This window comes from Notechis scutatus, chromosome 4 (genome assembly GCF_049901735.1).
Source record: "Notechis scutatus isolate UNSWTSFEM ecotype Mainland chromosome 4, rNotScu1.2, whole genome shotgun sequence".
Taxonomy (NCBI): domain Eukaryota; kingdom Metazoa; phylum Chordata; class Lepidosauria; order Squamata; family Elapidae; genus Notechis; species Notechis scutatus.
Window position 1 is genome coordinate 114312134 of NC_142012.1, and position 72089 is coordinate 114384222.

The window sequence follows — 72089 nt, forward strand, 5'->3', positions numbered from 1 at the left end:
TAAATGAGGCTCCCTTTCTGGAACATTCAGAAGCTTCAGCTGGTACAGAACAGCTGCATAGGTTGTAAAAGACAGTGACTATTTGGCACATGTAATACTACTGCTTGGGGTTTAACTCAAGGTGTTGGTTGTCACCTTCAAAGCCCTTCATGGCTTGGGACCAGATTACCTGAGAGACCATCTTTTCCCAGTTGTTTCTAATTGTTGAGTCCAGTTTGGCAGGAGAACCATGTTCCAGGTCATGTCAGTCAAGGAATGTCAGCTGACAGGGACCAGGAAATTTTTCTACCATAGTCCTGTCCTCTGGAACATTCTCCCTCCAGAGATTAAGATAGCGCTACCACTTTTGGCTTTTTGGAAGGCCTAAATGACCTGCCTACATGCCCAGGCCTGGAGTCCTTAGTTTGTGAAGGGCCACATTTCCTAGTTATGTTAAGCCTGATGGATTATAATATCTCTTGGTTGCTAATTGCATTCAATTTCTTTTTATACTACTTTAATTATTTATTTGTTTTTAGGATTGTTTGCAACACTATCCATCTCACTATTTGAGATGGATAGCTATACAAATTGAATAAGTAAATAACAAATAAATAAATCTGTGCTGTCATCCTATGGCTCTCTGGATTTCTCAGCCCACATCTGACATCCCTTTGTGTACCCAGCCTATTAAAAATGATATTTTTTTAAAAAATAACAAAAACAAAATAAATGTAAATAATTATAATTGATTGTTAAAATATCCAGGTGCTACGGATAGATTTTCTATAAACATGAATTATCCTTATATTGTCTGTTGCAAATGGAATGTGCAAACATTTATTATATTGGATGAATCATCAGACTTTAGAGCCAAGGACATGAATTACATGTAATAATGAAGCAACTTTCCTATTTTTCTTCATTCTGCCAACAAAAGCCTTGACAAAGAAGCCCTCTAGTGGTGAAAACTATGTGTTTAGTTGCTTTAAATAAAAGAAAAAGCAATGTGGCTTATTGTGAAATTTTGCTGAACTAAAATATTCCTTCATTCCCATCAAAAAGACTGATCGTTTTATTGTGGCCAATAATCTGTTGCTGGATGTATAAGGCAGATAAGTAAATAGTCCTTTAAATGTTTACTTGGGAAGGCTGCTGTGGTTTCTTGACATTTTTTTCCAAGTTCTTAAACTCTTTCTGTACAGTTCAAGGGGATCATGACTGGAATCATCTACATGCTTTTTGGAAAAGGAAAAGGCTTTGTGGTTACCCTGGAAGGGAGTGAATACTGCCTCATGTTTTTTGTGGAGATGGCTGATTATATCACATTCCTTCTCAGTATGGCATGTTTTTCATGACCAGCTTGAAGATTTAATCAATGTGAGTTTAGGGGAATAGAAAACTTCCAACATTTATTTAATTTTCCCATTGAAGGTGTGTAGCTGCAGCAGATTCTTCTGTCATATTTCCAGATGTGACACAATAATAAAGTGTGATTAGCCATCCAGGGTTTTTGAGAATGGGGTGGTATACTATATAGGTGAGGGACTATATGTGGCTGGATCTTATAGAGGAGTGTGCACATCTATCCAGAAAGGAAACAAAGGAATAAAAAGGAGGATTCAGGGAGGTAGGGGGAATATTAGGATATAACTCACCAGTTTGTCACTAAACAAATAGGAGTCTCAGTTACCAAGATAGTTTGTGAACAGCAATTTATTTCATGTTAACCAGTATATATGAGTATATACAATAGTCAGTGCCAGAATTGTCCATTGTCCAAAAAAGTTGCTTAATATTACATTAAACTAAGGAAGACATGGAAAGGTCAAAATCAGTGGTGGGATTCAAAATTCTGTGGGCATGGCTTGGTGGGTGTGGCAGGGGAAGGATACTGTAAAATCTCCAGTCAGAGATGGTATTTGCCGGTTCTCCGAACTACTCAAAATCTCCGCTACCGGTTCTCCAGAACTGGTCAGAACCTGCTGAATACCACCTCTGGTCAAAATGTTGTTCCATTAATAACTGAGCCAAATCTTTTCATTTCAATGTTTCTTTTAGTGATAGACCAGAATTAAATCAAGCCTGCATATCTTCTTGTGATATGGCAAGAGGTAGAAGTGCCCATATTTGGCTGTAGAATCTAACAATTCAAGTCTTGCTCTAGAGTAGGCCTTTCTTAAAAATTGTGACAACCTGGTTGACAGGTATTTTTCAGATTAGAAAATAGTTTTGTTCCTAGCCGAGAAACTTAAAGATTTGTTTCTAGTCAATAACTCCATGTCAGTTCGAGCACTGATATACAAAAGTGTCTATTTAAAAATGTCCCTTGTCTGGGAGGCTGTTAAGAATAAATTCTGTATGGAAAACCCATGGTATGAAATGACTTTGCTAGGTTGGCTTACCCATACTTATTTTTCTTCCTCTCCTTTTTGTCATTTATTTCAACCTCTCCTTGTTGTCATTTATTTTTCAATGAACATTTAAAAACTTTTAGAAAACTGATTTTATAGCAGTTTTGTAACATTGTAGTTCCATAATGAATTACACTAATTGTATGCATTAATTCTTTTGGTGAAGCAAAGAATATTTTGATAAGAAGACACTTGAGCCCCTCTTTAATTGGTTTCTAGAGCTCTGTTCAGCAAAAGATAACAAATAAGAGCTAAGGAATAAAAGGTTAGGGAAATGGGAATCAGAGTGGTTTTCAATTGCTTGAAGTAACATCACAGAGAAAAGTACAAGAACTATCATCCAAGAATGCAGTTTACAGAATAACTTAGTTTTAGGTTATAGGAAGGCAGTTTTCTGTGAAATACTAACAATATTTCTTAAAAATAAGATATATGCTGAATGCTAGTGACTAGGCAGCTCACACCTGCCCTGCAGAACAGGGTGATTCACATTAGGGACATCTAGTTACCAGGTGTCCCCTAATCACTTGACTTAATAGTATATCAGTAACTAAGCCAGATTTTCCTTACAAATTTAATAAAGTATAATTTTTTCATGAGAAAGTAAAATACAGAAAAGATATTTTACACACAAAGGGTGAGAAAGCTTCCCTGTTTAAGTAATACACTTGATGCATCGCTTTTGCTTCAGTTGTAAATCAATCTGCGTAACAATCAGTCACTGGATAATGCTCCTTTGGACATGGAAAATGTTCTCCCTAGTTAAAAAAAAGGCATGCATTTAACACTCTAGGTCAGGGGTGTCAAATTCATGTCATCATGGCAGTGTCACATGACATATCGTGACTTCCCCCCCTTTGCTAAACCAGGTGTGATGCATCTGGCCCGTGGGCCGTTTGACAGCCCTGCTCTAGATGGTTCCACAAATAACCAAGCCAAGCCTTATGCTATGAAGGACTATAGGTGGTGACTAACCTTTTTCAGCTCCCGTGTCGATAATTGCGTGCTCGCTTGCTTGCGTTGCATTATTTACAAAGGTATATAATGTTTTGCTTATAGCTGCTCAGCAAAGTAGCAAAGGTTTGCTGACGGCTTAATATGTACTGTATTATTGTTTGTGTCCAAGCAAATAACATTATGCAGTATTTTCAGAGTGATTTGGTAGCTTTGGGTGAAGCATGTGTTGGTTTTACCAAATACAACAGGTTTTACCTTGGGATTGAGATACAGGGGCTTATATGACAGAGACATACATAGTTTGTTCTGGGTTAGACACTATGAACAAGATAATCAGAGGATTAGCTGTAAGGACAAAAGACAAAGAAAGAGGGCTACTATATTTGGACTGCAATGTTTCAAACAAACAACAGAAAGTCAATCTGTGTATCTCTTAGATATTATCTAGTTACCATCCAGAATTTTTTTAGCCCAGTTATAGTATGGCTAAGTTGTAGTAGCACCTGGTAATGACTGGCCTACCACTCAGATCCTTTATGCAGTAACTGTGGCTCAGTAATTTTGCAAGAAGGTAGAAGAATGGATTATTTCATGTATAGCCAAATAAATTGCTATAGATATTCTACTTTAAGTTCAACCATTATTTTTCTTTTGCTCGTCCTATTTCACTTGCACATCAGTCTGTTACCTTTCAATTTCTTAGGCCTCTGTAATGTATGCATTCATTCCCATGCTTCAACAAATTTCAGTAATCCTGCCAAGAGCAGTGAAACAATTGTATAAGACTTTCTAAAAATATTACCACATTAGAATTTTTATTGGGAAGCCAAAATATATTGAGGCTTATTTATTTAAGTGATTTGGGACAAAGAGAATGTTTATCTTAAGGTAGTCCACAAATAAGTCAGCTCAGCTCCAAGAACACAGAGGTTTTGCACTACTTCCAAATATAAATTAACAGTATCAGCTTTCCAGTCCACAATAGTGCAGTTTATAACTTCTTTTAGCTGGAGGGCCATCCATTAACATATAAACAAAACAAACATTGTGCCAATGTCTGAGAGTTCAAAAATATTATAGATCTCAGGAATACAATAACAACAAAAACAGGGCATGAAAATATAGAGAACAAGGTTGCTTTACAAAACAAAACAAAAAAAGTGCTGTTGATAAATATCACTGATTTATAAATTAATAAGAATCTTAGTTGTAAATTAAGCATTGGAAATGCAGTATAAAGATCACTTGGAGGTAAAAGATACTTCCAGAGTAATCTACCAAATCCCCTGCATGAATTGCCTCTGTGACTATATATAACAGACAGGAAAGAAGCTTGCAAGAACACAAGTGAGCAGTCAAATGAGGAGATCCAAGCTTATTGGTAGCCTTACACTGCAATGAACTTGGACACACATTCAATTTTGCAGCTACTAAGATTGTTGGATGAGCAGGCATAAAAACAGCCAGGGAAGTGATTGAACCCTAGGAAACAGGTCCCTTGTCAGTCAACATGAATGCTGATTTACCACCAGTCTATTAAGTACTTAGAAGACAGGTCTGGGCAGCACAAGCAAACCACAGCTAATGACTTAAAAGCCAGCTACCCACACACCCCAATCAACATCTAAAAAGTCACTTACAACAGGCACTACAAATGCCACACACTGCTAGAGTGAAGTTCCCTGAAGATGGGCTCAAGCATGAGTCTGAAAGCTAGGAAGACAAAACTTCTGGTCCAGTGACTGATTGGATCCCGTAGAATCTTAATTGTCAAGTGCCAATTTTTATGAAGAACTCTGAATGTCTTGTTTTGTTTTGTTTTGCAGGTCCAATTTTCTATATTTTTCATATTGAGGTGGTGAGTGCTGTTGCTAATGTAAAAGATCCCCATATTTGCCTTTTATCATCATCATCAAGTAATCCATAACAATTTGGAATAATTTGTATGTCCCATTTACCATATTTCAATATTTCATTGTTATAGATAGTTGGGAAAAGGTGGCATTAACTTCTCCAGTCATATAAAACATGAAGATAAAATAGCAGATATCTATTATCAGGAGATAGTCATCATCAACAAAACATATAATTAAGTGTGTTATGCAGTTTATTCTATCAAAACTAATTGAACTGCATTAAAATTAATGAGTACTTTGATCAGAGGAACCTTTGTGATCACTGGTTATTCTAATTGCAGGAAAGAGTAGGAATTCTGTAACAAATTACCCTCCATTTGCCCAAAAATTTCTTAATTGATAATAATCTACCGTGAGCTGTTTTAGATGATTGAGTTAACCAATTGGTCCCTTTTTATATTGTCTTCAACCCTTGACCAACAACTGCATTGCACTGAGGGAGGGGTATCATCACAGTATTTTTAATATCATGTCTTTCCATATCTTTCCCATATCTATTCATCTGAAATGTCTCATGCATTCCTTAAAGGAAAGAAAAAATAATCTTATTATTCTTTCATTCCTTAAGTGTAGGGTTTTTTTAGTTTAGAGGAGAAAAGATTAATAAAGCCCCGTCTGTCATAACAAACTTTTCAGTCTGGCAAATGATGCGTAAATGACTACTATTTCAAAATCAGCAATTATTTGGCTGATACATTTTGTGTTCTATTACATTTAGGAATGACGCAAAGAGTACAGAATGTTTTGGTTTTTTTTTTTTTAAATTGGAATGTTTCATTTCATCAATGTAATTGACCTTCTTTGTCCTGTGTGAGAAAAAAAAATCTCTGCAACTTACCAAGCCATGTGTGCTTCTCTTTCTTCAAAATAAATAATGCCCATCCCCACCAAGATCATGCCTTCAGGGACCTTTTAGCTAGAGATACTTCCATTTCATTTACCATTTAGCCTTCCTTCTCCTTTGCATCACCTAGTTGCTCTTACATGCATCAGTTAGGAGACAATAAAGTTAAGGCATACTTCCCAAGGCTATACAGATAGGTGATCCTTCAAACTCTGTTATTCTTATTTCAAGGCCTTCACTTGATACTAGTTCTCTGTCATCCATGTTCCCAACTGCATTCAGACTATGTAGGTTATTATTACTAGGAAGCGGACTAGATTTAATAATTGCTTATCAACAATCAGTGGAACTGTGGGATATTCATTGAGGGAATGCTTGACATCCGAATGTCAGAGATTAGGGAGCCAATCTGGAACTGAGGAATGACATGATGTTAAGACATTCTCAGATCACTTACACATTTCATAAAGAAAAGATAAGCTCACCAATATGTATCAACAAGCTTTAAGCTTCTTAGAGGCACTGAAAAATGAATAAAATGAGGTCTAGGAAAAGACAGTATTCATAAAAAGAGTTCAGCAATTCTTTAATCAACCTCACCACCCTACCCTTTGGATATATTAGGTGATGGATAGTATCTATTCAGGATTAAATAGCAGGACTATTTCAGAGTGTGAAGACTGAGCATATTCTGGAGCATATTCATTTAGTTCTATCAAAAATGGGAATTTTTTATATTTAGCAGAATTTTTTTAATATTTGCAAGTTAATACAGAAAATCCAGAAAATATGTTTCTACTGCCACCCAATGAAATTTATATCACATTGCAGTTTATGCTGTCTCCACAGTTAATTGTGATGAAAGTATTGGCAAATTATGGCTATGAAAAGTACATAATATATAAAGTCAAATTTGGGGGAACTTCACCCTGTTGCTCAGATCATATTTTGTATTCTTGAGGTCTACATTCAGATTTCATTATATAAGATTAGGTTTTCTTTTTAGTATGATTCAAATTGTTATTGGTTTTAAAGTATTAAATGTTTACAGTCTTACAAAATGCAAATAATCTTTATGAAATAAGGGTTTACACTGAAATAACCTCCTCTTTGTTTAGATTCTGACACCTTATTAAATGTGGGCTATTCCAAAGAGCTTTATGCAACTGCTGTGATTGTAATTGCAATTTGGGATGTGTCTTTTTTTTATAGAGGTATTTTTTTAACATTCTTACAAAACAGATTAAGCTGCTGAATGTTTTTACTAATAAGAATTATTGACTCTTAACTAAGGATTTTAATAAGTAGATAATTCTGAAATGCCATTTGTTGCAACTTTAATCTTGAAGAACAAAGAACAAAATTGTGACTTGCTCTGACTCATTTCCTTTCCATGCACATCACAAACCAATATTGAAACCCCGCCTGTCTTTATTCCCATTGAAAAAAGTTGTGATTCTTAATGTTAGGAATGATAGTCACCTAAACTGTTGGGTTGGCAATATATAAACCAGGATAGTCATTTAATACTGTTGTATCTTTAAGAGAATGTTGTAATTGTGATTGGCTGAGGTTCCTCCGACGGCCATAAGATAGAGCCAGAAACCTGGTTTGTTCTCTTCTTGCATTTTCCCTATTGCCTTTTGCCTGATCGTCGTTCTGCTTGGATTGCTGTGAGTCTTGCAAACTGTTAGCAAACTCCGTTTACTGAACTTTGTTTATGATACTGGACTTCGTTTTTGGATTATCCCTGAACTGATTGTATTGAATACTACCTGCTTTAACCGTGTATGATTTGGACTGTTTGTTGGATTTTGTTTACCCATCTACTGGAAGTAAAACCTACATTTTACTATTCAGTGTATCTGTATGCTGGTTGTGTGTTATTCAACACCCCTCTCACTACGTTTCCCTGAGTGCACTCATTCTCCTAATGGGGAATACCTCAACACTTCTCAAACACCTTTGATCATATTCCCTATTTTGGCATCTCTGCTTTCATCATGCTGATGTTGTAGAATTGTATCACATTCCTTCGTCCTTTCAAGTGATATGCCATGGCAGTGTTAATCCAATCTGAGTCCCATGCCCTGTTGGTAATAAATGCCCCTATGTCTCTAATGAAGCAAACATTCCAAATCAGAGCCTTATGGGCTGAACTGAAAACTTTGCTCTTGACCTTATATTTTTAATTCAAATGCATTTGTAATCCTGAGAGAACACCATAGTGCTAGATTGTGCCCCAATGTCCATACCTTCTATGTACATCACAAGTGTCCCCTGGTCAGCCCTGTGGCCAATGAATTCTTCCTCATCCATTGCACAAAAGAGCAGAAATCAAACTCTGTCTGTCTCAAAAAGCAAATAGTGCCCTTGAAAGTGACCATTCATCTGAATTCATTACCTATCTGGCTCCTGACTGTGTACTATTGACTATATTATTGTCTCTAGGGACCTTCTTATGACAAGACTCATGCATAAAATTGACAGTGACACTTCCCAAGCCTGCTCCAGTTAAAACACTTTGCTCAACAGACATATACTAAGGCATGAGTGTAAAACTCACAGCATCACGTTCCCATCATGTGATCTTTTACAACATTTTCCCATTCGCGGAGCTGGCTGGACGTAGCCTGTGCATGATGCATCTGGCCCACAGGCTGCCAGTTTGACACCCTTGTACTAAGGCCTGATTCCATCTCTTTAAAATAGGGCATCTGTTGGAACCCTGCCAGCCAGAAGTCTCCTTGACTGATCAACATCTAATTGTTTAATATATATGCTACATGAAGGATCTCAGTCAAAGTAAGATGAACTCCCAGGGCCAATGAAATTTAAAAGAATCCCATGCACAGTTGCATATTGGCTCAACTTTTATTCAATTTCTATATCAATTCAATGGTGGACCATCTCCACATGGAGTTTCATTCCACCATAACTTGCTGAAAGATACATCTCTGTTCTACTCTTTGCAGATGATGCAGCAATATGTTTTAATAACACCACTGGCCTTAAAAGAGCACTGAAATTTCTAGCACAGTACTCCCAGGAAGACCAGCTACAATTCAATTATGAGAAAACATGGTACTTGCCAAAAAGCTTAACAGCCATTCTTGGAGTATAGAAGGCACAAGACTCAGCTGGTCTCCTGTTTCAAATATCTGAGAGCAACCTTTTATTTTGCCAACAGTAGGAAAGTCCACAGGGACTATGTTGCTAAAATACACAAAGGACGATAACTGCCATTCTTAAATTCCTTAAAACAAGACGTGGCGACTTCATGCCCACAGTTCTCAAATTATTTGAAGGCAAGCTAATAGTACAAGTTCTCTTGTACAGTATAGTACAAGTTGGGTGCCTTCTTCAACTTTACACTGTTCGACTAGAATTCATACATGCCAAGATTAGCCCTTTAAGTTCCTAATTGTGTCTCTAATGCCTATACATAGGGTCATGACAGTGGAAATAGAGTGCAGATCACCATAATCAACTATTGGCTCAGACTATCCCTTTTCCTCACTTGGTCATGCCACTATGAGTGATGATTTTCAATTCACATGGAGACAGGCAATTGCAATTTCATCCCTGGCTTTTAAGTTTATTTCATCTACCATTTTAAAAAAAGATTTAGGGAGAGTCTTTCTGTTCTGCTTTGTTGTTTTCTGTGCTGTATAGTCCAATTTGTTGTCTACAATTCCATTAAAATCTCCCATCATAACTATATTAGCATAGTCCAGTTCAATTATTTTCATATGTAGTTTTTTGTAGAATTCTTCTTGTTTGTCATTCGGAGCATAAATTGCAATCATTAGTCACACCTGGGAAGAGAGTTTAAAAGAAATGCAAACTGAGAGCGGTGGCTGCTGTGAACAAATGTGAATTTATCTTGTGTTGACTTTGGCTATTTTCGTTCCTGGCATCCTCCCAACTGGATTGATTTACTGCCATTCTTTCACATCTGGAATTCCTTCTCTTGCCCTGCTGGGTTAATTACCTCATCTTGCCTTGATTGGAGTTATAATTAAAGTTTTTGTTGACAACTTTTTGGACTTGAATCTCTGCAGCCAAAGGCTTTTCCTGGGAGAGTTTTTTTCCAGGCCAGAAGGTAACCAGGACATTGGGGACAAAGCTGGAGTTAATAAAAATACTTATTATTTGACTGTATTGCCTTTGTGCCACGCCCTGGGTAATCACAAGTGGCATGTGCTCGCCTCAAGACAATGCCCTTTGTAGATACTGAAACAGCAGAGCATGTACTTCACCAGTGCTTGTACTACAGATCCATTCCTACTAGCCTCATTTCACCATATGAGGACTTTACATCACCTTGTAGCATTCAGACTAACCCTGCTACATCATACAGTATTGCAGGTTCTATGCAGTAGCACTCAAAATTTGTCAGATTCCTGTGCTGTAAAATATATTTAATAAACATCTACTTTGACACATTACAATGCTTTATAACTTGAATGATAGTGTAATCATCTATGTACCAAATTTTTATGCTCTTTTATGCCCATCTAATACACCTACCTCCTTTTTTAGATTTTGTCTTTTTATATATACTTCTATTTTTAAGCCATAGATCTTTTATACCTTGTAGCTTTTTATAGCTACTTAGATTTTTTATTTTTACTCTTGATATATCCTTTATGTTTTGTTAATGACCATATCCCCCCTTTCTTATGCTGGTCTATGATCATAATAAAGACTTGATTTGATATGATTAATAAAGTAATACAACCTTTAACTTTGTTCAGAAAAGCGCTCTCAGCACTTCCAGCTACATTTCTCTATTCATTGCCAGAAGGTCAATTTCCTTCTAGCTAGAGCTAATTTATTAAAGAGGTTGGATATTGAACAGTAGATGGATGCCTTGGAAAAAGCTTATCAATCTGCATTACAATTACATATTAAATGGTTGTGTATAGCTTTGATTTTTTGTTTTACTCAGAAGTGAACTGAGAAGAGTCATCTGGATTGTGTTGCTAAAGATTTATTTATTTTTCTTCCAAATCTCACTTTCCCCCCCAAATTTTCAGTTAATGGCTAGCACCATTAAAGGAATAAATAAACTTCTCTTTAGTGTATATCAGTAGTTTCCTTTGTTGGAAATTACAGGTGTGTATTCCACTTGGCCGACCTAGCCTGTGACCTAGCCTGCTAATAGAGGATAAACTCCAATACTGGATTAAGACTTCTTTTTAGTCTAGTAACTTTCTGTAAGCAGAATGGGAATGGGTAAGCAGCTGACTTTCATCTGGAGTAGCAAAATGTTTTGGAGAAGCTTTGCTCTTAAACCAGCTGGCATTGAGCATTTTCCCATCAATAGATTTAAAAGAAACTCACTGCAGCATGAAAAATTACGACAACTTAAATCAGTCTAGCCTAGGCTATCCCTAGTTGGCAATCCTTTTCAAACTGTGACTATTTTGGTAATCAAGATCCCTAGTATTATCCCAGATTATTAAAAAATAACTACCATCATAATTAGGATTCATGTTTTGGTATGCTTCATTAATTCATGTTAAACAACCCCTAGCTATTGCTATAGTTAAAACTTAGGGACATTTTAATATAAGGATCATATGTTTTAGGACCAGTCTCCTTCTCAGAGCTTGGGAACAAGTACATATGTAACAGCAGCACCCCACCCCAACTTTTGGGCACTATGGACCAGTTTTTTCCACGGAAGGGGCATGGTTTCACATGCTGCCTGCATCCCACTGATGGAGGTTTCATTTGTTTGTGTGGCCCAGTTTCTGGTACTGGTCCACAGATCAGGGGTTGGGGACCCTGGTATTACAGGATTCTTCTTGTTCTCCACCAGCCCCTGAGATTGGCTGTAGTAATTGCATGAGGAAGTGAAGCTGGGGTCTACCCTTGGAAAAACCTGCTACTGCCTAACAAAATTGCTTCCCATCCCTGCTTCCTCAAGGCTCATCACAATTCATACCTTTCCCCAAATTTTTATAACCACAGAAACTTGAGATATCATTAATTCATTCCTTACAAGCATCCACGGCTGGTGCATTTGCAGGAACATGTTGAGCTTCAGAGGCAACTTCATTTGACAAAGACCCTTAGCTTTTCAGATTTTCAATCTGATAATTACACCATATCAATACTTATTATATCTTCTATCCAGGGATGGGATTCTACCAGTTCGCACCTATTTGCTAGAACCGATTGTGAACATTCTAAGCAGTTCGGAGAACCGGCTGTTAGAAGAAATTACTGGCCTAATCCTGTAAGGAAGGCAGGAAGGAAACATTCTGGAGTTGCTTACAGAAACTGCCTCTCTGTTAACTCTTATTACATTCTTGGCAGGACTAGACTTCCTGTCTCAGGAACATCTCTGGAGTTTTTTCCCTTCCTTTGCTGGTACTTTGCTTGTGTGGAGTGACCATTCAAAGTTACAATGGCACTGACAAAAGTGACTTATGACCATTTTTCACACTTATGACTGTTGCAGCATCCCCACAGTCATGAGAGGCCAAGCGAGGAGATGCATGCCTCAATGTGAGTTATATTGAGTTGGCCACGCCCAGCCAATAACATGACCACCAAGCCACATCCACCCAGTCATATGACCACGAAGCCACGCCCACCAACTAAGCCACGCCCACAGAACCAGTTGTTAAAAAATTTGAATCCCACCCCCGCTTCTATCTATAGAGCACTTGAGGAAATATGTTTGTATAAAGGTAAAGGTTCCCCTCGCACATACGTTCTAGTCATTTCCGGCTCTAGGGGGTGGTGCTCATCTCAGTTACAAAGCCAAAGAGCCAGTCTGAAGATGTCTCTGTGGTCATGTGACCAGCATGGCTAAATGCCGAAGGTGCACAGAACGCTGTTACCCTTTCACCAAAGTGGTTCCTATTTTTCTACTTGTATTTTTTACATGCTTTCAAACTGGTAGGTTGGCAGAAGCTGGGACAAGTAACAGGAGCTCACTCCATTACGTGGTGCTAGGGATTCAAACCGCCGACCTGCCGACCTTTCTGATTGACAAGCTCAGTGTCTTAGCCACTGAGCCACCAAGTCCCAAATGTTTGTATAATATATTAAAATCCAGTAAAAACATCTACATTTATAATTGAAATTTTTTAACTTATTTCCTGAAGACAAACAGGTTGAAGGAGTTCATGCCACAGTTGAGCAAAACAGGATGTAGATTTTTATTAGATACCTATTAGATACAGTTAATTTTCTTTTGAAAATCATATCACGTTCATATCAAAATAGGCAGTCTCTCAAATAACTCACATCTTTCAGAGATTAAAAACATTAAACCCAAAAAAATCTATAAAAAGGGGTAGAAATCAAAGCAAATATTTCAAGTTGAACCTTTTATAATTCCAATATCTTTCACTGATTAACAGTAATTCACACATCCTAAAGGAATTGTTTTTAGACAATTTATAACTATCCTGCTTCAGGTGTGAAATTCTCATACACAATTGCTAGGTAAGAGAAACAATTTATTCAAGGCTAATAACAGCAGAGAAAGGAAGAGATGTAAATCAAAAGAATTCCTTGGAAAGGCAACTTGCCTGAGTGATTTTGCTTTTAAAAGGAGCCCACAAATGAATAGTCAAAATCCAGTCCAAAGTTCATAGAGCCAAGTCAGTTTTTTTAGACAGTCCAGACTGAGAATTTCACAAGCAAAATGCATAGGAGCATGTCAGGTGTGAAAGACCAAATCCATACCTGAAGGTTCAATTTAATTGATTTATTGCTAAAAGACTACACACATGAATCTTCTCAATTAACAGTCAGCACTTGGTTAGGATTAGATAATGGTCAACAGCAGTCAAGGGGGGGTTGGACATAATTATTTGGAGCTATGTAGCACAATAGTCTAGGGTTGTCCCTCTTTTCACCCTTTCCCATAGCTCCACCAGTCCTTTTCCTACAAAACACACTGCAGAGCAGGGGATCAAATAGTTGTTTCCAACAGAGTAACACAGGTTAGGGCTGCCTCTTAAATGCGGCTACAACCATCTGTCCATAATCAAGAACATAATTGTTCTACTCTTCTATGTATATGTCACCATCTGATTTATTCCACTGTTCAGATTGTGCCTGTGTTTGATTAGTCTCAGGTGATTTCAGGTTTTGATTTTCTGGAGCTGATATTCCACAGGTTCAATTGGAGCAGCACTGTGCCTCAAGATTATATAATCAATGTAATATGTACTGATTTTATACGTTATATTTATAAAACATTGAAAGCATTCACAATAAATGTACAACGATGATTTTCAGCTTGCTCAGTAAATTTTGAGACCTTGTTTATTTTAACTAATTCCTACTTTGTTGATAAAATGTTATTTTTATTTTCTATCCAATTTGAACATTCCCTACAGGAAAATTTTGCTATCAGAAATCCATAATTCTTTTATATGGTTATATTAAGATTTTTAAAACTTATATTACAAATTTCTGGATAACCACTTGATGGAACCAAGGAATTAGAATTTTTAACCCAGATCTTGTAGCCCTAATTTTATCAGTTTGATCACTGATACATTCCTATTAAGTCTATATGAGTAGGCTTAATGGATAGGTTAAGGCATTAAGCTACAAACTGGGAGACTGCTATACCAACCAAATGGGAGTCATTATATCCCAATCATAGGAAAAAGGAAAACAACAAGTCACTTCTGAAAATCTTGCCAGTAAAACTACAGGGATTAGTCCAGGCACTTGTTAGAAATCAACACTGATTTGAAGGCACACATATAAACATTCTATAATTTGGCTTTAATTCTATACATATTTATTCACTTCACTGGCTTCTAAAATATAACTTTATTTGGTTCTGCCTTGCTGCTATACGTCAATCAAGCCATTATAAAATACAAACCACATTTTATAAATGAATGTAAGAACCAGGATAAACTATGTATGGCTAAAAGAATAAAATAAACTTTTGCAAAACATTCAGTAACCTAGCTGCTGTGTTGAATGATCTTCTTGCTCACAAGTGAGTATGGTCTGAAGGTGACTGAATTACTCTGGCAAACAAAAACAAAATCAGAGCCAAATGCAAATAACCCTGCCTTCTGCTGAAGAACATTAATTTCAGCCTTAATAGCCAAGCTAAGGTCTTTGTCAATTTCCGTCAGAAACTTCAGCACATATAATTATTCTAAATGCAACCTGTCATTAGTGAAAGTAGGGCATTTCATTTGGGATGCTAGAGCTAAGGTTCATTTGATATCCTGAATGCTATGATAAATTTATATGCTTTTAAAGAGAGATTATGCTAACAGCATTGCATTGCAGTTTATCTTGAAATATGTGACATCCATCTTGACTGATTACATGGACAATACATTGATGGCACTTTAAGATGGTAAGATTCTGCAGGACAGTCAGTTAAGTGTTATCTCCTGGGTTCTTTATCTTGTTTTCCTGCCACAGTTTAGGAAAAATTAAACTTTATATTATGAGCAGAATTACACTTGAATAATACATTTGAATAAGCTTTTTAAAATGCTATATAAGATCCTGATGAATGCCAAGGCATTGTACCAATAAAAGTCTCTCCTTAGAATTTCTACTGCCTGTTAGGTTGCCCTTAAGAATCTTATCCACTGAGACAGTTCTTTTTTCTCCCCCCCTTCTGGAGCTTTATATTTATTTTAATGCTTAATAAGATCTGTATCTGAATAAGTAGATATTCAGTGATGCCTAAAAGTTTGTGAACCCATTTGAATTTTCACAATTTCTGCATAAATATGACACGATGCATACTAGTCCTAAAACTAGATAAGAAAAGTCCAAATAAATAAATGAACCAAAAATATTATAATTCATGTATTGATTAAAGCAGGGATCCCCAACCTTTTTGACGCCGCGGCCCGGTACCGGTATCAGCTGGGCGCCGTGGCCCGGCACCGGCATCAACTGGGTGCCACCATCTTTTTGACGAAAAAGTGCTTCTGGTGACCTCACCGAAGCACTTTTTCGTCAAAGATGAGCGGCGCCAGCGCTCCGGTGAGCTTTTTGGGTAGAAATGGCTTTCTACCCGGAAAAGCTCACCGAGCGTTGGCGCGCCATCTTTTTTGACAAAAAGTACTTCCGGTGAGCTTTCTACCCGAAAAGCTCACCGGAAGCACTTTTTTACCAAAAAAAGATGACGGCGCCCAGCAACCAGCGGCCCGGTAAGACTTGTTCCGCAGCCCGGTACCGGTCCACGGACCGGCGGTTGGGGACCCCTGGATTAAAGGATCTAAGTGATTCTTGAAATATTTGCATGAAAACAATTAAGCTGAGAGTATTAAGGATCCCGCATTTCAATCTGAGCTACAAATATTCTTCTTTATCTACACATTAGTATTTCAGCCTATCCATTTGTGATACTGCCATAAAACTTACTTATCTATTTATCCAACATTTTGCCTTGATTTCTAGACAACACTGAAACATTTTCTGAGTACTCCACTTTATTTTACTACCAGTTTTATTTTCATTATACTCTTTCTTAATATATTCTGGAACTTATCATAATTCAACCCTATTCACTATACAATGCATTTTCTTCTGCAAATGTACGATTGTTTTCTTTCTCATATTCATACATGTCTCAGCAACTTGCTTAAGAGCAAAAATAGGTTTTGTGGTCTATTCTACACTTTCTACATTTTGCCAATTGTCATCTCTTGTGCTGTCAATTTGGAAAAATCATAAATCTTCCAAACGTCTTCCAGACATACCATACCTAACAAACTTACCACTTAGTAATTTGAGCGTTGTTTCTTGCTTTGTCTGTGCAGAGGAATTACAACATAATTCATCCAATTATCAGGCATAGATGCATTCTTCAGTTGTGTGCATTATATGAATCACACAATGACAAAAGAACACTCCATATTTTAACATTTCTCCTGCTGCGCCATCTACACCTCTAATAGCTCATTTTTCAATGCTCACATTATTTAGGATTTTCTTTTTATAACTTATTCTTGAATATTGACTTTTTGATATCAGTATCATTTCTACCCAAGTCTGTAAATTTCTCCTTTCAAATATCATTTCTTCAGATTTATCTGAAATAATTTTATTACTTTCATTTTTTATTCCACTCATTTGCTAGAAAGCCCCTTATTTAGTTTTTCCATACTTTCCAAACACTTATTTCCATCAAAATTACTCTTTTAATTGTCAGTGCTCTTTGCACTTTTTGACTAGACTCTAACTGCAACAATTTTTTTCTGTCCCATGTATATTATAGATCCAATCTGGCGTAGTGGTTAAGGCTTCAAGCTAGAAACTGGGAGACTCTGAGTTCTAGTTCTGCCTTGAATCCAGAGATATAGAAACTTGACCTAGTCGCTTTTTCTCAGTCTTTGGAAGAAGCAATGGCAAACCACTTCAGAAAAACCTTGCCCAAAAAAACTGTAGGGACACAATTGAATGGAAGGGGAAATGCATTATACAATATTTATTTCACCCTTATTCTTTCCAGCATTCATCTCTCATGTGCATTTTTCTTATCTACAACCTTCTTCATGCAGTTATGTGAACCCCACATATTTCTATGATAGTTCCAAGTTCCTTCCACAATTTTTCTTTTTTCTTTTGGGAGAATAATTTGCCTTATACTTTTTTTTTTTTTTCATATGGGACTTACAGTTTTGGGGATATTCTACTTTTACTCTTATTTCTTCTACTTCTTTCCATGTCTTCCAAGCCATTTTTCCCCCAGGTTCACTTTTAACACAACTATAAAAAGTTATTTACCCCACATTAGGTATATTACATCCTTCACAAATTATCTGAAATGTGTGTAATAAATAGATAAATTGGGCTTTTAGATTTACAGATTCTTTCTTCATTAGAATAGATTTAGATTTAAACCATATATTCAAAAATATAAATCAAAGTAAAATGAAAGCATGACTCTCTCATTTTTTGTGTGTGTAGGATCCATGAATGGCCAATATATATTTAATATGTTTGTCTCATTGCCATTCATTCATGCCTCCTTGAAGATTTTTTCTCCCTCTGGATTGCATTAATTCTGAATGATGTACACTTTCCCTTCCAAACTCATTGCATCACCACCTTTTCCTGGAAGTATCACGAAACTATCCCCATCCTATGGATATTTAATTCCTATTAAATTCATAGACATAGCAACCTAGGTGACACCAATTTATACTGTCAAATATATGTTTTAGCCATTTCATTCATAATTAAACCGGTATATCTTTACTTGCCTACCTGTATTCATCAACTCCATCAGATCTGTTTTATTCAGATTCATTACAGCTTTTCTCCTTTGTCTTAGTATGCCATAGACCAGGGGTATCAAACTCAATTTCATTGAGAGCCGCACCATAGTTATGTTTGACCTCAGGGAGCTGAGCTGTGTGTGGCCGGAGTGCACATGGCCAGCTCAACATCACTTGTGTTGGGGGCGCCTGTGGTGGAGCTCGGGGGGGGGGCATACACGGCCCTCTTGAGCTCCATTTTTGCTGGCAGAGACACCATGCACTAGCCCTTCGCTGTTTCCAGAGTAGAACCACGGGCCAGATCTAAGCACCCCATGGGCCGGATCTGGCTTGCAGGCCTTGAGTTTGACACCCCTGCCATAGACACACTATTTCTATTTTTTTTTTCATTTAATTCTTTTTGCCATTTATTCCTTTTAATAGTCACAATCTTCCATATGGTACAGTGTTACAAGATGGATCCTCTGCCACCTACCATGACTCTGGTCAGTTGAAGCTTTAACATACTGCTTTTTACTAAGGCAAATTAAATGTAGACTATGTTTCTCAAATGTTAATCATATGCATCAGGGGTGGGATTCAATTTTTTTAACAACCGGTTCTGTGGGCGTGGCTTAGTTGATGGGTGTGGCTTGTTGGTCATGTGACTGGGTGGGTGTGGCCAACTAGACATCACTCACATCAAGGGGCACTTCTCCTCGCCTGGCCTCTCATGACAGTGGAGATGCTGCAACGGTCATAAGTGTGAAAAATGGTCATAAGTCACTTTTTTCAGTGCCATTGTAACTTTGAATGGTCACAGTTTTAGACCAAAACTCAAAAAGGGTATGGAAACTCACGTTTGAATGTCAATATTTCTAGCTAGCCAAGAAGCCTTGCTGAATGTCACTCATCTTGATTCCTTGTCATTAAAAGCTTCTTCCTGGCAGCTCTGCTTCATTATTCAATTATTTCTTCAAAGTGCTAACTCCAACAGGGGAGAATTCCCCCCAACAGCAGTGTAAAAAGCTTAAAACAACCCTTCCCCTTTAAGAAAGTACTAGCAAAGAAAAAACACCTCCTTTGGAGACATTAAGTCTAGGCATACTGCCAAAAATGTAAGAAGGGTAGAAAAAAACAAAAGGAGATTTCTTCCAACAACCAGTTCTCCGAACTTCTTAGAAAGTTAACAACCGGTTCTAGTGAATAGGTGAGAACCTGTAGAATCCCACTCCTGATATGTATGCTACATAGTTTTTTATGTATAATATGGAGGGTATTGGCCAGTTCTGGCACATTTGAGCCAGTGGGTCAAATGGGTACCACATAATGTCCAAGCAAATGGACATTATTTATGCAAACTAGAATCAGACCAAATACCTTGCAAGCCAATATACCATTGCCTAGAACTTGTCAATTACCAGTCGTATACATTGTTCCATACCATTCAGGATATAAATATTCCTGTTTATATAAGCCTTTGAATGCAATAATTGCTTTTTTGTTTGTTATTCAGGTGTTTTCTAGTTTAAAATTTATACTTGTGTTTGTCAATATAGTCTATCTGCTCTGGACTTCTGTCACATACTTTGTTGTGTCTTTGCCTATTTTATACTGCTGTAGAAAAACTTCATGGATAAGTGGATTCTTAAAGTGAATTGTATAAACAATGAAGGTTTGACTTCCTTTCATTTCTCAGACAGAGTTTGTTTCACCATTTAATATCAAACTGATGTTTTCCTACTTTTTAAAAGTCTTTTTACATCTGATACAAGTTGTAGCTTCAGCACTTCTACAACCAAAGGCATTCAGGAACTTCATTAGTAATCTTTTCAAGTTTAATGGGAGAATGTCTGAAGTAGTTGGAAGAGTTATGCTTCTGTAATCTTTTGTTGTCTGTTTTCTTGCATAGAATACAGAATTCTACAGAAGGCCTATGAATCATCACTAGAAGAGGCTGAAGGTTAGAAACTGTTTTTTTTTTTTTTATAATTTTAGAAAATTGGGGCTGATAAGGAGAAAAATATCTTTAGTTCTTTATATTCTGTCACTTTCTACACCTCAATTAGGGGGAAGCTCACCAAGAATGCACTGAAATACAGTGTTTCAGGTATATAGCCAAGGGCTCAGCAAATCAGGTGGATAATTTTTATTTTTTGCTGCTTCTTAGCAGAATGAATGTTCCCTAAAATCACATCGAAATGGAATTTCATTCAGTAACACGAATACACCAAAATATTTATTTGTGGTATTCAACCTATCCTATATAAAGTTGAATTATGGCTTATAAAATAGTGAATTCACAGCATAGTTGGCACCATAAGGCATTGCACCTGCTCTTTCCAGACAGAATAACATTACAGAATTCTAATTACTGGAATTCACATTTCAGTAATGTGTAAGTACTAGTAGCATCATAGGAATGTTGGGTTGATAATGAAGAACGTTCAGTAACAAACAACTATCAGGGTGTAAGATTTTAAACAAAACTTTTCCCACTTGAGCAGATGTTACCAGTAAATACAGAATTTACAGAAACATATTGGCTCAGCTGACTTGGGACCAGAATAGGAAAGGCGTTTGCTTTTTACTGTTATGATAGTTTTAACCACCAGATGGCGCAAAATTCATTCTTTTTTCTCTAACAGAGAAGCAGGCATATTTAAATATTTCTGACCTTATGTAGAGGTTAAATTCACTTTGATTTCTTTTATAATGTTTGATTTGTGGATGGCAATTATGATGGCATTTTTTTCAGGGTGGGTCTCCCTGTGCCCTGACTGCAAAACCCTGACATGGTTGCCTGGAATGATTTCATAGCTTATGAAAGCAAATGATTATGATTTTTGCTGCTTTGATCTTGATAGTTATTAAATAAAATATTAGTTACTATGAAGTAATTGGATAAACCTAAGTAGATAAAAATATTGTTGAAACTGTAAGCTGTTTCAAGAAAAATGTGTGTGTAAATTTTTTACTTCTATACACAAGAGGTCATAAACAGTGTACTATCCAAATGTTGGGAACAAACTATATTTTCTCCCCAAATTTGTATTTGGAAAACTATCATTGTTCTCTCTTTCCCACTGCTGGTTTTTTATGTGCAACACATCTGCATAAGTGTTTGCTTGTAATATGAGCTCTGTAAATTAAGGAGGATTTGAGGTGTCCCAGTAAGAATGTATTGAATGGGCCAATTCAGGTAAATGAAAATCTTTATAGGAATTTTTCAGTTCTGTAGGTAATCCTATAGATTTTGTATATTATTTTGAATTGCTGTTCTCCAGTTGGATAATTCCCACAAGTTAGGTTTCAACTCTCCAGTTAGTAGTCTATATCAAAGGGAATTTTGAAAGACTATTAAAATTCCTCTCTGTCCTATCTGATAAACAGAATCAGAGTAGATTTATATTATGAATTTCTTTTTTATATTATTTCACTTTCCTAAAACTGAATTGGTTTTACCTCCCTTAATTGTTATTTTATTCTATTTATTTGATTTTGATGTTGCCCAACTCTGATTTTTCCAATGTTTGCAAGAACCCACCTTTTCATATAGTTGCCTGGTCCATTTTCTGAAAGCTTCTAAATCAGGCAGTTTCTTCTAATGTGTAGTTTATTCCAGAAGTTTTAATGTACTGATTCCAAGTTTGTCCTTTGGAGCAATAAACAATATGCTCACTCCGTTTTTTGCGTGACAATCCTTCAGATATTTCAAGACTGTTGTTTATTTATGCATCAAATTTATATAGCCATCCATCCCTCTCCAAGGGGACATGACTGTTATCATGTCTGCCAGCTTTTCTGTATTGGTAAATATAAAAAGAGCTTTTAAACATTCCTCATATACTTTGGTTTTTAGGCTTCTCCTCATCTTGTAGGCCTTCTCTAAACTAACACCACGGACACAATGATTTTGAAGGATGGGGCCTAGAGGTAGACACAAAAGATATCCTCAGGATCCAACACTTTTGCCAAATTGACAAAAACAGTGCAATGTAACCTCTACTCCTTTGGTATATATGTGCAATAGAAAAGGGATATAATGATGTGTGAGAATGGCCTTTGGAGACAGGAACAACAACTGTACACTGGACAACTGGCAGGTAAAAGATACCTCAGTCCACAGGAGAAGAAACATGGGACGTTTCAGAAGGCAGGCTCCTAGTTTTACAGAAAGTAAAACTCTTCCATGAGTCTGCTAATATATAATCTTACAATAAAGATAGACTTGGTATTTCGTTGCTGTGTTTCTTGTCAGGATTGCCTCAAAAGTGTGGGGAGCAGAGCTTGCATTATGATGGTATGACACCTGTTTGGTCTCCTTGATCAAATGCTCTACCTAGAGAGCAGAGTAGAGTGGTGATGGGGACACAACGTTCTTATTAATGCACCACAAGAAATAACAGTATATATCTTTTTAACAGTTATGACTCCTTTTGATTCATGTCTAACTTGCAGTCAAAGACTATCTGTATTTCCTTTCGCATGTCATATCGCCAAGCCAGGTCTCTGATATCCTGTATTTATGCCTTATCGCTTTTCTTAGATGCAAAACTTTCCATTTGTCCCTGATAGATTGTCTCCTACCCACTTCAACCCACTGCTCAAGTCTGTCTAGACATTTTCTTCTTCATTTAGACTGTTACTCAGCTCTCCCAGCTTTTGTATCAAAATTGTATGAAAACTTATATAAGTATGCTCTCATCTTCCAAACACAAGTCACTGATAATACCGAACAGCATCGGGTCACCATTTAAACTGTGGATGAAGTTATAAGAAAATAAACATTGAAAACACAATACAAAGCTTTTCAAAATCATGGTGTGAACAGATGGGCCTTTGTTTGAAATCAGAAATGTAGTTAATCTGTGAGCCCAGAAGAGTCACAAAAGTTATGCTGTTACTAATGTAAGAAAAAGAAACTTCATGCATGGATATGGTTAAAAAAATCAGAAATTTTTAGAAATATTTTCAAATGCTTTCTCTATTCTACTATTCATACTAGTAGCTTATCAGTTGTCTGTCTGTTACCTGTCTATCTTTCTATTACACACACACACACACACACACACACACACAGCTAGGCTTTCAAGTGGCTGCTTTACAGCTTTGAGGAGCAAATTTGGAGGGATTGTTTTACTCCACTTTGTCAAATTAGTGTCAGCCTTGGAAGACATTTTTTCCTTTGGAGCTTCAAGGCTGCCACATTTTGTGCTTGGGAAAGCGGGAGGGGGGATTGCAAGGAGCAATGAAAGATTAGCCACAACAACATTCCTTTTTCTGGGAGTCAAGGACGATTGCCCTGCACCTGGAGGGGCGTGACTGTGGATAGTCTCCAATTGGGACCAAGATATGGTTGGAATATGTGATGGACTTGTGGGTGCAGGGGATGGATTCTTGACTCTCTTTTGGGTGGGGGAAAACCCAGAACTCTCAGATTCGTGCCAGTATGACATCTCTAATAAAATGGAACTTTAACGAAATGCTAGCCTTGGAGTCTTTGTTCTTTGAGGATGTTACTTGGAACACTGACAATTAGTTGCCTAGACCTACTATGTCTAGATTAGTGATAAGTAAGGTTTCTTTCATTGTCTTTAACAACATTGAAAAAAAGCAAACAAAAAACTTTTTTGTCAGTAAAAGATTATAAGCAGAATTGATAATGTCTTCAGAACAGTGAAAATAGCATTCATCTCATTAATAAATACAAGAAAATTATAAGTAGAACCGAAGTATAGTGAGCAAATTTTCTACAACAATACTAAAAAAGTTCTCTCCTGATGTAATCAAGCCATGAAATATTTCAAATCAGCCAAAGTCAGATGATATCTAGAGATTGACTTGGAATGAATTAGTGCAGTTTTACACCTGAAAGTATTAGAAGGTTATTTGGTTTAATCTATAGGGTCTTTCACATCCAAACAGTTAGTCACTTACTTAATGTCTAGTAGAATCAGTGAACTATACCATCCTAAAAAAAAGAAGTAAAAAGTGAGCCATCTTCATTCACTGTTTATTTGACAAATAATAGAAACAGTACTTTCCTTTACCACTTTAGCTTGCAAGAATAATTTTTGCTTTTCAATATTTTTTTCATGTCAAAAGATCTGTTTAGGTGATTGATGTTCTTAACCTTTTTTCTAAAAAAAATATATCAAATATATTGTGTTTTATTTATAAACATTTAACTTTTTTCATGATATCTGGTATATTGCTAATAATCCCATGTATTCAAACAAATCTGGAAATGTTCGGTATAGTAGCAGTCTAATTAAAATGACATAAGATTCATCTTTCTCTTCTTGTTATCTCAAGAATTACTCATCTTTGATTTAAAAATTGTACATGCAGACATACCCACGCTTTGTGCACAAATAGATTAAATGAGCCTGAGATTTCTGTATGAGTAAGATAATGGTGCTAATTTCAGCATCTGCATATACAACACACTTGCATCAATTAAGTTTCCATCATAAATGTTTTTGGGACATAATTCTATTCTTCTTCACTGATGTTTTATTTCTTCAGTTCAATATGAGTGATGTGAACCATAATTTTGTTTGTCTGAGAAACATGGACATACTGATTTTGAAAGTCTATTAAATTTTTGCTTGAACATTGTATTATATGAAAAAAAAACCAGGATATGGAGATTATGAAAATAGACAGGATGTGTGTTATTTTATTTCTAGAAATACATTGCTCAGAGGATAAATGGATTTGCCAGATATTCTTTTAATACCCGCTCTAGTGTTCTGGTTCAGATCTTCTTCAGACTAGAGTTGCAGTATGAAATATGCATGGTAGATGTACACATACACCTACAAAGCACATAACATGGGGATTTCATTCGTTATCTCTTTACATAGTTATGATGCTCAAAGCCATAAAGCACTGCTGGTGGAGGCAAAATGGTGTCTGTAAACACATCATTTGGCATCTAGCAGACTTTATGCTTCATCAGACCTTTAACAGAAAAAGAAAAAGAAAGAAAGATGAGAAATTGGCATGCTCTAAAACAAGGCATCATGATATAGAATTGGTTCAATATAAACTGTAATCTAAACTGTTAGAGCCCAACTCTCAACTGTTATATAATTTATATATTTTATATAATTTTGATCTATACATATAGTTTATGATCTTTAATTACCCAGGAATTTAAAGAACAGGAATATTTTAAAAATATCAGCTAGATAAGGGTTATAAATCAAACGAAAAAGGTTACCATAGTAAAACATGCATAACCATAAGTAGTTATTGCTAATAGCAGTCTGTGCACAATATAACACAACTTGTCCATATTTATTTGTTTATTAATTATTCGTATGTTGCCAAATTGATCAATTCTATATTACATTAAAAAATACAATTAACATGTGAGAACTTCAACACTAAGTAGTTTATAGAAGAATGACACCATATTAGTATAAATATTGGCTATTTATGTAACAATTGATTTCATAATACAAATGATAAAATAACATGGCAGCATAAATACTGATATATAAAATTACCATTGGAAATATTGTGAAATTCAGAGTTTTATGTAAACAAGTTATTTAACCCTAAAGAAAGAAAACATATAAATGTTTTTTAAAACATTTTTTTAAAAAAAAACCTGTACTGTATATATAAGGATAATGTCTATGTTGTGTGTGAAACTGTTAGCGCTTCTGCCACAGATGATAAAAACAGAATGTAGACAAGTTTTTACTGTTGAATATGGGAATGGGAACATTGCCAAGGAAAAATCCCACTATGTGAAAGGAAAATGATTTGTTTACAGTTGTTAGACATTCATGGTAATAAATATCCAGAAGCAAAGATACAACATGTATTGTGAAAAAACAGATTCCTTGCTCTGCTAGCAGAAAAAGCAGAGGATGATAGATTTAACCAATAAGGATGATAAAAGTAGCATTTTTCCAAATGCTACAATATTCTGTTCCTCTGACATTTGAATCAGTCCACAATATGTTATTCATTTGGCTGAAGACTTTTTTTGTAACAATTCCTGAAAGGGAAGTAAAAAAAAGCAGAGTGGGACTCACTAGTTGTCTGAAGTTCCTTGCTCCTTACTTTAAATTAAACAACAAACTAATTTTACTTGACATTTACTAACATAAACCTGAATCCCTAATAAATTCTGCAGAACGCTGACAGGTTGAATTGCCAGCAGAAAGGGGTGGGGGACTTTGCCCTACACCCCATTGCTACTGTTGGATTATTTATGAAGGAGACAAAGGAAATAGTCTGGGATCTGCAAATCATCTTTTTATAACTGCTTTCTTGTATCTAGCATTTGATGGAAGGTTTTGATTTCATGAGCAGCGCATATTAAAGAAAGCCAAATTTTCTCCTGTCAGTTTGAATATGATGGAGGAGTTTGTTCTCTCTATTATTTGGAACAACTATGAGGTAGATTACAGGTATCTCTTTTATTCTGCAGGTGAAAGAAGTATGCATGAATAACCAGTAGTGGAACTGTTTTCAGCTTGAAGGGGAAGAGGGAGTTTGGGAGTTCTGTCTGTTATTTTATTTTGGAAGAAAGGGATTTCTAACAATTACCCCCCTAGATGTTCTAGTGGTAATAAATTATCCCCGTAGATGTTCCAGTGGTAATAAATTATCCCCCTAGATCAGTGGTTCCCAAACTTTTTCAGTCCACCGCCCCCTTGGGGTTACAAATTCATCCTCGGTGCCCCCCACCCAGGGGTGGGATTCAAATTTCTGTGGGAGTGGCCTAATTTGAGGGTGTAGCTTGCTGGTCACGTGGCTGGGTGGGTGTGGCTTGCTGGTCATGTGACTGGGTGGGCGTGGCTTGCTGGCACATGACTGGCTGGCGTGGCTTTCTGGCTGGGCATGGCTTGCTGATCACATGACGGGGTAGGTGTGATTTGGTGGTCATGTGAATGGGTGGGCATGGCCAGGTGACTGGCAAAACAAATACAAGTGATCTTCACTTAATGGCCGGTTGTTTAGCAAGTGTTCTAATTTATGACTGGCCTCCCCAAAGATACTTGACCTGTTTTCGGAGTTTTGATAGCTATGCACACACATACACACACACTCCCTTCTAACCCTGCTGGAGCAGGTCATTGCACTAGAATTGGCAAAGCATCTCTGATTAGATTCTAGCAGTGAATAAAATCTAATCAGAGATGCTTTGCCGATTCTTTTTGATTTGTTTTATTTGTATCTCATTATTTTATGTTGCTGAATTGCATTGACATGTGTGTCCCTTCTAGTGCACAACCCAGAAGCTTTTGTGATTCTTTGCAGCAAAAATTACCAACCTCTGGCTTTGCTCTACTTTTCAAATATGCCGACTCTGCCGCATTCTAGGTGCTGGCCCTGCAGGTGCACCCCATTGAGCCCACTGCATTGGAGGGACCTGCCCAAGCAAGTCAAGTCAATGGGGTGAGCCTTAGAGAGGGAAAGAGAGAGAAAGAAGAGAGAGAGAGAGAGAGAGAGAGAGAGAGAGAGAGAGAGAGAGAGAGAGAGAGAGAGAGAGAGAGAAGGGAAAGAAAGAAAAAGGGACAAAGAAAGGGGAGGATGGAAGGAAGGGACAGAAAGAAAAAGAAAGAAGGAGGGAGGGAGGGAGGGAGGAGAAAGATAATGAGATATCTATTCTAGTCCAATCACTTGCTCCAGCAGGGTTAGAAGTGAGTGTGTGTGTGTGTGTGTATGTGTTCTCCTTGTAATTTACCAGTACATTTTGGTTTTGCCTTCTTCAGAATTGGTACTGTAATACATTGGGGAAAGGTAATTTTTAGGGTGGAGATCTGGTCCAATGGATCCTGTTTAAAGCCTCAACAAAATGTGAGTTTCCTGATAGTCTTGACCATGTTTTGTCCACAAAACCTTTAATAGAAGCCAAAGATGTTTCAATGTGCTGGCAAAGATGTTTCATTGTGGAAAAGGGCCTCAGTCTAAACTAGGCCTCATTTCAATCAGATGCATCAGGTCTCTCTCTCTCCCTCCCTCCCTCCCTCCCTCCCTCCCTCTCTCTCTCTCTCTCTCTTCCTCCCTCCCTCCCTCCCAGACTGGCTTTGCTCTACTTTCCCAATGTGCCTGCGGGGTTGGCGCTTCGAACATGGATAGATGGATGGATGGATAGAGAGAGACAGACAGACAGAGAGAGACAGGTAGGTAGGTAGATAGATGGTAGATAGATAGGTAGATAGGCAGGCAGGCAGACCTTTTGGATGAATGTATGGATAGGTAGGTAAGTAGATTGGTAGATAAGTAGGTAGGTAGGTAGATCTATATTGATAGATAGATAGGTAGGTAGACAGAAAAACAGGTAGCCAGTCAGAAAGGCAGACATCTTGGATGTATGTATGGATAGATGATAGATGATAGATGATAGATAGATAGATAGATAGATAGATAGATAGATAGATAGATAGATAGATCTATATTGGTAGAGAGATAAGTAGGTAGTTAGGTAGGTAGGTAGGTAGGTAGACAGAAAGGCAGAACTTTTGGATGGATGGATGGATGTATAGATGTATAGATGGATGGACAGACAGACAGAAAGAATGCGACAGCGGTGGCACTTTGGGAAAGTAGAGCAAAGCCAGAGTGGGAATTGAAGTCCACACAAGTTGCCAAGGTTGAGAAACACGGGCTGAATATATCAACCCAGCCATTCTGGTTTAGAGTTTAGCATGCTGTTTGATTCCGGCTTAGTCAATGAATAAACCATGGCTAAGATCTTCCTGCTTCTTAATGCAGCTGCCTCTCTGCCCCTTCTCCAGCCCCCTGCAGCTGCCCCTCTGTCCCTTCTGCAGACCCCTGCATGTGCCCCTCTGCCCCTTCTGCAGCCCCTGCAGCTGCCCCTCTGCCCCTTCCCCAGCCTCCTGCAGCTGCCCCTCTGCCCTTTCTGCAGCCCCCTGCAGCTGCCCCTTCTGCAGTCCCCTACAGCTGCCCCTCTGCCCCTTCTATACCCGGGAGGAGGAAGGCATGCAGAAGCAGCCCAAACCAGCGGAGGCAGAGAGAATGATCGCTTGGAAACTAGGCATGCAAGCAAGCAAGCAAGCGCAGGGCTCAGTCGATAGAACCAGGCTGCAGAGGGAGGCTAGGTTCTAGGTCCGGGACGGCCACGTAGAGCCGAACCGAGCCACGTGCCTTGGAGAGCCGCAGCTGCACCCCCCGTATGCGCACAAGCCTGGCTGGCTGGAGAGGCAGAGGCTGGGCAGGCACTGCGTGCTCCCTTGTTCTCCTCTGGAGAAGGGGGCCCTAACGCCGGACCACCCACCCCTTTCACTGTGCGCCTTGGGAGGGTTTTGCTTTCGGGCCTTCTGGTGTGCCTCCGCCACTTCCACCGGAGAGGGCAACCTGCAAGCTTAAGGCGCCTTCTTTTCACCACCTCCCACCTCTTCCCCACAGGCTTGGCAAGGCTCACTGCGCACGGGTTCCGCATTTGAGGTGCCGGTTACAAAGCGATGAAACAGTCAATGGGCTGCGTGGCCGGCAGTCAGTGAGCCTGCGGGACCGGCATCTCGAACGCCCCCCCTGCCATGTCTTAGTGCCCCCCTGCCGGCCCCCTTGCCTCTTACCGCTCCCTAAGGCATCCCACCGCCCCCCAGGGGATAATACCACCCACTTTGGGAACCACTGCCCTAGATGTTCTAGTGATGAACTAAATAGCTGTTATATAACAAGCATATATAACAAGCAATGCATTCCAATAGCTTTATCTAGTTACTTAAAACATTTCTGTATCATCCTGTGGTCTCTTAATATCTTCAGCCAGTATATAAAGGATTTCTCCTTGTGTGTATTACAGTTGCATATAGCTAGTGTTCCTATTGCAACTGAAACGTATACAAGAGGTTAGGCTGCAGTTCTCTATAGCACGAGTACAGATGGTCCTCACAATCATAACAGAGCCTGCCCGTAGTTGTGATGGTCATAAAGCAGGTCACCCATATGACTCACCTGACACCCCAACCTTGTTTGTGACATTTGTTAAGTGAACACCATGTCATTAAGCAAACCAATTGTTTGTTATGGGGTGTTTTTACTGAAAACTGGAAACAAACAGTTTTTGAGAAAAGCATTGAGACTAATCTAATATCTAAGAATCATGCCCAAGCAAGAAAATTAGGCTTCCTATCTTTCCAGCAAGTACTAGAAGCAACATACTGCTTCTAGTAAAAGGAGTGACATGTGTATAATGGGAAATACAGATAACTGTCTGTAGAGCCAGTAGATCTACCTGCCTGATAGTACACTATTTATAAAGAAGTATTTTATGTGCAAGATAATAGAATCTATTTCCCCACCTCACACCATAATGATACATGTTAAGTTAAAAGAGTGTACCATCTGCAGAAATTCAATTTCCATTTGAAGAGCCTCACAGGCATTTTCCATTTCATCTTCTTTATAATTCTCCAACTGCTTTTTAAGCCTGTGCCAATATTAAGGAAAAATATATATGTCATGCCACCTGATCTGGTGATCAGCTTCCTCTTAACTGCAAACCTAATCCTCATTTAATCTTGATTATCTTAGCAGGAACTTACAAAGCTCCCCAATAATTAGTCGGTCATGCATTAATAGGCAGTTATAAATTGCAACCAAAATTAGTTTTGAGGTAACAACTATATTCAACAACCTAGAAATCACAATGCAGTATTAGTCAAAGATTAGCAGCATGTAGAAATTAAAATAATTGGAGGGGGGGGGCAATGAGGTTTATGTCTTAAACTTGCATTACAGATCTTTGAATAATTTATCTCTGGCTGGATCTCTCAAGCCTTGGAAGAAGATAGTTGTTTATCCCCTTTTGGTTAGTTTAGTTTAACCAAAGATTAAATGTTTGTTCTTGTGGTCAGCCACATTCTTTTTGACGTCTATTATCTCTTATTTCATTTATAAACTATCCAGAGTCATCGGGGAGTCAAGTAACGTCAACATTTCAATAATTAAATAAATCTACCATATAACCATATGAGAACAATGAGGGGGGAAAAATCTTTCACAGGCTGATTCTTGGCTTCAGAATATTTTGCCGGACTATCAGCTTCCTGATTTTCTGTTTTCATTCTGTCACAAGACAAAACTATTTCTATAGAGTGGCTGGGTAGCTGCTTAGGCAGCTTAAGCATTTTGATGGTACTTTGTTTGTTTGGTTCATTAAGCACAGCATCTTGTGACTGTGACTTACAGCTCCCTGTTGGCTTCCCCATTGACTTTGCTTGTTGGAAGCCGGCTGTGAAGGTTACAAATGGAAATCACACGACTGTGGGAGGCTGCAGCTGTCATGAATGCATACAGGTTGCAAAGTGCTTGAATCTTGATCATGTGACTGTGGGGATGCTGCGATGGCTGTAACTTCAAGGGCTGTCCATAAATCTCTTTTTTCACTGCTGCTGCAACTTCAAACAGTTGCTGAATGAGCAGCCGGTAAGTGAGGATTACTTGTACAGCTTTTGATGCAACATAAGCAAGTGTGGGAGAATTAGGGTTTTGGAGTAAGAGCTGGGAAGCCCATATTCTATTCCCTCATTAGAGATATAACTTTACTCAATAAGTTCAAGAATCATTCTCTTTCTCAGTGCAATATTGACAGTTGTAGAGAGAAAAATAAGGAGTGAGAGCACTATTTATACTGTCTTAAGCTCTTGAATGAAAGGGATGGATAGACATCTAATAAATAGACACAGTGAAAGAGAAAATATGTCTGTTTTTAGAACATCCTTCATTCAGATAAAAATTTAAGTATAATCCAAAAATCCCAAGAAAATACAGAAATGTATGCAATGGCTTTTACCTAAGTAAAACAAGGCAACAAGCTTAACATTTTAATGGGGAATATTGAGCTCACATACAAAAACCTATAGGACTAGGAGAACAATACTTTCAAAATAAACTTTTAAAGATACAGACTTGTGCTTTTTCTATACTTCCTAATACATTGCTGATGGAATCTTAGTTCAGGTGATACACTGAATATATGTTGTAAAATGTCCTCGGTGCACATGACAAGTTATTGGTAGTGGCAGGCAAAGTGCTATCCATAAAAAAAATTCTGATTTTTCTGAAATAGTTTGAGAATCATATTACATAAAATTCAAAAAGCATTTTTTCATTACAGACTCACTAGCTAATTCAATTTTATAAAGAAAACTCCTGATATAGCACAGTTTACTTGTTGAGTATCAGAAATGTTTCTCAGGCTAATGATGCGGATTACATAAGGGATATGTTTGAACTAAATCTTCAAAAAAATTTAAATATATAATACATGGATATCATATTGCATGAAATGTGTTACTAGCATAGAGATTATTTAAAAAAATAATTGAATGAGTGATACTAATTCCGTCAGTGACAAGTTAATACATAATCTTATAATAAATAGGCCAAATTTTAGTAATGCCATAAGTTTAAAAAAGCCCTTCTGATATATGGGAGTTATATTAAATTTATTCTGGCTTCCTTTTTGCAGCTTCTGAACTTGTCTTAGAATTTAGACCTGAAGGATAGAAGGCAATTAAAGAACAACAACAAAAAACTGAACAGAAGTGAGAAAACTATTTATAGCATCTCTTCTACAAGAAAATTAAAAAGATCTAAAAACCAGGAATCCACATGCAGCATACTACCCATTATATTTGCTTAAGTAGATACTTGCTGGACCAAGAAAAGGCTATTTAAGATCATTTAATGGTCCGTAGTATATGCAGCAATAAAGTTATACTGCACTCCTTGTCACACCTGTCAGGAGACTGCAGAATGAAAGTTAACTATAAAATTGTATCAAATCTATTGACGATAAGAGAGGAACAATTTCTGGGGTCATTGTGGTGGTTTTGAGAGTGGTAAGTGAGCTTATATAAGAAAGTGTTATATTCTGGGGACATTATATCGGTTAGAACATGGGATGTGGGCTGAGATTTTATAGATACAGCTATATTAGATACGAGTGAGACTCACAAGTTTTCTGTATAGAAAATGGTACATTATTGCATGAATGCTGCTTCCATGCATAAAGATTCTGTTGAGCATAATGGTAGCATGCAGTTCTGAATTAAAGACAGCTATTTTAGTGAAACATTAATTCAGAACCTAGCTTCCCTGTTAGTATGCCTTTATCCAGTATAGATTTTTTATAAGCCACTCTATACCCTACTGGCAATTGTGAGAAAAAGGATCAAGCAGCTCTCAGAGAGCCCTCAGTAATGTACTCACTAATAAATGAGGCTGGACTATACTTATCCACTTTTCAAGATTACTGTCTTATCCCTAATCATAGCACACCAAGGAAGTTGGACTTAGGGTCCCATTAATGAAGCTTAATGTCAGAAAAAAAGCAGTTAGGTCGTGGAAACTAGATAAGTATGTTCCAACTTTCATTTATTAACCCTCCACAATCATCTTTTTCCAAAGCTACGGATCTACTATTATGTTTTACAGTGATGCTGTCTCAGGATACCTATGTAAATACTATGCACATTTGCTTAACATCTTTAACATTTCTTTTCAATTAAATATCATACTTCCTTGGGAACACTTGTAAACTTTCCATAGTTAATTCTTTTTTTCCCATATTTCTCACTTATATTTTTATAAATTATTACTAATAATTAAAAATGTTCCCAGTTAATTCTCTCAATCATTTTAATTCATTTATTTATTACCAAACATTCAACTACATTACAGTAAATATTTTATCCATCATTTTAATCATATTTTCTAAAATTATTTCTGTTTATAATATAACAATGTTATCTTATGTACCTTTGCAGAATCCCTTTTGCAATTTAATCCCCCCCCCCCCCCCGTTATCTCTAAACAAGCTTATGGTTACAATCCTTATATCTTTTCCCTGTTTCTCCATTTCTTGTTTCTGTCTTTTACAACTTCTTTTCCTTGCCTTCTTCCCTCTTCTTCTCCCTCCCCTTTTTACCCCCTCGTCTCTCTACTTCTAACTCTCTCATCTGTAATCCCCTCTTCTGTTGCTTTCTAATATTATACTTATCTTTCAAATTATTCTTCTTCTTTTTGGTTGTTTTTTCTAGTTTTAAACCTTTCACTCTCTTTCCCCCCTTTTCTTTTTTCCCCCCACTTAAAATTATTTGATCATTAAAGATAGCTTCTTCTTTGTCCCAATCTTCTTGTTCTGCAAGCATTTCTTGTTGTTTCTCATAGTTCCAGATCTCCATTTCTAAGAATTGAAATACGAAGCCAAAAGAACCTCTAGATTTTAATGAATATTAATGATATAATTGAATTGGAATGGAATGTGTGCTTTATTTACATATATATATATATATATATATATATATATATATATATATATATATATATATATATATATATATATATATATATATATATATGTTTTCTGAGGTTCTCATGGGTATTTGTATGTGGATCTTTGGTTATTCGGGTTCTCTCCGCGTAAGATTCAAAGTATCTAGGCAACGTTTGGCGAGGTCTCACTCGCCATCTTCAGGCTGGTGCTTTGGCTTAGTGCCAGTGCAAGCAGTGTGTGACCGGAGCTGCCATCTCTATATATACAAGTGGTGGGGATGGTGTGCTGGGCTGGTTGGCTGTGCTGCAGCCTCTTGATTGGTTGATGGAGTTGATGTTGGTATAATGGGCTGTGTAATGGCCTTTTGTTGTAGAGATATCCTGGATCTTGTGCTGTCATCTCCTGGGTCGTTAGCCTCTTGTGTTTTAACGGCTTGGGTAATGGGTTGTGTGATGGGCTTGTGAGTTCTTTTGTTGTGGTATCCTGGGTCTTGCGTTGTAATCTCCTGGGTCGTTTGTGTTTTGATCTCTTTTCGATTAGCCTCCTGTGTAGTAACAGCTTGGGTAATGGGTTGTGTGATGACCTTGTGAGATTTATTGCTGTGGTATCCTTGGTCTTGTGCTGTGATATCCTGGGTCATTTGCTGTGTTGTGACTTCTTGAGTTCTTGAGGTGTAATTTCTTGAGTTTTCTGATGTGATGTCCTGAGCGGGTGGCTGTAATGTAGCATTTTGGGTTTTTAATATGGCTTTGAGTTTGGGGTCTGGGTCTGTGTTCGTTTGGCTTCGAGTTCGTGGTCGTGCCACATCTTCATGGTGGGGGTCAGTTCGCTTCATGTATGGTTCAGAGGAGTTTGAAGTGGGTAGTGATGCAGCTGCAGTGCGGCTTCTGGTCTGCGGTCATGTCTCATCTTCTGTGTGGGTGTGAGTCTGATTTTTACGTGGAAGTGTGGTGGTGGCATCTTGTGTGGCCCTCATGGGTGTGGGTCTGGTGTCATTTATCATGTTGGGTACTCGTCTGTTCATGAGGGCGGGTTTCCAAATGGCTGGTAAGCGGGAGGTGTCATCTCTTTTATTCATGCTGTGTGGGCGTTTTTCTATCTCTATGGCTTCTCTGATTATTCTGCTGCTGTGGTGTTCAGTTTTGGCGATAGTTCTGGTATTTTTAAGGTCAATCTCATGTCCTGTGGCTTTGAGGTGTTGGACCAGGGAAGAGGTTGGTTCTTCTTTTTTGATTGAGTTCTTATTTTCTTCAACGCGTGCACTTATTCTTCTGTTAGTTTGTCCAATGTATGTGGTGAGGCAGGCAGTGCAGGGGATTTCATATACTCCTTGGTTTTCTAACTTGATTTTGTCTTTAGGGTTTCTTAGGATGGTGGATATTTTTCTGTTTGTGCAGAATGCTGTTTTAATGTTGTGTTTTTGGAGGATCTTGCTGATTTTGTCTGTAGTGCCTTTTATATATGGGAGGAGGGCTTTGCCGTTCTCTTGTTCTCTGTCTTGGATTTTGGTTGGGGTTTCTTTTTGGATGAGGTGGGTGATCTTCTTTCTTTGAAATCCATTGGCTGTTAGTACGTTGGTGAGAGTGTTTAGTTCGGTTTTTAGGTGTTGTTCATCAGCTAAGCATTTTGTTCTGGAGATGAGTGTCTCAGCTACGGAATTGATCTGTGCTGGGTGGTGGTGTGAGAGCGTGTAGATAGCGGTTTGTATGTGTTTTCTTTTGGTAGATGGTGTGTCCTAGGGAGCCATTGGGTTTTTTGTATACCAAGACATCTAGGAAGGGAAGTTGATTGTTAGCTTCTGTTTCCATGGTGAATACATACAAACCGCTATCTACACGCACTCTCACACCACCACCCAGCACAGATCAATTCCGTAGCTGAGACACTCATCTCCAGAACAAAATGCTTAGCTGATGAACAACACCTAAAAACCGAACTAAACACTCTCACCAACGTACTAACAGCCAATGGATTTCAAAGAAAGAAGATCACCCACCTCATCCAAAAAGAAACCCCAACCAAAATCCAAGACAGAGAACAAGAGAACGGCAAAGCCCTCCTCCCATATATAAAAGGCACTACAGACAAAATCAGCAAGATCCTCCAAAAACACAACATTAAAACAGCATTCTGCACAAACAGAAAAATATCCACCATCCTAAGAAACCCTAAAGACAAAATCGAGTTAGAAAACCAAGGAGTATATGAAATCCCTGCACTGCCTGCCTCACCACATACATTGGACAAACTAACAGAAGAATAAGTGCACGCGTTGAAGAACATAAGAACTCAATCAAAAAGAAGAACCAACCTCTTCCTGGTCCAACACCTCAAAGCCACAGGACATGAGATTGACCTTAAAAATACCAGAACTATCGCCAAAACTGAACACCACAGCAGCAGAATAATCAGAGAAGCCATAGAGATAGAAAAACGCCCACACAGCATGAATAAAAGAGATGACACCTCCCGCTTACCAGCCATTTGGAAACCCGCCTCATGAACAGACGAGTACCCAACATGATAAATGACACCAGACCCACACCCATGAGGGCCACACAAGATGCCACCACCACACTTCCACGTAAAAATCAGACTCACACCCACACAGAAGATGAGACACGACCACAGACCAGAAGCCGCACTGCAGCTGCATCACTACCCACTTCAAACTCCTCTGAACCATACATGAAGCAAACTGCCCCCACCATGAAGATGTGGCACGACCACGAACTCGAAGCCAAACGAACACAGACCCAGACCCCAAACTCAAAGCCATATTAAAAACCCAAAATGCTACATCACAGCCACCCGCTCAGGACATCACATCAGAAAACTCAAGAAATTACACCTCAAGAACTCAAGAAGTCACAACACAGCAAATGACCCAGGATATCACAGCACAAGACCAAGGATACCACAGCAATAAATCTTACAAGGTCATCACACAACCCATTACCCAAGCTGTTACTACACAGGAGGCTAATCGAAAAGAGATCAAAACACAAACGACCCAGGAGATTACAACGCAAGACCCAGGATACCACAACAAAAGAACTCACAAGCCCATCACACAACCCATTACCCAAGCCGTTAAAACACAAGAGGCTAACGACCCAGGAGATGACAGCACAAGATCCAGGATATCTCTACAACAAAGGCCATTACACAGCCCATTATACCAACATCAACTCCATCAACCAATCAGAGGCTGCAGCACAGCCAACCAGCCCAGCACACCATCCCCCACCACTTGTATATATAGAGAGATGGCAGCTCCGGTCACACACTGCTTGCACTGGCACTAAGCCGAAAGCACCAGCCTGAAGATGGCGAGTGGGACCTCGCCAAACGTTGCCTAGATACTTTGAATCTTACGCGGGAGAGAACCCGAATAACCAAAGATCCATATATATATATATATATATATATATATATATATATATATATATATATATATATAATTTTTTTCTTTTTAAGAATATAGTGTATTTTAAGAATGTACCAAGCAGAATTCGATTAGAAGTTATGTATTATATTGAATGCTATAATCTTAAAGGTATACATTGAAGCTTAAATAAGAGTTTGAATGGATAAAATTAAAAGATATAAAGGTGTCATACTCCAATTGGTAACTACAGGGAAAAATTTGTTTAATAAGAAAAGATAATATGAAATTGAAACAGGACAGACAAAAGTATAAATATAATGATTTGATTGAGATGAGATAATTAAAATAAAGTTGAGAAAATTAAAAGAGGGGAAAAACTATGTAGAAAATATAAAACGGTAATAAGATATGGAATAGAATATAAAAATGAGCATGAAATTGAGTTTGGTGTCTGTATGAAGAAGTGATAACCTGGGACCATGCTATTTTCAAAAAAGATGTTTTATTTGTATTTTGTTTTTGTGAAAACCCAAATAAAACTTTAAAAAAAAAATACTATGCACATTTGTTGGCTTTAAGGATTCATGTTCACAATCATAGATAGATCACTTTTAGTAAGACTGATACAGGAGCATGGTATCCAACAAGGTTAAGACGCTGGACTGATGATTGGCAGGCTTGTGTTTGAGACCCAATTGCTGCCGCAAGATGGAGTGAACTCCCATCATGTGCTCCAACTTCTGCTGACCTAGCAATTCGAAAGTGGGCAACTGCAAGTATACAGAGAAGGTACCACTTTAAGTGGGCAACTTAATGGGGTCATGAAAGAAGCCCTCAACTAGGTGTCCTCTGGGCAATGGTGATGTCATCATTCCAGCCTTTCAACCCAGAAATGCTTTGGCACTCCCGACTTAACTGTAGTAATAGTAAGACTGATTTTAGAAAAAATATTCTGTATTCTTTTATTTTACTTAAAGCTAAACTAATATTCCCAAATAACAAACAAGATCTCTGAACACAAACATTAAGAAAAGAAAAGAAATTCTCTCATCAGGCCAGCTTTTCAAAGAGAAGCAATGAATCCTGGATGAAGATTTGATTAGAATTCTTAATACTGCTGAAGTTTATTCTGCTATAATTTCCAGATTTCAGGGATATATTTTTTCATCCTTGAAAAATCTCCTAGTTATAAAATCTTTCCCATCAAATTCATAACAGCTAAAAATTTACAAATAATCCATTGTGTGCCTGGATGTCTAAGTGATAGAAGCAGCTGTGATATCATAAGTAACTAAACAGGAAACCAAAATGCACAAGATGCAGCTAAAATATGCAGTAAAATGGGTAAGAAGTATAGGAAAACTGATTCAATCAATTTTAAGAGCATATTTATACAGAGTTCAAATAATCAATCCTGGAGATCTGCAAGACTATAACTTGCTGTGTTACATATCTGCAATCAGGAGGTATGGAAATCACCATATTTAGCCGCATGTTTAACTTCACTGCATAGGGATAATTTATGATCTCATCTAGCATGGAGGCTACAATCTGTAGTTTTAACAGAAACCAATAATTGGTCAAAACAAAAGTCATAATATTAATTCCTTTCTAATGTCTATTTAGATTGCAACTGTATACTGCACGAGTCAAAAAGAGGGCTGTGAAAATATTTACAGACCCTCACATCCCGGACATAAATTGTTTCAACTCCTTCCTTCAAAATGACGCTATAGAGCACTGCACACCAGAACAACTAGACACAAAAACAGTTTCCCCCCGAAAACCATCACTCTGCTAAACAAATATTCCTCAACCCTGTTCAACTATTACAAAGTCTGCACTACTATTACTGTTAAATCTTGTCATCACTCCATATCACCCATCCCCTCCCACTTGTGACTGTATGACTGTAACTTTGTCGCTTGTATACTTGCGATTTATATTGACTGTTTCCTAGTATGATTGATTGCTTATTGTACCCTATGACTATCATTAAGTGTTGTACCTTATGATTTTTGACTCCTGACGAATGTATCTTTTCTTTTATGTATACCGAGAGTATTTACACCAAGAGAAATTTCTTGTGTGTCCAATCACACTTGGCCAATATTCTGTTCTATTCTATTCTATTCTATTCTATTCTATTCTATTCTATTCTATTCTATTCTATTCTTAAATCAATATGAGATTCAACATGTGTCCATTATAGCATTGGAACTATAGATCTAGGAAGAGCTACTGCTGGTCAGCTAGGTAGTCAGTACTAGCTTCCTGTAAAGACCAGTTTAATATACTTTGCATTCAGTCCCCTCTAGAACAATCACTACAATATTTTATATATTACCATAGTCACTATCCTTTCCTGACTTGTTGCTATAAGACCCAAAAGTGAGCAGTTTTATAACAGAATACATCTCCATCGCTACTCCAGCAGGCATCGGTAATACACACCAAATTTGCATGTTTATTGCATCAGATGCTGGATACAAACCTTTGTTTACAAGCAATTAGAGACAAGGCATCTTGCTATGTATCAGTTCATCTACATGTGCCCAGAATAGGGCTAGAAGAAGGAAAAGTGTAGGTCACTTTTCTCCTGTAATGATCTAGCACAGGGGTGTCAAACTCACGTTGTCATGGCAGTATCACATGATGTATCGGGCAGGGGTGGGATTCAATTTTTTTAACAACTGTTTCTGTGGGTGTGGCTGAGTTGGTGGGTGTGGCTTGGTGGTCATGTTATTGGCTGGGCATGGCCAACTCAATATCACTCACATTGAGGCACGCCTCTCCTCGCATGGCCTCTCATGACTGTGGGGATGCTGCAACAGTGTGAAAAATGGTCATGTCACTTTTTTTCAGTGCCATTGTAACTTTGAACGGTCACTCCACACAAGCAAAGTACCAGCAAAGGAGGGGAAAAAAACTCCAGAGAAGTTCCTGAGACAGGAAGTCTAGTCCTCCCAAGAATATAATAAGGGTTAACAGAGAGGCAGTTTCTGTAAGCAACACCAGAATGTTTCCTTCCTGCCTTCCTTACAGGATTAGGCCAGTAATTTCTTCTAACAACTGGTTCTCCAAACTGCTTAGAATGTTAACAACTGGTTCTAGAGAATAAGTGTGAACCTGTAGAAGCCCACCCCTGGTATCGGGACTTTTCCCCCTTTCCTAAACCAGGCGTGGGCATGGCCAGCATGTGACGTATCTGGCCCACAGGCTGGGAGTTTGACAGCCCTGATCTAGCATATCTTGCTGTTTACTCAAGTTCCTTTCTGAAAGGACTCCTAAGATACATCACAACTTGATCTCCACTGACTCTTTGTCCATGGAAACCAGCTGTAGTCAGAATTGGTCACAACACTGGTAGAATGGCAGTCGCTGTTTGAGTCAATGTTCATCAAATCAACTGGTGGGGGAGATTACTCCATGATAAGAGAGAAAGAAGGAAAAACTTTAATGTGACAGTTCATTGAGGAAAGGGAGATGAGAGACAAATTATTCTAATTCTGAAGATTTCGTCCTTCATGTTGGTTGTGCTCTGCTGTCAAGCCTGCAAGTTGGATTCATAAGAAGGGATTGAGTAGCAGTTCCCACATGGGAAGGGAATCATCCAATATGTCAGCTGGAGAGAGTTTGTTTTGTCCTCATAAGAGAGTAAGGAGGGCCCAGTGTGTGACAGTTGGTAGAGCAGACCATGATCTAAGTACAGATAAGCAGCCCATTTGGAGTTGGATTAGAGGCAGTAAGGGGAAGATACAATGGGATTCGAGCCCAGAAAAGAATGAAACTGAGAAGAAAAAAAAAAACTGCTCCACTAGACTTTTGCAAGACAAATTAGGTTGTTGAATTGTATAAATGTATTTAGGGTTCAAAATGTTTTAGGCTTGAAAAAGGACTTGCATGGCTGTTGGGTGACAAAGGGGGAGGGGGAGAGGGAGAGATCAATTACCAATACTACTCAGTATTTTAAAATCTGCAGGGAATGACAAATAGATCAACAGCTTTTCTAAATTAAGTTTTCCTACATGTGCATCTGAATAAATAAAATTATTCCCATGTGAAATTCCAATATCACAATGTACCCTAGAGCAAGTTTTTATTTTTGGATGACAAACACTGAAACTGGAGTCCATAATAGTAACCCTAACACATCTCTGACTATAATAATTCCACTGTGCATTGATATAAAAAAGTTTTAGAAAATCAAAGAGCAGTTGTCATTATAGAAATTCATTCTGTATCCCAGAGATTACTCCAGAGATGGAAATTTCCTGCTTATAAAAGTAACATTAAATTAAATGGAAAATATTTGCTTAAAACCAACACAGTCATGGCCTTAGGCAACCTACCACTAATATGAAGGATTTGTTAAGCTCTAGTGGAAATATTTCCTTGCAGATTTATGTGAATGTAGTGTTCTTTGTTCTTCTATGGTTTCATTAATATGGTTTCTTTTCCAATAATAAGACATTAAAAAACAATTTTCTTTTAGATTAATCAAATAAACAAAACCCTCACCAATGAAATAAAACCACAATGATATTCCAGTGCTACTTTTAGATTTAAAAATGCTACAGCAACTCACATCTCAATCAGAACAATTCTTCCTGTAGAATCTGTCTCTAGAAAGGAATCACTTTAAAAAAATGAGAAAAGAAACAACAGACCAAAAATGGAGTGGTGACATACAGCTGATCTAAATATTTAATTTAGACATAATAAAAGTGAGTTTGATGATATATATTATTTTTGCTTTCACATCTAAGGCCTTGAAACTGTGTGTGTTGTTAACACTATCTTGAAATGTATATGTAGTAAACAGAAATGTAACAATTGATTTTTCAGGGCAGGAAATAAGGCAATATTTTGTTCTGGCACATGACCATATAATCCAGAAAGGTAATGGCTATTCCTCAAAACAAGCTACATCCCAGTTTCCAGGCTTTGTGGATTTTTGTTATCAGTGGAATGCATTTTGTTACTGTAATGCTGCTTTTGGACTAGTTAACCTACAAAGCTTCTGAAACTCTCCTATGATGCTTGTGCAAACTAGTGTGAAATTAAAACATTTTGGAGTAAAATAACTGCTCATATATAATCCTTTTATTTTTCTCAGTGTTTAAGAATTTCTGTTATATCCTTAATGTTATTTCCTTTATTAGCACAAGTGCAGAATATATCTGCTTAATGGGTGTTTTGCTTTAGAAAATGTTCTGAAAAAATGTGTTTTGATGCTACCTGGTTTCTAGTTAATCACCAATAAAAGTTATGGATTTTAATGAAATTTATTTGAGGGATTATACCCTAAAAGCTTTTGCAAGTGATATTTTAACCAGGGATATAGTTACTAATATGTAAATATCTAAGGTTTCACTTAAATGGGTTTATATGATGGGAACAGTAGAGGGAATCAGAATATTTTGCTAACCTAGTCAGATTTTGTTAAGAGTTCTATAGATAAAAGTAACACTAGCTGAGTAATTGTTAATTTAAAAGCTTCTTTAACTTTCAGTAAATAAATCTCTTTCACTTCATTAAAATATTTTTCTTTTACTATAAAACAAGCCAGTGAATTCAAATGCAGATGACATGCATAGCATATATCATGACTCTGGTCAAGCCTCACTGTAATCTGTGTGCAATATCACAGTTTTTCCTTGAATTGCTAAAAGTGAATATTAAAAAACTGTTATACCTAATAAATAATACCACCTTACTCCTTTTTTTTCTCTTTCCTTTCCAGACGTTGAAAAAAAAAACATTTATTATAAGGACAAAATATGCCACTGGTGTCTGTACTGAAATTTCTTGTTCCTATCCAAATAACAGTCAAATTGCAACTTACATTCACATGACTATTTTATCCATTATGTTAAAAATTATATTAATAAATTCTTTAGTTAGTAGTTCATTACTAGCTTTCTTAGCTTTTATAAAGATTAGAGCCACATATGGATGAAAAAATGACAATCAAATAAGCAGGCTTTATAGAAAGATGAGAGATATGACAGATAGATGTTATACTATGGATAATAGAAGCAATAAGCAATATAATGAGTAAATTTATTTTTGTTTAATTGACTAAGGCAAGGATTTTGATTATAAAGCATGCCAAAATATGGAATGTATTAAGGTTAATGGGCATAGCAAAACAGCTGATTATTCTTCTGACACTAATGTTTATGTGGGAAAAAGGCTATTGTAAGAGTTAACATTGTTAAAAAAGAAAGTGATATAGAATTAGAAATGAGACACTGATTATGTATGTATGTATTTTCTGATAACTAATTTGTACAGGCAATATAGTATGATAGAATTCAGAAAATGAAAAATCTGAGTTAATGTTAAATACAAAGCAGGAAAAGGTTATGTAAACCACAAAATCTATTTCATCAACTATATGAAAAATCTCAGTGATTTTACCACTGACCACAAAACAATGAAAATAATAGTTTTATTTTCTTGGTTCAAGAATAGTTAAAGATGGACATTGTATTGGAGAACTAAAGGAAAAATCAATCAAAGGCAATGATTAACTTAATCAAAATTGTAAAGGTCAATGAAATTTGTTAAACAACAAAAATCAAAATACATTTAAAGCAATTATTTTTCCAGTGGCAAATAATGGGTGTCAATATTGGCCATTGAAAAAGGAGAGCAAGAAGATATACAGTTTATTATTGCAGTATGCATTTGAGGATGGTTATTAGAAGTATCACAGGCTGTAAGAATGAAACAACTGCTCCTGATACAACCAGATCAATTGTTCTCTTAAAGCTATGTTCAGCAAGCATTATGGACTACAAAAAACAAACAAACCTGTATCACAGTAATTAAAGTAAAAAGAAAAGACAACATAGAAAGTATCAAAAGATTACTGAAATATCCTTTGAAAAGCTGCACATTATCACTGGGAATAAATATAGTGGACATGTCATACTCAGGGGTGGGCTTCTACAGGTTCATACCTATTTGCTAGAACCGGTTGTTAACATTCTAAGCAGTTTGGAGAACTGGTTGTTAGAAGAAATTACTGGTCTAATCCTGTAAGGAAGGCAGGAAGGAAACATTCTGGTGTTGCTTACAGAAACTGCCTCTCTGTAACCCTTATTAAATTCTTGGCAAGACTAGACCTCCTGTCTCAGGAACGTCTCTGGAGTTTTTTCCCCCTCCTTTGCTGGTACTTTGCTTGTGTGGAGTGACTGTTCAAAGTTACAATGGCACTGAAAAAAAGTGACTTATGACCATTTTTCACACTTATGACTGTTGCAGCATCCCCACAATCATGAGGCCATGCGAGGAGATGCGTGCCTCGATGTGAAGGATGTTGAGTTGGCCACACCCAGCCAGTCACATGACCACCAAACCATGCCCACCAACTAAGCCACGTCCACAGAACTGATTGTTAAAAAATGTGAATCCCACCCCTGGGCATACCCCAGCGTATAACTTTTATATACTGTTGTTATTCTCTAGCTCCATCTAGACGCTGGAGAGACAAATACCAATTGTATTGTTTGAAACTGACCTGGGTGTCAGCAACCCGTGGGTCCAGAGCCACATGCGGCTCTTTGGACCCTCTGCTGCAGCTCTCTGTCCCATCACTGGCTGGCCCCACCACTCGTCCTCTCCTCCCTCGCCTGGCCTGAGAAGATAAGGGTGAGGGCAGGGATTGGAGAAGCAGCCAGGGTTGATTTTCTGGTGTCTCACTCTTGCTGGAGCTTCTTCTGGCCCTTGTTGGTGCTGGGCGTACCTTGGTTGCTTGGGGAGATGCGCAACCTTCTTTCTGCCCTGAGACACTGGCCTGAACTGGCCGCAGCCGATGCTGACTGTGCTAATACTAGGGCTGGCAGGGTGGGAATGGGATTCGGGAGGATGGGACAACAAAAAGGGGATGGCCCTGCAGTGCCCAGCCGTGGATTTAAGAAGCTCAGGGCAGCAGGAAAAGAGAGCCAGCCCTTCCGAGCTTCGTATGCCTATCCTGGGGGGTCAGGCTTGGAGAAAGCTGGAGCATGGCCAAAAATGCTCACCCATCAGCTGGTCTCCCCCCCCTCTCTCTACCTACCTACTACCTACCTACCTCTTATTCTCTCTCTCTGAAAGCCAAGGCTGGGCCAAGCTGGCAAACTCTCCTTGCGGCTCTTCTTCTTTCTTCTTTTTGGAAATCCAGGCTGGCTGAGGACAAGCAGGAGCTGTGGCAGAGGCTTCCCTGCTCCTACTCCTACTCTCTCTCCTTCTTCTCTCGTGATCCCCTGGCTGACTGTGGCAGAGCCAGGAAGGCGTGCACATGGGGGGAGACCCTCCTCAAGCAAACGGCCGGGCTCAGCCAAAGTGCAGCTTTGAGAGAGAGACACAGGGAGAGGGAGGGAAAGAAGGGTTTTGTGGTTTCTGGTTTCTGCCCTAATGACCAGCTGGTTAGACATGGTTAGGGGTTCATGTGACTGGGTGGGAGGGAGTGATGTTCAGTTGGCCACACCCACCCAGGTTTTGTGGATCCCTGGTTTTTTTTTTCCTTTGGGAAACAAGTCCAAATGGCTCTTTGAGTGTTTAAGGTTGCAGACCCCTGAATCCCAACCCATTTACCCATCAGTCTGCACTCTCAAACAAGTGCATGCTGGGAAGCCAGATACCATTTCCTTTAGCATTTGGAGAAGGCAGAAGCACAAAGAAGAATCCATCTTAATCTGTGGCACATGGTCATCCAAGAACAAACCCACATCCCAAACACAGAGCATCACTGGGAAGATTTAAATTAGTTGTATTTATTAATTGTTATGTTCAGCAGTAACTCAAAACTGCCTATCTTGTATTTGATTCTCATTGTATGTATTCCTATTTTCCCCAGTTTCACTATAGCCTGTTCTTTCAATAAAGCATTCAGATCTACGCATATATGGTCTGTTTTATTGGAGGAAGGTGGGTTTAGCCTCATGTTGAGATGCATACAGACTAATGTGTAGTGAGGACAGAACAGGAAACCAATTCATATATCAACCATAGGTTGGGCCTAATTCAAGGCTAACTTACTAATTAACTTATTTGTTCAAGAAATAAAAACTTCAATTAAAAAGATTCCACAATGTCACTGGACTAATAAAATAAATGATTAAACACTGGAAATATTTAAACAATGAATGAACTTATAGAAACAGAATTATTTTTCTGCTGAATTTCTGCTTCTCAAGTTTACTTGTATCTTTTTCAGTCAGTGCTGGCTATTTTATGTATAAACCTTTATTTTACATAATGTTCAATAATTTGAAAAATGATACATCACTTTCAGTTTTTCTTGCAAAACTCTCAATGTTTTTCAAGTGTATATCCTTTACATCTTAGTTCTGTTAAAAAGTTTTATTCAGTCCCATCACAAGAGTTTAATTGTAAATTTTAAGATAGTAAGTAACCTTGGTCTTCAGTACTTTTGTAGTTAAAATTCAATAGCACTTTCCTAATTATACTGTATTGAATGTGTAATTATATAGTAATAAAAATACTCCAAAGGGAGTATATTATTTATAAAAAGATGACAATTTCATTCATGAAAGTTTACTTACCACAACAGAATATATAACACAAAAGTGAATTTTGTAGTGTATATTGTATCATAGGCTTACAGACCTGAAACTGATCTTATTATTTAGAGTTTCTTTGTAATGTATGTGTCACCAATTCATTTTCTCTATCTACACACAAATACTGAAGCAAGGTATAGTTTATTTATGTTTCAACCTTTTGTGAAGATAAGAAAAAAAAACTGGCAGAAAAGAATCCATTATGCTGGGCAAAAAAAGAGGTAATATTAAATATAACTTTTTACATTATAAAATAGTGTCTTTACCTTATATATTCTGGATCGCTCTGAAGTTTTTCAGAAATTGTTATTTTTTCTAATTCTAAGCAGTTTGTGATAGATTTAGTTTCTGTTATTTCTTTTTCAAAATCTAGAAAGAAATAACACTTTTTATAACAAACTATTATCCATTTATACTAGACACATTAAAAAACCTACAATAAACTCAATAGATTTGTTCTTTGAACAGCTCCAGGCCAATGGTCAAGTAGAGTCTCCATATACCAAAATTCTCAGGTTCAATTTGCAGTTAAACCAGATTAGGAACAAGGGTTTGATCTGAAATCCTGGTCATTCCTGGCAGTGAATTCATACTCCCGAATGTCAAGCATAGAAGGGAAGGGTCTGGATCAGGAGGTACAGGAACACTTTGCAGGTCCTTTTTTGGATATAAATGACCCCACCTGCCTAGATCGACAACACACATAGATAAAAGCAGGGATCAGTGGGTAACAGGCATGGGGGTATTTCTTAGATGGAGAAAACAATGGATGGATAAAACAATAAGAAATGCTGGTCTTTGGAAGGAGAGAAGCCTTTATGCTTTAAGCCCTGGAATGGAAAGTGAAGCAGTTGCAAACAGCAGCCAGCTAAGCATGTCCAAAGCTACCACAGTTAGAGGAAATACAGCTAAAGCAACATCAAGGCCAGAAAAGCCCCGACTGAGCCCAAACCAACATCAGTAAAACAGCAACAGCAGCAGACTTTGAAGATGTCAAGACTTCTATATGGATTAGTACTAATTTGAGGCTAGAAACAATTTGCGTGCAGCTTAGCAAGAGGTATGCAACTTGAGAAATGCAGTGAGATTATCAAAAAGGCAGACAATGGGGGAAGCTACCTGGACTACTAAGAGACCTCTCTGGGAAAACTATTCCAGCTGAATTGAATATACTAGCAGGTAATTACAGAAGAGGTCTAGGGTGGAGCTCTTGATGTCAACTACTAAGTAGATTGAACTTCTGGCAGACTGAGGTTTATGCAAAACAGCCCAGTGGGAGGAAATTCATGGAACTTGTGACCCTATTTGCTCGTGTCTTTTCCATTCACAATATACCAATAGTAGCAAGCCTTAGTATTTATAGAAAGCATAGCCAATGGTCAGGTTTGCTAGAATTTATAGTTCAGCCAGTTGAACTGGCATCAGTAGATTTCACTTGTACAATTTAATATTGGCTTATATGAATGAATAGTTTGAGCTAAAAATAGAAGGGAAGTTTTAAGAGAGGAAGCTCAGTAGACTGAGCTTAAAATACAGTACACTTAATGTATAAAGTTAAAGTTGGTGATTAATCTTATAAAAGTGATTAAAGGTGATTAATCTTATAAAACTAATTTATACAACACAATATATGTCAAATATGTTTATAATAATGAAATACATTTAACAATACAAGAGTAGCAAGTGCAAGAGTTTATTTTGTGGGTTTTGTTTTATTGTAACTTTCAGAAGTAATGAGAAGCTATGCTTCATTTTAGCAATAAAACTTGCTAAAATTGCCAAGAAGTGCAGGATAAGTTTGTTCTTTTATTTGTTTATTTATATTTTACTATGTAGTCATTTTAAATATTAAATATATGGTATATATAATTAAATATATGGTATTTTCTGCTTTCTCATAAAAGGTCTTCCAGTGAGGATAAATTTCAAACTCTATTTCTCAAATCATGCTTGAACATTAAATCAGCTGAACATCAGGTAAGTAATATACCTCTGAGTTTCGTCTGGAGAGTAGATAAATCCTGCTTTAATTCATTCTTCTGTAGATGAAATATTTTTAATTGAATTGTTTCATGCTCCATTGATTCTATTTCTAAGAAAGTAATAATTTTCAAGTTAGAAATCTATTAACAATGTAATCTTTATTACAAAACTCTATGGCATGCCCTTTCTAAATATTTTGAAATAGAACTATATAAAAATAATAAAATTCAATTCTGCAAGAAATTATATACAGTATACCTCTGCATTTAATAATCACATATAGAATTGTTTCCTGCTAACAGATATATGCATGTTTTAACTATTGCACAGGATGACATCTTATTCTGTGTATTTTATTGACAGTTATATTGTCCCTTTATGTGAGAAAGTATAATATTAATTTGAAAAATAAATGACTAAATGTAAACAAAAAATAAAATATTTATGGTCAACAACAAAACAATAAGTGTTCAAAAGTTGTTCTGCCAAATAAGAGAAAAGTAATAGAAGAAAAATACTATATATAGTACAATTTGCTTAGTAGCAAAGATGCACTGCAGATGCTGTTTTGGTTAATAGTATGGAGAGGTCACAGCACAGTTTGAATCCTATGAAATACTAGTTTAACTACTGCTGATTCTCACTGGTTCATTTTAAAATTCACATTTTCTCATATGAGGGCTTGTAATTATACAGATTTATTTGACTAATTACCTTCATATAAAAAAGATATGAAAATTAGTGTCTGCTTAACTTAGTCATTTGATGGATACATTAGGTTGTACCAAATTGTTGAACACACTACCTGTAAAATTAAAGTTGCCAGCTATTGCCTGAATAGTTGCCTCTATTCACTTTGCTTTCAGAAAGTATTATTTTTAATACAAATTTTATACTTATTTTAGTAACTGTGTTAGTTTAATGTACTTTTCTTTTGTATTTTTGCTGTGTTTCTAAGCACAATCATGTTTCTTATCCCAAAGGGCATAATATGGTATCCTATTCTACTAGAACTTGTTAATCAAAGCAGTATTTAGCATGTGGTTTCCAATGCACATTCCTAAATTTCTTGCATTTCATGATATTATTTAAGAAAGCATTTCTCAGTTACAAGAACACTTCCAGTGGCAGCAGGAATGGTTTATGGGAAACTCTGTAATTCTTTCTCCTTACAATTCCAACTTTTTTTAAAAAAATGTATGTTGTCTTGCATTTTTCCACATTTATTATTTAATGGTTACCTTTCAGAGTAGGTAATTGATATATCTTTTCTTTGGGGGTACATAAATATTTTTGGTGCTTTTGATTTTCTGTTGGAATAATTCTACAATCTAAAATCTTTATCAAGCCGTCAGTCTGTAACTCTACAGATGCCACAAGAGAAAATTTTTCCCAACATGGCAGTTCTTAGGAGCCACATATCCTCAATGAACTGGTAGACCATTCTGCTGCTAGATGCTACTGCTCTCATGATGCTTTCCTGACTGTGGTTGACTGCTGCAGATATCCTATGACAAATATTGTGTAGCTGCAGCTGCCACCTTGTCACAGTTAATATTCGGTGCTCATAGGTGCCATGAAAGAATGTCCATGATGCTATCCTGAAAAATGATCAACTTGACATGAAAAATGGTCAACTTGACCACTATCTGTGCTAATTACAGCTCATACTGACTCTAGCTTTAGACTTTGAAGTTTAGAAATATTTTAAAAAATACTTGTTAGATACAACAATATTATTTTCATATTCTAGTATTTACTAAGGATGCAGTAGGATACAATAGCAAATGGAAAGTTGGAAGATAAGTAACAATAACTTAAATCTAGCTTCCAGTATATCCTACATAAATATAATAGAGTATCAAAATCCACAGTTAAAGTTCTCTGCAGCTGACAGGAAACTTCATTATAATATACTGTTTTTCACTTTAGGCAAATAAAAAAACTAAAGCCTGGAAAAAATATGAATTTATTTTGCCAGAGATTAATACAAACACTTATATTCTGTAACAATCTAAGATAAAATGTTTAAACTGAAGACCTACCTTTTCTCAGAAGACTTTCCTTTTCATCTAGTTCACCTATTTCAGTCTGGGTTCTTTTTTTAATTACAAATTCCCGATTTATTATTAACCCATATTCATTGTTGAAATTTTGAATTTCCTTCAAAAATGTTTCATCTTCTTCAGCAATTTTTGTCTTTAGATTTTTCTTATTATGTTATAAAATGTAAAAAGTGAAAAAAATAACTTTAAATTACTTTTTAAATGTACATTTTAATATATAGAAAACAAATATTGGGAGATACATCAAAACACTATCCACTATCCACTATACTGATCTTAGAAATGGAATACAAATATAAAATTATGCATTATAAGAGCATAATAAAAATATTCATCTTACATTTGTACACTATGGAAATTTCCCATTTGGCTGTGAATATGGGAAAAATCACTTATTTTTGATGCATGGCCTAAATAATCTCATTTCAGTATAATTTATTTCAAAGCACATTTCCTTATGAGAAATATATTTTATGTTTGTTAATATTACAAGAATAATAGCAATCACATTCACTGAAAAATGCCAGCATGGAAATGGCAAGAAATAAGTAGCATTATGTCCTTAATTAAAAACAAAATTAACTGCCTTTTTCTTAAAACAATCCATCCTTTCAAACCCATATCATTTGAATAAAAATTTTAAATTCCTTAAGAAGAATAACATAAAGTTATTTGGCCATGAGTTTGCTCATAGACCTGCCTATCTACTTATCTATCTACCTGCTTAGCTTACGGAAGCAATAGTAGCAATTTATTAGTTACTAATAATAATATGATTGTTTTAATAATACATTTTTTATTTGTGGAAATAAATTGTTGTAAAGAAATAAATTGTTGTCATAATTAGTTGTAAAAATCAATTATCTTTAATTTATGGGCTGAGAATCCATTAATTGTTGTGTCTTTAGAACCCCGAACCTTTGGGCTAAGTATAATAAGGTTGGATACTAATATTTCAAACGCTTGGAAACATACGTATGCTTCAAGATTAGTATTCTTCTGACTTAGAAGATCAGCTTTCTGTTTTTCTAAACTCTCTTTCCGTTTCTTGAAAAATTCCAAGTTAAAGAGCTTTTCAGATAGCAACTGAGACTATAAAAACAAAAACATACAAGTTGTGAAATTAAAAACAAGTGGCATTTTTTGTTATGGTTTGTTGTTGGGCAGATGTTACATGTATGACAATCAAACAAATTTTAAAAACCAATATAAACACATTTTAAAAATTGTATTATCTCTTTTCCAACTGACCAAAATAAGCCAAGTGTTTTAAAATAGGTAGAGGCCCTGCTTTTAGACAACCTTTCTATTTCAGAAGAATTTGGAGATGCAGATCCAAGTTTGGTCTTACAAACCCCTTGCTGCCAAACTTTCTCTCTGGTTGAGTTTTCCTTACATTTGAGACGGCTTGATTGCAAATGCCTTGGAGATAGCTCACTGTCATGGAGAAACAGAGCATTCCATCTCCCAACCAGTACTCACCATTAGTGAAGGACTTTGTCTCTTTGGTCATTATAGAAATGCCACATGCTGGCCAAGGAGTAACTACATTTATATTGAATTACTGGAGAGATCAGCTGTGTCCTAAACTACTTACACAATATATTCTTGAGAGCAGCATTTTTGAAAAGGAAGTACTGAACCTTGAAAGGTAAAATGATATAATTCAAAGTTCTAATTATATGCTACCTAGTTTTTCCCAAGAACATACCAAAAAGTATACTTCCTCGATGTAAAGCTGTTTGGCCACATAAGCTTTTTTCTCTGTATTTCTCTATATATTTATGGATACGCATGGAAATTAGAAATAAAATTTGTAGAGCAATCTGGAAATGGAATTTAGAATGGAACTGCAGTCAACCTAATGCACACTGCATTAGAAGACCATATTTTGAATTTTTTCACTATCCCCAAACTGATAAGTGGTGACAATTATAATGGTGAATTGTATTTATTTCACCTAGCAGAAGTAATGTATATTGGCTTTTCCAGGATTGTGAATGCATGCAACAGACTTTTGAAAAATAAATTGAGTCAAATATATAAGTTAATGTTCATTGACCTTTATGTAATTAATTATGTGAGTTTAAAGTTATAATTGGTTTAGGAATGCTTTTCTAGTTTTCCTCATTTGTAATTCATAGAAATTGTTTCCCCACTTTCACCAACATTCTGTATCTACCATCGTAACCAATACTATAAATCAGAATGAGTCAATAGGAAATTAGTGGTGTATACATGGAATTATGATTGTCATAAATTATTTTATTAGCAGCAACCAAATGAATGTCATTGCCTGCAATAGAGTACTTGTAATTTTGCAGAAAGGACAATAGGGTTCCTCTTCTGTGACTTTGATTTACTGCTAAATGAGAGGTCATGAAAAGTTCAAGAATGTTCAAACACATTCTTTTGAAAAACTTTCTGTATATTTGTATTATATCTTCCTAACTTATTTATAGTCTTTAGCATTAAACAAAGAAGACTCAATATTATTTTAAAAAATAGATATGGCTTGACAGTCTTCTAATTGAAAGAGTTAGATTGATTTTAAATAGCCTAGCAACTGAATGGGCAGTAATAGGTTTTATATCTATATGATCTGCTTACAATATGCTGTTGAAATGAAAGTACAGAGATGGAGAATTCTGAATCCTGACTCAGACTAACCGGAAAAAAAAAAGTCCCTTGAGTTTGTGCATTTGGAATTTCTCCTAATTTTTTTTCAAGGTGGTCAGAAAAGACTTGGAAAAATGGTCTGCCCATTTTTATGAAGTTTTGATTAATTTTATGAAAAACTCTCCAATAAAAGCAAATGCAATCAAAACAAATTTTTAAATTTGCAAGGAACGGAAGTGAGAAAAAATTGGGAGTCTTCTAAAGCTTATGTCTTCTTTAAGAATTCTTAAAAGTTTTTTCTGAACATGCTTGACAGTACTTCTTACGATTCCTTAAATAATACCTGAAATACCGGTAATTTAAATCATAGTTTACCCTATCCTCTTCTAGAATAGTTGCAAGGATGAGATTAAAAATTGTGCTTTATTCACATATTAATTTTCCATTATCTGGTTCATTTTTGTCATCTGACACTATAATTGAACTTGATGTCTAAATTTAACCACTATCAAGAAACGTAACAAAATTTAATACCAATAAATACCAAAGGTAACATAATTCCTTCCTTCCTTCCTTCCTCCCTCCCTCCCTCCCTCCCTCCCTCCTTCTCTCCCTCCCGTGATATTATATTCTTTCTAAACTTGATTAGGAAAATGTCAAGAATTTCACAATTTGAGCATGCAAATTGAAGGAGCTTATGTTCAGTTCTTTTGTATCTTCTTATTCTTTACAATAATCCTGTTGAATATTGCTAATACTATAAACAATGCTCTGTATATTAACACACATGGATCATGATAAATTCCACCTATTTTTTAATATAAACAAGTTGATATATAACAAAAAGAAAACAGTAAAAGATATCAAAAGTTAAAACATTAGTTTAAAAAATCCATTTCTCTTACTTCAATTTCCAATTTTTGTTTTTCTTCACCAAGTTGCTGTGTAATTTGATTAGCTTTTTCATGATTTTTGCTTATCTCCTGTTTAACTGCAATACAAAATGTACACTTAGACCTGAATATATTCAGAAACAAACTTTCTTTTTTCATAAATATGAAATAGTTTTAAAAAGTCTCAAAGTTATTTGATCAATGAACATTTTATGGTAGCAAATTCATTATGAGTACAACTGTGAATAAGTCAGCGCTAATCGGTTTTAGGAAAAATAACAACCTTTTTTTGAACTCAATAGATCAATATTCAATATTTGAATAAGATCAATACAGAGAATAAAAACCTACAGTAATTTTGGTAAGCCAGAAATCTGCAAAAGCAATACTCCCTCCCTCCCCCTCCCCACTCTCTCTCACACACACACCCCATTTTTCCAGTTCTCCAAAATCAGTTCCAAATCCCTGCAGAAAGGAAACAAACACTTTACCATCTGGCAAAGTGAACAATACAAAGCATTGCTAGGATATTGTAATTCTTCATGATTGCTGTGATGTACTTTTATTCAATTACTTAGTCTCAAAGCGACGTTTAAAGTTACCATGTTGTGCCAATATTTTTTTTAAAAACCCATCCCTGGTTTTGAACCAGCAGGGAAAGTTTGATTAGGAAATCTTGGACAAAATGAGTACCAGTCATAACAACAATAATAGCAACCAGGGCAACAACAAAAACTGGGGCTTCTTAACAATAAGATGAAGCAATCTGTGGCACTTCTATATATTGCCTTCTCTGCATTCATATCACAAGTCAGTCTGAAACAGCAAGCCTGCTTTATGTATTTAGGCCTCCCCTCTTACAAAGATCCCTGTGTTGCATCTGTATCTTAATCTTAATTAAATAAGGGTAGGCCCTGACCTTGATGCATCAGGCACCTCTTTTCTTCAGCTTTCTGTTCTACAAGGAAGATTTGCTGGAACAGGGAGTCTAGGTTCATTTTGAGATTTCTGAGTAAGAGGAGAGAAAAAGGATAATTGACTTGCTATATTAGCTACCGAACTGCGATATAGAAGCCTTTTCCACAGAGATCATACAGAGAAATCTGGACCAAACCACACCAGATATGTGGTGTCTGACTTTAATTTCGCTCTGATTAATAAACAAATTCTTACATCTATTAAACTAGCATGTGACAGAAGGGTAACAAACTCTGGCCTGGTTATGTAATGTGCTATGGACTGATAACTTTTTGCGATGGGTGAAGTTTTAAATTTTCTCTCTCACCTTCAGTTTAAAGTGGTACTGCCCACTTGCTCAGTCTCTCACAGGATGGTTTATTTTTTTAATTCACTTATGTGGCTGCCCAATGCAAGACAAGTAATTCTGAATGGCAACAACATCTAACAAAAAGTATACAAAACATACATCAAGAGGGAATGATACAACAATAAAATGGTGACTCAAACAGCAGCAACACTGTCATCCAATCAGGGTTCTGACATATCAGGGCCTAAAGGCCTGAGGAAGAGCCAGGTTTAAAGTCAGAGTCAGAGTTATCTCCTTATAGATAAGGAGGAAGGTCATTCCATAAGAATATCCCATAAGGTCATCACCAACAAGACTTGTCTTCTGAGTCCCACAAGGCGGCCTCTTTACAGTGTCCCCTCACACACCTAGGGAGAAGGCAGTTGTAGAAGGATTCAGATCTATGCCATGTTAGCCAAATAATGTGTTTAAGAACCCAGTTGTATTTAGTTCATTTTGCTGATGTAAAAAAATAAGAAGGATCAAACTGATTAATACTTAGATATGAAATCATAGGAAATATCAGGGCCATAGCCTAGAATGGGAAAACAACAATAACTCATTAGTAAATCACTTCCATTTTGTTGAAAAGAAGAATAAAAGGGAAAGTCAGTACAACAGGAATCCAGTTCAATTCAAAGAATATTTAAGGCCTAAAAATAATAATTTTAACTTTCCTGCTCTACTTGGTCTTCTTTTACCATTTACTTTTCTCTCCTAGTTCTTTTGTGAAAGTATCTACACTGCAGGGATTTTAGTTCCACATGTATAAAATACATACGACCTTCATCTTATTTCAAATTGCTGACTTCATGAAATTGCTGACCATGTAATCCATGATTATTAAAAACATATGGATTTTTTTTAAAAGAAGACTTGAGTACACATAGTTTACTAAACAGTATTAACCAAACTTTATTATATAAACCATAATTGCCATGTTACATAAAATATTAACCGATAAACTATATATTTACATCAATAGCTGGTCCACATAACACACAATAAATGAAAACCAAAGAAATCACTTTTCACAGTCTAATCAGAGGTGTCAAACTGGTGGCTCGCTGGTCGGATGCGTCATGCAGAGGCATGTTCACCCCAGCTCCTTGGAGGAAAAAACGTGGTAAAATATCACATGACAGCAAGGTGACATTGTGACTTTGACACGCATGGTTAAATGAACTGATGTACAATAGTATGTCCTGTGTCATGGACTTTACTTACCTTTTGAGTGATGTAACAGGAGTCTAACCTCCAAATTATTCAGCAATCATTTCATTTGGTTTCATGTACATGCATTTAGACTGACTGAAATGGTTAACTTTCCACCCATTTGATTAATAATTTTCCCATTCTGTAATATTAACACATTATATGCTGATAATTCTTTGAATTCTCTGAAATCACATTTAAGAGTTCGCCTCTGCCTTAGTGTAATGTCTAAAATGAGTAATAATTTTAGAAAGTAGCTAAAACAGAGGAAATATTATGCATCTAGGAACTGTGATATGCCTTAGTAATAAAATGTCAGGTCTATAAAGATTTATGTCTATTGCAATCCCTGTGACTGATGTGAAATGTCAGTGAGGAACTTGTCTCATTGTGCTTTTCCATATTAAGGAGCTGTTCAGTGATTCAAGATTAGAGAAAATAGAATGGCATAGTTAAGTAGTAAACTGATGTTTCTGGCACTTAAAGAATATACTGTATATTTGGTCTCAGAACATTTAACACTTGAGTGGCTTAAGTTCCTCAGACGTCTGACCAGAAAACAGATTTTTGTCTCCTTTCCCTCTGCATCTCCCCATCCCCCTTACATGAAAACAATTACGTTGGACTGCTTCTTTTACAGATTGTTCTGAAACTGAATATTTTTGAAAACCCAAGTCCTCTTTTGTGTTATCTTATAACACTTGTTTTATTTCTTTATTAACTGCATTAAATCTGAATAGATACATCTAAATACAGATGTACTTATGAAAACTATTTGTCATCCTATTCCCTTTGCCCTGTAAGTTTGTTGAATAGCTGACAATAATTTGGCAAGTGCAAATATAACACTATTTATAGACATGTTACAAATTAATGTAATTCTGATTTCAATTCTTTAGAGTGTTCTTTTTACCCTTAAAAGCCATACTCTAGGGTTTCCGGTTTGAGCTTCTTTGGTGAAAAATCCACGATCGTGCGCGGTTTTGATCTGTGCTCGCTGCTGGAGCGCCTGGAGCTGGCTGGTTTCGGGGCTAAGCCACCCTGTAGAGATGGTGAAGAGGGGGGAGACTGCCAGCAGGGTCAAGGAGAGTCTCATCTTTCCTCCCCAGCTGGCCATTACTCCCTTTCCCGTAGGCGGTTGCAGCGGTGGTCAGAAATGGCCACCTCAAAGAAGAACTCAACTGGAAAAGAATGTGCAGGAGGAAGATAAGAAGAGAAAGTTTTGACTGACCGGTCGAACTGAAAAAGCAACAATATAAGATACCCTGCAATTTGAATTATAAAGAATAACATTGCTTCCAAAGAAGACTTTGAAGTGGCAAATGAAAGAGAGAAGGGAAAAGATTTGGTTTTTCTTCCCTATATTGATAACTAAGAGATTTAAGCAAGAAATCGGGAAAAATCCACTTTGACATTAACAGATATTTAAGCTGAAAATAAAATGTCAAAGGGATAATAAAGATTTCTGGATTCTCAAAAACTTTTAAAAGAAGGAAGAAAATAAAAGGGTGGGATCTAGAAAAATGGAGGAGATCACCTGGAAGTGAAAGGAATTAACAGTGAAACTTTATCAAGATTCCTAAAAGATACATTTTAACTGAAACTTTGTAACAAGATAATAGAACCCCAGGAAGAGAAAGTGGAAAAAAGAAGCAAGAAGAAACAGCTTTGGATTATTTGGATTACTTGGTGATTTTTGGATTTTTGGCTATTGGATCTAAAGGACTAAAATTAATTGGGTGGTTGTTTAAAAGTTTTTAAAATGGTATCACTCTTGGAAGAACTGAGAATGGAACTTAAAAAACAGAAAGAAGATGCACAAGAAGGAAGAGGTTCTTTTGGCTTCATATTTCAATTTTTAGAAATAAAGATCCTGAACTATGAGAAACAACAAGAAATGCCTGTAGAACAAGAAGGGCGGGACAAAGAAGAAGCCATCTTTAATGACCAAGTATTTCTATGTGGGGAAAAGAAAGGAAAGGGGGGAAATAGAGTGAAAAATTTAAGATTTGAAAAAACAACCCAAAGAAAAAATAGTTTGAAAAGTAATTACAATATTAGGAAGAAACAGAAGAGAGGATTACAGAAGAGAATCAGAATTAGAGAGAGAAGGGGTCAAAAAGGAAAGGGAGAAGAAGAGGGGGAAGAGAGAAAGGAAAATAAATTATAAAGGATAGAAACAGGACATAGAGAAACAGGGAATATGTACAAGGATTAAGGGTATAAGCCTATTTAGCAGACACAGAGATAATGGGTGAAAACTTAATTGAAAGGGGGATTCTGCAAGGGTACATAAGATAGTATTGTTATATTAGAAATAGAAATGAACTTTGAAAATATGAAACAAGTGTGATTAAAATGATAGATAAAATACTCATTGTAATGTAATGGAATGTTTAATAAATAAATGAAATAAAGAGAATGAGAGAATGGAATGAGGAAAAGAGGGGAACATTTTAATTATCATTAATGTGTTATAAAAATTTAAGTGAAGAGGAATATGAAAGAAATATGAAAAAATTATGGAAATATTATAAGTGTTCCTAGAAGTATGATATCCTATTGAAAAGAAATGTTAAAGATGTTAAATATTATAATTAACATTAATGATAGAGCTGAATTGGAATAGAATAAGTATTTTATTTATTATTTTCTTTAAGAACTTAGTATGTATTTTAAGAATGTACCAAGCAGAATTTGACTGGAAGTTATGTGTTATATTGAATGTAATAATTGTAAAGGCATAAATTGAAGTTTAAATAAGAGTTGAAGGAATAAAAAAATAAAAGATGTAAAGGTGTCATACTCCAATCAGTAACTACAGGGGAAAATTTTGTTTAATGAGAAAAGAAAATATGAAATTGAAACAGGACAGATAAAAGTATAAATACTGATTTGAAAGATTGAAACTTAGAATATATATATATATATATATATATATATATATATATATATATATATATGTGGATCTTGTTATTCGGGTTTTCTCCGCGTATTCAAAGTATCTGGCAACGTTTGGGGTCCCATCGCCATCTTCAGGCTGGTGCTGGCAGTGCCATGCAAGCAGTGCTTGCACTGCTTGCACTACTATGATGGCGAGTGGGACGCCGCGTATACTAATCTCGCGAGAAACCATAACAAAGATCCACATACAAATACCCGAGAACCTCAGAAAATATATATATATATATATATATATATATATATATATATATATATATATATATATATATATATATATATATATATATATATATATATATATATATATAAAGGAATGAGATAATTAAAAGTATGAGAAAACTAAGGGAAGGGAAAAATTATTGAGAAAATGTTAAAATAGTAATAAGATATGGAATAGAACACAAAGATGAATATGACATTGAATTTGTGTCTGTATGGAGAAGTGACAACTCAGGATCATGCTATTCTCAAAAAAAGAAATTTTACTTATATTATGTTTTGTGAAAACCCAAATAAAATTTTTATTAAAAAAAAGCTATACTCTAAATCTTCATGTTTGCCTTACATAATATATAACATAAACAGCTTTTCCATAGATTTACATAGGAATATTGGTTCGCAAAATGTTGTGGAGCCAACTACTGCATTAGTTGTCTCATGGCACAAAGAATATTCTATGCCTGCACACACGTGCCCATGCACACACACATACATTTGTTGTTGATGCTGAAACAATGCATCAGCAACTTGCTTTGAGAACATCTGTCACCATTTTTAAGTTATAAAAGCACAATTAATTCTTCTGTGATAAGAGAATAATGAAAGAATAATCTCTTTCCCTGTGAAATTGAATATGTCCAAAAACAGCCATTACATGATGCCAAAAGAGAAGTGAGGACAGTGTGGGCGATGAAGAATAAGAATAAGAAGCATTTGATGATAGAAGTTTTAGTGGCTTATGAAATTTCAAAAAAGAGGTATCAGCAGTTTTCAGTAAGAAGAAAGTTATTTGGGAAACTAAGATCAGAAATAATATTTACAAGACAGGCAGTTTATTTCTTGCATACGTTAACTTTTGAAAAAAAAGAAGAAATGATATTTTGCTAACTCTTACCACCTCTCTTATGAAAAGTGACAGAATCAGAGTTCGGCCAAATCGGTAGCTCCGAGGATCATCTGTGAGAGAACCGGTTTGCTCTGACAATCAGCTGCTGGGTCTGCCCACCTGCCCTGGTTCTATTCTGACCTTTATTTCCTGGTTTTCAAGCTCAGCTGCTTCGCGTGGCACAGCGGATTGCCGCACGTCAGCTGTTTAACACACAGGGAAAGTGCAGGATTGCAGAAGAAGGTCAGTAGCAAACCTTCTGCGCGCACGCAAAGTGTGTGTGCATGAGCAAAGCATGCGTGCATGAGCAAAGTGCACCCACCAAGCCACGCCCACAGAATCAGTGGTAATAAATTTTGAATCCCACCAATTGGACAGAATGATATTTGTAGAAAATAATGCACTTCTGGACAAATTCAAATAAATGTTCTCTTACATTTTCTCCAATGAGATAGACATTCAGATAAATGTGATTAATATATAAATCATATTTCTGTAACATTGTTTTTCCAAATTATTATCCAAGCAAAGAGAGCAGTTCTACTTCATTAGTTTGTACTGGGTTAGATTAAAAAAAGATCCTTCAACATGTACAATGGGTAACATTTCTCCAAGATTAGCTACAAGTAAGTAGCATTTGTTTCTCCAGCAGTTGGATTACGTTTGAATTAATTGAACTCATACTTTGAAAATCATATTGATCTCTGGATTCAGATTATCTCCATGGACATTTATGGTTTAGTTCAATTATGGCATTTGGCACTTGCAAAATTACTGAAAATTAGCTGGATTGTTACTTTTCTTCTTCAGAACCTTGTAACAATTACCATTTTCTCGTGTCTTCACTTCAGTTGTTTTTTGTTTTGAGAAATAATCATTGGCATATTTTATCATATTCCATGTGAAAGCAAAGCATTAATTCTGAGAAAAATATTGCAGATAAAACAAGCAGGTATTCTTTATCAAGTACTCTGTGCAAACATAATAATAAATTTGGCTGGGCCTGAACCCTGCATTTGAATGCCCTAGGCTATCTCTTCTGTTTCCTTTTTATTACAACCATGGGAATAAATCATATTTTATCTTATCTTGCTGCAGGGTTGTTTTGTTTTGTTTTTTTGAGAGGAGGCGGAAATAATAACAAAAGGAAATTTTGGTAAACAACAAATGTTATTTTTTCAATCATAACAGTTCTCTAATTTTCATCCAAATATTTGTGCAAATAAATTGCTTTCTATAACTTCTTTCTTTAATAGAATAAACACATGAGAATGTACTGGTTTTGCACAAGAAGAGAAAGAAGGAGCACAAGCATCTAAGACTTGCTACAATTTTCTAACAAATCTTTATTCTGTTACTGAACTATTTGAAGGTCTAGGTATCATTTTATGAGACATACGAAATAAGATACAGTTAAGTAAAGATTTTAATTTTAATTACTGAAAAAACATCAACATCCCTTTTTAATTAATTTTTATTATATTTTGTTTGGAAAAGGAGAGGGAAAGTGAAAGCAAAAGAAACTTTGTAACACTGCCAACTAGAGGCTTGGAAATATTCTATTTCTTTTTCTTGACCAGACAAAGCTGAGAAAGAACTGAGACTTCTTTTCAAGGACATTGCCTGTTTGATAAGATAGAGGGAAGAGCATGGGAGAGTATTATTGCAGGTGCTCTTCTGGGTTTCTATCAACAGCTGGAGTCTGGTGTTGAAGCTTATAGGGAAAAAAGGTGGTAAGACTCTGGAGAAGAGAGTTATAAATTTTAACAAAAACCTTGGATAATCAAACAAAGTGCAGTGTGCTCTTTTTATTTTTTTTAAGCTGTGCTATTTCTTACAAACCCCCTCCTTACTAGTTTACTTTTCATAATAGCTATTTGGATTTTTGGCCTTTTGGAACTTGATTTTTGTCTTTCTTTTTGTCTTTTGAAGTCAAATTTTTATGTTTGCATTTTATTTTAAAGGAAAAGCTTTAGTATTAATGATTTCCTTCCTTTTCTTTTTAAGGGAGTAGTCTCTTTTCTTTTTTCTCTCTCCCTCCCTTGTATTTTTTTCCTATTTATCTTCCATATTGTTTTTTATTTTTATTTTTGTGGCTTTCTTTTTTTTCTTTCTTATGCATCCTTTTATACCTGAGACCTCTTAATTGGATTAAGGTGTTGAAGAACCTGAAGAACTTTTCTTTTCTCCTTTTTAGTTTTTTTACTTTTTACTTTTCCGCCTTTTTCAGGATTTAACAATTTTTTTTGTGTGTGTGTGTTTATGGTCTTTTCTTCCATTTTTGAGTTTTTACTGCTATCTAGCCAATCGATTGGATTAAGGCATACAAGAACCTGAAGAAATTTATTATTATTATTATTATTATTATTATTATTATTATTATTATTATTATTATTATTACTACTACTACTACTACTACTACTACTACTACTACTACTATTTGGTTTCTTTTTTCCTACTATTTTTATTTGGAATTGCAATTGGTTATTTCACAAGTGGATTAAGGTCTAGAAGAACCTGAAGATTCTGAATTGTCTGAAATGAGTAGGAAACTAACAGACCCTGGTTCCTCAACTTCTACCTGTTCCTCTTCACCATCTGGAGGACAATGTTCAATACAGACAATGTTACAGCAAGAAAAAGAACAAGAAAAAGTGACCCTGCAGATGATTATGCAAGGAATTCAAAATATACAAATAAGAACAGAGAATATTGAAAAGAGAACAGAGAACATTGAACAAAGAACAGGGAAAACTGATGAAAAGGTGGAGAACATTCAACAAATAATGATGAAGTATGATGGGAGATTCCAAAAAATCGAAGAAGATAAACAAAGAGATAAGAAGATTGGAGATATTGATAGCAGATTAACTGTGGTTGAACAAGATAAAAGTGGGGTGCTGAGATGGAAGATGGACAGATCAGAATTTTATCTCCGATTCCAAAACATAGAGGAAGAAAAGGGACAAAACCTAGCTGAAATAATGATAAAAATTTTGGCTGAAGCTTTGGAAATAACTAAAGAGAAGATGATGGATGGAATAGATGAGGTTTATCGAGTCTTCACAAGATATGCAATGAGAAATAGCTTACCAAGAGAAGTCCACATCAGATTTACAAAGAAAGCCATTAAAACGCAAATATTGCAAGTGGCAAGAGAGAAAACATTGAAATATAAAGACAAGGAGATTGTGGTCCTGAAACAAATACCCAGAAGAGTGAGAGAGATGAGAAGAGAATACCGATTTCTGACCAAAATGCTACTTAAAAAAGAGGTGAATTATAGATGGCTGGTTTCAGAAGGTTTAATGTTCACATGGCAAGAACAGAGACATAGAATTGACTCAAGCTGAATCATTTTACACAGAATTTTTTGGAGGGAAAGAGGAAGAGACAGAAAAAGAAATCTCACTAATTGAATTCCAAGAGGACTGCCAAATGGCAACTGAAAAAGAAGAAGGTGCAATAGGTGGAAAGGTGGAAGCCAAAGAATAATGTGAACCAAGATCTACAAGAGCTGCTAAACCTAACTACAAAATATAACCATGGAAGAGAAAAAATGAATTACTATTAATATAAATGGATTAACTCAGCTGTTAAAAGAAGGAAAACTTTCAATAAATTAGAGAAATTAAAATTTGATATAATCTGCCTACAAGAAGTACATATCAAAAAGCAACATGAACAATTGTTGATACAGCCAAAATTAGGGAAAATATTTACTTCTTTGACACAATGCAAGAAAAGAGGAGTGGTTTTATACATTAAAGGTATTATCCCAGCGAAATTGTTCTATACTGGTGACGATGCAAGAATACTAATGGTGGAAATAATGGGCAATAATATGAAAACACTCCTGATTGCAATCTATGCCCCGAATGACAATCAAGAAGAATTTTATAAAAGATTACATATGAAAATAATTGAATTGGACTATGCTAATATAGTTATGATGGGAGATTTTAATGGAATTGTAGATAATAAACTGGACTATGCAGCACAGAAAACAACAAAGCAAAACAGAAAGACTCTCCCTAAATCTTTTTTTTAAATGGTAGATGAAATAAACTTAAAAGATACATGGAGAGAAAGAAATGCTAAAACTAAACAATACACCTTCTACTCAAATAGACATTTATCATGGTCCAGAATAAGTATGATATGGATGTCAACAGAATTGTTAACTAATATACAAGAAATAAATATTGAAACAAGTACTTGGGCAGATCACAATCCAATGACAATTAAATGGAAAGGACAAAGAACAAGATCTAGATGGACGTTAAATAATACTATTTTAAAGGAAAAAGACTTCACACAGTGGATGGAGAAAGAACTGGCTTTCTTCTTTAGAGAAAACAAAAAAGAAGATACATCAATTCAGAACGTATGGGATACAATGAAGGCATATGCCAGAGGCTTGATAATAGACTATACAAGGAAAAAAAATACCATGACAAGACTAGCCTCTAAGGCATTAGAGGATGAGTATAAAGGACTTGAAAAAGAGCTACAGAAAATGCCACAGAAAAAGGACATTAAGTTAAAAATGGATATAATTAAACATAAAATGGGTCTAATAGAAAAAGAAGAATTAGCACAGAAAGTCAGAGATGCTAAACAGAACTACTTTGAAGATGCAAATAAACCAGGTAGATGGTTAGCATATAAATTGAGAAAGGAGAAAGAATCAAGGAAAATATTGCAATTAATAGACGACCAAGGCCAAGTCTGCTATGGTCGTAAAGAGAAGAAGGAAATCATACGAGACTATTATGGGAAACTATACACACAAGAGAATATTGATGAGGAAAGAGTTAAACGGTATTTACAGAATGCTAATTTACCACGGATACCTAAAGAGATTGAAATAATGTTAGAAAACAATATAACGATGATGGAGTTAACTGAAGCACTCAAGAAGCAAAATAATGGAAAGGCACCAGTCCCAGATGGACTTCCAGCAGAATTTTATAAAACACTACAAGAATCGTTGAACCTTCCATTGCTAGAAGTTATGAATGAAGTTATGTTAAAGAAGAATATACCTAAATCATGGTCAGAAGCTTATATTACACTTGTCCCAAAAGAGGAGGCCGATCCATTACAAATCAAGAACTATAGACCTATTTCCTTACTAAACGCAGATTATAAATTTTTTGCTTCAGTATTGGCAGAAAGACTTAAAAAATACTTAAACAATTTTATCCATCCTGATCAAAATTGATTTCTGCCAAAGAGACAAATTAAAGATAATATGAGAGTAATCTTGGACACCTTGGAATACTACGAGGCACACCCTGAAAAACAAATGGCTTTGATATTCCTAGATGCACAGAAGGCATTTGATAATGTGAATTGGCAATTCATGTTATTACAGCTGGAACAGATGGGCTTTGCTAAAAAATTTATTCAAGCAATAGAAGCTATATATCATAAGCAAGCGGCAAAGGTAATGATAGAGGGAGAACTGACAGACTATTGATATAAGAAAAGGAACAAGACAAGGGTGCCCACTATCACCTCTGTTGTTTGTGTTAACCTTGGAAGTGCTAAACAGAAATATTAGAGAAGAAAAGGATATAAAAGGGATGAAAATTAAAAAGGAAGAATTTAAGTTGCAAGCATTTGCAGATGATTTTTCATTTTAGAAGACCCACTAGAAACAGCATAAAAATTGATAGAAAAGATAGTGGCATATGGAAAGGTGACTGGTTTGAAAATAAATAAAGATAAGACAAAGATCTTGACAAAGAATATGCTATCAAGACAAAAGGAAGAACTGGCAGATCTATTGAAAATTCAGGTCACGAATAAGATCAAGTACTTGGGGATACATTTGACAGCAAGATGCAGTACACTAAAAGAGAATAATATCCAACTTAAGCAGCAGATAGCGTTAGATTTGGCAAAATGGGAAAATTTACAACTGTCATTAATAGGGAGAATATCAACAATCAAGATGAATATATTACCCAGAATTTTATATTTGTTCCAAACAATTCCAGTTAGTCTTGGAAAAGATTACTTTGAAGATTGAAATAAAATTGTGTTGAAATATACATGGCAAGGTAAGAAAGCAAGAATAAAGTTAAAACTTTTGCAAGATGCCAGAATAAGAGGAGGATTTGTTTTGCCTAATTGGAGTTGTATTACCAAGCTACAAATCTGATGTGGGTTAAGGAATGGATAACATTAAGAAATACTAGATTGTTGACATTAGAAGGACATGATCTGTTGTTGGGGTGGCATGCTTTTCTATGGTATAAAGGAACTAAAACACAGGGGTATTTTAGAAGAAATATACAGGAGTCTCTGTGGTTAAACTGGGAGAAGACTAAAAGACAATGTTATTTGAAAATTCCAATCTGGCTATCGACTATTGAAGCATTTTCTTATCCTATAATATATAAAAAGGAACAAACAGTTAGATATGGTGAAATATTGAATGAAAAGGGTGAACTTAAATCTATACAAAAATTAGAGGAACAAGGTATAAAGATGAATTGGTTTTCATATGTGCAACTACATTCAAGGTATGATAAAGACTCTAAAACAGAAGGTTTCTATGATAAAGTGACTGATTTAGATAAGATTTTGACAGGTACTGATGAAAAGGTGATTAAAAAATTGTATGGATATTTATTAGAAATTAAACTAGAAGAAGAACAAGTTAAAGAAACAATGATTGCTTGGGGGAAGAATTTTGGATATGGATCTAGAGAAATGGCAAAAATTGTGTCTCAAAATTATAAAATGACAATGTTAACTGTATATAAAGAAAATTTGTATAAGATGTTTTACAGCTGGCATTTCCCCCCAACAAGAATAGCAAGAATGTTCAAGAGCAAATCTGAAAAATGTTGGAAAAGTCATCAGACACTTGGCTCATATTACCATATGTGGTGGACTTGTGTGAATGCTAAAAAATATTGGACTAAAATCCACAGGTGGTTGGAAAAAATGACAAAAAAGCATATAGATTTGAAACCAGAAATATTTTTATTGGGAATTTTACCTGAAATATATCTTAAGAAATGAAATACCTGATTGTAAATGTATTAACAGCAGCTAAGATTGTATTTGCTAAAAACTGGAAAATGAGAAAATACCATCACAGGAGGAAATAATTAAGAAAATATTGGAATGTGCTGAAATGAGTAGATTGACATTTGAAATCAGAGAACAAGATGATAAACAATTTTATAAAATTTGGGATCTATTCTATCAATGGTTAGACAATAAAACATGGTAATGAAATATGTAGATTCTTAGAAAATAATAAATATATAAAGATGTATTATTTTCTTATTATATCTACAAAATGATTGTAGGATAGATTTGAGATGATAATATGAACTGTCATAAAACAATTTAAGTAAAATATGATTATTTCGTAAAACATGAATGAATAAAAGTATAGTCAAAGGATTGATTAACAATGATATTAATGTATTTAATATTTGATTGAAAATATGAGAATATATACAATGTAATTTGTAATTGAAGACTACGAAATGGAAGCACAAAACAATTTGTAAACCAACCGGCACACTGTATGTATATATATATATATGGAAGATGGCCTGATGTTTTTATGTTTTGTTTGTCTATGTTCGTCTTAAAAACCAATACAAATTTAAATAAAAAAGTGTAAGAATATAGAAATCTTGGTCTTTATGCAGTGTTTATATTAACTTTTTTTTGTACAATGCATGTAAATGGTTCTGTTCATATATTTGATTTTATATATCAAATTTTTCACAACCTAAATAGCATTTTTTCTTCTTCATGTTCTTATGTGTTTGTTGTTTTATTATTATTTTCTCTTGTTTTCCACTCTGAAGGAAGCTGGCAATCAAAGGACGAGGGGGCAAAAACCAGCATTTGACTGAACCAAGGTCCTAGACCTGCAGTTTAATGAGGTAATTAATGTTTTAATACGTTTGACTTAGACCAGCTGTTAGGGTGCCTATAAGGCAGCTTTCAGTTATTTGAAACATGTTTGTTTCAAGTAGATTTTGTAATTCACTCAAGAAATCTTTCCTCTTAGCTTGTTAAAGATGTTTTCTTTATCTGTTTGAAGTAGGATGGATCCTTGCCATAGATAAGGGTTGTCATTGGGAGTACTTCTCTGCACTGAAGAATAAAATAGATGTACAGAATATAAACACTGAGTTTTACTCAAGAAAAAATGTGAAATTTGGCATTCTATCAGAGCCATCCCAACATAGGCAGCCAGCAAGGAAAGTGTAACATCTTTGACCTTTCTTCAGTTTACCTATTCTTTTCTGTTTATGACTAATTAAATCCTGTCTTTTATTTATTTGCAAAACGTTTCGTCCAATTCTTTTCAAGGTCAAATCTCAACTGTGACTTTAAGGGATTTCATTCTGCAAGACACATTGTGATTTGTATTTAAACTTTACTATCAGCACACTGAGATGTCTACTTAAACATGAACACTTTTTTGGTTTTTCCACTGTATTGTTTTTTTTTTAAACCAAGGCTAGAAGAAAAGGTGCTATAATGTCAAATAAGTTTAGAGATTGTATAGGACTGTATTCTGTGAAGATGAAATGCTCTCTAAAATTCTCTATAGTTTTCTGAAGGTTTTAAAATTTCATAGTAGGGATTCTTATATCTGCAAAAGAAAAATATCTTCAATATATGGGTTAAACATAAGTCAGTTCATATGTTCTCCTGGCCAAAGGAATTATATAAATCTAAAGTTGTCACTAATAGCCCTACTTACGATGGAAAACTGAGAAAATTAACAAAGGATAAACAGTCATGAGCTTTCTGAACATGAGAGCATTTTGGTAGCAGTGTCAACAGTGGATCTTCAGGAAAAAAGCATGAAACAGGCACAAAAAACGGAAAGGAGTGAAAACAGAATGATGTGAAAGATAAACTATTATTGCAGTATAAGAAAAAAATATTATATTCTAGATTAATCTCCCAATAGAATAAGTGCTATCTCCTTCAAGCGGATTCTGCCACCTAATTTATGCTAGTTAGGAGGCAACACTGCAGAGGTTTCTTCCCACAAACATCAGATTATAGTGATTTGAAATATACCCTTCTCTGTAGCAGTATCCTTTCTCTGGAAGAGCTTATATCCTGAGGCTAGGCTGTTGTTAGGTAAGTTGTCATGGAAATAAGTGATGGAGGCACTGTATATATGAAACATTTAACAAATAGCTTAGCAAAGAGCAGTTTTTCACTACCTCTTTTCCTGTGGAATGTACAGATTAAATTTGTTTACTGCATAATATTTTTTACTGCTTTATAATCTTCTCAAAATAAGAGAAATAATCTTGAAGTACGCTGTTTGCCAATTTTCTCCCATTTTGAAGATGTATATGTATATATATATATGCCGTTAGAGATATATATTTTTTCTCATGGTAAAAAAATAGAAGGGGGAGGGGATAATGCTTCAATTCTCTCAATTAACATCCTAGATTCATAAAAAAGATCAACACCATGTGCTGGCTTCTTCTCGGCGGATGCTCAGGGCATGAAGCCTGTTCCATAGCTCTCTCTCTCTCTCTCTCTCTCTTTTTTTTAATGCAAATTGACTCTAAAAGGATTCCTATTTATCAAATGTTGGTTTCTAATTATTTGTTGTATTTTGTGAAGGGAATTTATACAACATTTAAGATATGTAGATGTATTTTTTTTTAATTGGGTGAAAGATGCCAGCTGGGGAATTCTGGGAGTTGAACATCTTAAAGTTGCTGGGTTTCAGAAACATTGGTATTTGGGAATTATTTTCAGTAGTGCTTTGATCATAACACTAGTACTTTAAGTAATCACTGGTCAATGGAGAATCAAGCCCATCTCCTTTCTTAAAAGGTAATGATCTTACCTTTTCCTTTATTTTATAGAAAACAAAAGGCTGGTTTTCAAATAGCTTTAAATTGTACATTTTCTCCTGATACTTTTCTACCAAGAAAAAAGATAGTTATTTTCAACTCAAGATTTCTGTATTTTGTTCTATTTTAATTATATTTCCACCTGTATTTTTGTTTCTAATTATATTTTCATAGTTAAATATCTTAATTAAATTATTGACATAATTGCATTATCAAAGTACACAATGTCAGCCTTACCAGGTAGACTTGACAGGAAACAAAACCTGTTCAGTTAATTCTACTTTATTGCAAGATACATCAACAGAATCATGCAAGTCTGAAAGTACAATTCTCCCCTATCTCCTTTACCCAGAAGAAACTAGGGACGGACTCTTCTGAGCCTTTTGCTCTGCCTATTGTCCAGCTGCAATGTATGCTGTCTCTTAACTGGGGAACATCTCTGGGCCAGTCTCCCAAGGTCATTCCCACATACCCT

The 72089-nt window shown here is 35.9% G+C and overlaps 1 protein-coding gene across 2 annotated transcripts; it reads right to left on the reverse strand.

Moving 5' to 3' along the window:
- Window positions 1-24418: 24418 nt before the first annotated feature.
- On the reverse strand, window positions 24419-56141 carry CCDC172 (coiled-coil domain containing 172). 2 transcript variants are annotated; one of them, XM_026668552.2, is made up of 8 exons: window positions 56063-56141; window positions 55156-55241; window positions 52607-52723; window positions 51611-51776; window positions 49573-49674; window positions 47849-47951; window positions 30677-30764; window positions 24419-26357 (listed from the first exon to the last, which is right to left on the reverse strand). In XM_026668552.2, exons 1-8 carry the CDS (start codon window positions 56139-56141, stop codon window positions 26325-26327), a joined length of 774 nt encoding a protein of 257 aa, XP_026524337.2. In that variant the 3' UTR covers window positions 24419-26324. The 2 variants fall into 2 exon arrangements, 1 of the variants encoding a protein (XP_026524337.2); XR_015749399.1 differs by lacking the exons at window positions 47849-47951; window positions 49573-49674; window positions 51611-51776; ... (1 more) ...; window positions 55156-55241; window positions 56063-56141 and adding an exon at window positions 27640-27769 and having other exon boundaries at window positions 30677-30811.
- Window positions 56142-72089: the final 15948 nt, after the last annotated feature.

Excerpts from the sequence above, each read along its gene's own strand:
- CCDC172 (XM_026668552.2), bottom strand. The coding sequence starts at position 56,141 with ATGAACCTAGACTCCCTGTTCCAGCAAATCTTCCTTGTAGAACAGAAA. Across the intron at positions 55,242-56,062 it reads GAGGTGCCTGATGCATCAAG|TTAAACAGGAGATAAGCAAA; the intron begins GTCAGGGCCTAC and ends TTTGTATTGCAG. Across the intron at positions 52,724-55,155 it reads AACAAAAATTGGAAATTGAA|TCTCAGTTGCTATCTGAAAA; the intron begins GTAAGAGAAATG and ends TTGTTTTTATAG.